Genomic DNA, 70,191 nt, shown 5'->3' with positions numbered 1-70,191 from the left:
CTTATGTCAAGATAGTTTTAGTATAGTGGGTCAAGCTGTCACCTGTAATGCTGGCATCCCACATGAGTGCCGGTTTGAGTCCCAGCTACTCCACTTCCATCCAGCTCCCCGGTCATGTTCCCAGGAAAACAGCAGAGGATTGCCCAAGTACTTAGGTCCCTGTACCCATGTGGGAGAGTAGGGAGAGGCTCCTGGTTACTGGCTTTGGCCTGAAGCAGCCCTGGTTGTTGCTAATCTTTGAGGAGTGAACCAGTGGATGGAAGATCTGTCTTTTTCTGGAACTCTGCTTTTTAAAGAAAATCAATCTTAAAGTTAGCAACGACAGCTCTGGGGCTCAAAAAGGTGATATGACTTGCCCAGTTGGTAAGAGGTGGCACTAGGACTTACCAAGTGAGCTTCGGGGCTGAGTTTCTGGAACCCCTTTTAAATTGTCAGGTTCAGGGAGTGTGGGTAAGCACTGTGGCCCTCGTGCTGGCCTCGGAGAGTAGCCTGGGACAGAGCGAGGGGATGAAGGCTTCAGGCTGCTAACTCTGCTTCTACTCTCTTAGCTGTTCCTTTGAGCTGCCTTGCATCTCGCAGCCTCAGTTTCCCCACTGGGAATCAGGGCTGGTGGCCACACGTGGGTGGAGGTGCTGAGCCCAAGGGGCCTGAGGACCCTGCCTGAGTTGGCTCTCGGCTCTGTTCTCCCCTGAGGTTGTCAGACTGAGCCCCAGAATTCCCCCGGCCCCACCCCCAGCCCACACCCTAACGTGCCTGGGCTTGGGTTCCGGGAACAGAACGAGGAGTGGCCCTTTCAGCTGGCGTTGCCCAAATACAACAGGGGAGGCTTGTTGCTGCCTCTCCATGGTGACGGTGCCCTGAGCAGGAAGGGGGCGAGGCATGGTCTTCTTGCCAGGCCCTGGCAGGTGTTGTCGCCAGCCGTGGGATATTGTAGGCAGCAGCTGGCTCACACAGGCCAAGGCCATCCCAGCGAAACCACCGGACACCCACGTGTCCTCCTCCTCTTGGGAATCTGGCCAGTAGGTGCTGGACCACGGATGGGGGAGGAGGTGGGGAAGGGAGAGAAGGAGTATGCAGCTGTTGACGACCTACTGTGTGCTGCTCTCAGCCATCTCTCCCAATAGCCCAGAGAGAAACAGTCGCTGAGTTATCAGGGACCCCAGTGCCTGCTGGACTCTGGCTCAGATCCCAGGGCTGCTGGAGCTGTGAACCTGTACGACTGTCAGATGCCTCCTCAAGGGGCTGCTGGGAGGAACAGATGGGATCTCACCGGGCAGGTCCAGGGTCTGTGCTCCTCTGTGATTCCTTTGTGTCATGCGTGGGAAAAAGGAGAGCCAGGGAGAGTCCTGTGAGCTGGCGACAGCCCTTGGGGGGCTGCACTGGGCGCTCTGCATGAGCCTCAGCCACGCTTTCCACTGCAACCCCAGAAGCAGTTGCATGTCTCTCACGGTCAGGACTTCTGGTCTGAACTCAATACCCAGCACAGCCCAGGGGTTGGCTCCTTGACATTGTGACTCAGTTCCCTCATCTGAGCATTCTGCTCCTCTAGTGGTTCAAAGGAGGACCCCAGGCACATCCTTGCATCTGACTCCCAGGGCCAGAAGTCTGGTGACTTCTGCCTTCCAGTGTTTCCAGGCTTACACCATTCTCTGCTGCTTTCCCAGGCCATGAGCAGGGAGCTGGATTGGAAGTGGGGCGGCCGGGAAATGAAGTGATGCCCACATGAGCTGCCAGCGCCACAGCCTAGCCTGTTGCTGCAAGTCACTTCCTCAGCCTTGTTTCTCCTCCAGCACCCTTTCCTGCAGGATAGAGGTGTGCTCTTAAAGTATGCCTGTTGGTGTGGCATTGGCAGGTGTTTCCTTGTGATGAGGCTGGGCTCTGTGCTATTGGCTGGGGTCCCACAGCAGTGTGTCCATTTGGGTGGTACAAGGTGTCCGAAGGTTGCAGCTGAAGCTGGCATTAGGCAGCTTTTGCCACTGGTGACTCTGCCTTTCCCCCTTTGGGGTTCATGGTGATAGGGAGACTTTTGCTTAGAAACTGTAGATCCTGCTGACCGCCCGAGAAGGCGGGTCATTCTTCCCAAGATTGACATTGATTCCAGTGGGGCCAAGTGGTCTTTCTGGAGCCACATTCTTTGGTGATTCTGCCCTGCTGGCTCTCTAGCACTCACTGATGACAAAATAATTCTTTTTTTTTTTTTTTTTTTAACCATGAGAATGACCAGATCACAGTTTTGTAAACCCACCATTCCTTCTTGATTTGCTGGTTGGTATTTTTCTTTAGGGAAAACCTTTCTCTCTCTCATCCCTTCCTTCCTTGCCTCAGTTCCTTTTTTTTTTTTTTTTTTTTTTTAAAAAGCTTTATTTATTTTTATTGGAAAGGCATCTTCCATCCGCTGGTTCACTCTGCAAAGGACAAGGATGACCAGAGCTGAGCAGGTCTGAGGCCAGGAGCCAAGAGCTTTGTGCTGTCCTCCACTGCTCTCCCAGGCCACGAGCAGGGAGGTGGATGTGAGGTGGAAAAGCTGGGACGTGAACCGGTGCTCACAGGGATCCCACTACTTGCAAGAGGAGAATTAGCCAGTTCAGTCATTGTGCGAGCCTTGATTTTTCAGACTTACATTTATCAGGGTGAATCCATGAATTTCCCCCTTCTTCACTGTGGTGTATCCCATGGCCTTCATTATTCAAAGCTCAATTGTCCCATACGAGTCAATGTTCAAACTGTTCCATGATTGCAGCAGGATCCTCCTGACACTGGCTCCTGGCTTGTGTCCTGGCATTCTCCAATATTTCCTTGATCCCTTCCGTGCTTTCTATGCGATGGCTCAGTTAATACTCCCCTTGCAAGCTCTGGCATCCCATATTTGCACCGGTTCATGTCCTGACTGCTCCACTTCTTATCCTTACTAACATCTTGGGAAAAGAAGTGGAATGTGGCACAAGTGCCTGGGCCCCTGTACCTGTGTGGGAAAGCTGGATGGGATTCTAGGCTCATGGCTTCAGCTTGACTCAGCCCTTGCCTTTGAGGCCATTTGAGCAATGAAATATTTTCTCTGTGTCTCCTCTCTCTCTAACTGACTTTCAGTTGAATCTTTTTTTTTTTAACAAATAAATCATTGTGCTTGGATGTTTACACATCTTCCAATAGTTCCATCCCCTCGATGTCCAGTTCAGCATCATAGGGTTCTTTCTCAACATCCCCTCCAACATCTGTAACATCCTAAGGTGAACATTCTGCCTCACGACAGCATTGAATCCACCTGCTGGTTTGCTCAGTGCTGCCTCAGAGTTGGTGAATAAGAATCAACCCACTGAAGAAAGTTCAAACTTTCCTTCCGGTTCCCTTGGCTTTGGGTTGAGCATAACACAGTCTCCGGACTGTGCTAAGAGATGTCATGAACGCTTCCTTTCCCGTGTCTCTGGAATCACTGACGTTACGCCATGTGCTGTCAGCTTGCTACGCAGGGAGTCGACTTGCTTTTACTGGTACAGTCATGCACTGCTTCATCAAAATGGATTGCCAACCAGATGACATACATGACGCCGGTCCCATAAGGTGACATTGCCTGGTGACATGGTGGCTGTTTTAGTTTGTGTAAGTGCACGCTGCAGTGTTCCCATGATGACACAACTGCCTGATGACTCAACTCTAGTATGTATCGCTGTTGTTAAGCAACACAGAGCTGTACATAATTTGTTGGTTATCTATGTTTTTGTTTCTCCTTGTTGATTAGATTTGTCATCTCTTAAAAACTTAAGCAACTGTTAGAATTTGATTGAGAGAGATAGAAAGAGGCTGAGAGAGCAAGAGGAGAGAGAGACAGTGCCCATGTACGCACTGGTTCGCTCCCCAAATGCTCACAAGAGCATGAGCTGGGGACGGGTCAAAACCAAGAGATCAGAACTTCATCCTGGTCTCCCACAAGCATGGTGGAGATCCAGGTCCTTGAGCCAGCACCTGCTGCCTCCCAGGGTGCACACTGGCAGGAAGCTGGAATTGGGCATGGAGCCAGGCACTCAAACCCTGGAACTCTGATATGGGGGTGGGGGCTTAACCACTGTGCCAAAGGCCTGCCTCTGTGGTCTTTCCCAATCCTCTCTGACCCGACTCCTCCCCCTGTTGTACAATGTCCTCAGCTAAAAATACCAGGGGAGGGGAAGTAAAAATGCCGGCGGTGCTTCTGGGAACCCCATCTGCTTCTGCTTCTGCGCCTCGGGTGAGCGCTCCTGCAGCTTGCAGCCCTGTTTAACACTTGCCAATCTCCTTTTCGAACCAAGAGGTGGGACCTGGGGCGCAGAGCCCGTTGGGACCTAGTGAGGCCTAAGTGGGAGAGGTGACAGTCTGTTAATTACTCATCTGTTTGTATTTGAGAGCCAAACCGCCCAGTTTCAAATCCCAAGGCCCCTGCCTTCCACTTGTCACCTTGTGCAAATTACACAGCATTCTGTGCCTCTGTTTCCCCATCTACCTCATCGGGCGGGAGCAGGTGATCCTGGGGACGGCTGAACTCAGGTGGTCAACACTGGTCGTATTGATTCATATGACAACCTACCATTGATGGGACGTGATCCCACCTTCCCCTCCAGGGCCCCGGGGCATCGTTTTCTTGAAGACATTTGCAGTCTGGCAAGCCAATGCAAAATCAAAGTAAAATCTTGAAATAAGCAAGTTAGCAAAAATTAGCCAAGAGTTATGAGACTGGCAGAGTCAGAGAAAATAACATGGTGGCTTTTGAGTCACCAACTCAGTGACTCTCATTTGGCGCTCACGCTTCCCACCAGGTGACCTGAGGGGGCTGCAACCAGGATGATCTCTGCTACAGAGAGGAACAGAGAGGTCAGTGAAGCGGACCTGAGCTACACAGCTGGGCTGTGACCTTGGGCTGTCTGGCTGCGGGGCTCATGTTCTCTGGTCCCACAATGGGCCAACCCCTTTTCCAGAAGGGACTATTGAGGTCCAGAGAAGCACATAGCTTAGCAGGCATGAGTCTGGGCAGAAGCAGACACTGAGCGTGAGCAGGGGCTGGCGCTGCTGGGATGAGTCTAAGTGAAACGCAGCTCTGAGGTCCGCAGACCGAGATCCCGAGGGGTGACGTGACTCATCTAGAGTGACACAGAGAGGACCAAGCTTGGAGCAGACGCTGGGGACGCCTCAGATCCTTTTGCAGGCATCTGTGCGCTTGGGTTGGGGAGCCGAGGCACCTGTCAGCCTCCAGAAGAGCCGCGATGGGCCGCAGCCTGTTAGCATACCCAATCCCTTGACCAGAGGCATTGGTCCAGGGGGTGGTCACGTGTCCCAACACCGTCCAATCAGAATAGCCGCCCAATGGGGTGCTGGGACGGGCGTTGGAGGGTGTCAGCTGCTGGAGGGCAAAGGCCGCCCTGAGTGAGGTTAGGGTCATGTCGACTTGGGGGCCTGTGGAGAAGAGAGAGACGTCCCGAGTCTTCTCCACCCGGTTCCTTCCGGCGACCCTCCGCACCACACCGGGCCTCGAGCTGTCTTGTCATCGTAGCTCTGGGGGAGGTGGTTGCTGGCAGGCAGAATGATCCGGGTCCGCTGGGACTTTGGAATTCCAGAGCCCAAGTTTCCTAAAGTCAAGCTCATTGGTGCCATGTTTCTTTGTGTGCTGAGGCTCAGCTGCACCACAGTCCGAACAGCATGCTGGGAGGGGTGGTCTCTTTGCGAGCTTTCAAATAAAAAAGATATCCTTGAAAGAAGACCACCAGTTGTAAAATGCCTTTCTCCCAGCCCTGTCTCCCTCCCTTCCAACCGCCCCCCCCCACTTTTAAAAAAGATTTATTTATCTATTTGTTATTGGAAAGCCAGATTCACAGAGAGGAGGAGAGACAGAAAGTGCATCCATTCACTGGGCTCACTGGTTCACTCCCCAGGTAACTGTAATGCAACGGCTGGAGCTGAGCTGATCCAAAGCCAGGAGCCTCTTCTGGTCTCCCATGTGGGTGCAGGGTCCCAAGGCTTTGGGTGGTCTTCCACTGCTTTCCCAGGCCACAGACAGGAAACTGGACGGGAAGTGGAACAGCTGGAACATGAACTAGTGCCCTCATGGGATCCTGGTACTTGCGAGGTAAGGATTCAGCCACTGAGTCACGGCACTAGGCCCATACTTCTCTTCCTGTCTGTCTGTCTGTCTGTCTGTCTGTCTGCCTCCCTCCCTCCCTTCCTTCCTTCCATCCACACAACAGAAGAAAGACTTCAGCTTGGTGCTTGGCCAGGCTCTGCAGATACACAGATGAGGAGGTCATGCGTCCCCCCAAGAATGCCCAGCGCAGCCGCGGGGGCAGACGAGTCACCAGCTAACGATAACCTGTGCTAACTGCTCCCCTGGTACATTTCAACATCGCGTGTGATAGAGTGTGGCTGCCTTGCTCGCCTGGGAGTAGTGGATGGCTCAAACAGTGGCCGCAGCTGGAGCTGTCTAGAAGACGGTGGGGGCTGTACGGTGAGACAGATGTGGGGTACTCTGAGAAAGAGGGGTCACAAGAACCTTGACGAGGATATGGGAAACGCATCACAGAGTGGGAGGGAAGGGCATAAGGCCTGCGTCGTTGACCCGGGACAGTGAGCCAACATGCTGAAGGCCAAGCCACGGTCAAACTCCCTTAGGGAAGGCCACCCTGGGCACTGGGGACCATTGAGCTCTAATGCCCCTGGCAGGAGATGGAACCTGGAGGCACAGCCTGGAGCCCCCAACTGCCCCCTAAGCCCTTAGTGAGCCTGAATCCTAAGACAGGGGTGCCACCTGAGACGTTCGGTAAAGACAGGGTCCCTGGCTCCCCTTGATGCCACCTGTCATTTTCTGGTTGGGTGGTCTTGAGCAAGCCACTTCCCTTCCAGAAGGGCGCGTTGCTTCATCCACACCACTTTGCGGTGGCAGCTGGGTCACGACCACAGCAGGCAGAGTCCTTTTGCGTTGTGCAAGGCCTTGGTTGTGCTTGGCGTGGGGGTTGACACCACTTTTTCAGATACCCAGGTCTCTTGGCTGAGTCAGAGCTTCGATGCGTCTCCGTGCCCTGTTCCAGTCCCCAGCCACCCGCCCTCGCCCTGCTCTCCCCAGGGTTGCTCTCGATCACAGCTTGGGGTTCACTCATCTCTACATGCCAGACCTTGGCTGAGGGCCTAGCTCCAGCAATGACACCTGTCCCCAGCCCTGGATGGCCCCAAACTGGAACGCTCCCTTATGCTGGGTCATTGCTGTCACCTGTCGTCTTGCCTGACATCCTTCTTGTGGGTCAATGGAAAGTATAGACCCAGGTCAAATAGTCTTACGTACATTCATACATACATCCTTCCTTGCTTCCATCCCTCCCTTTATCCCTCCCTCCATCCATTTACCCACCCATCGATGCAGCCAACCACCCTCCCAACTATCCATCCTCATGCGTCCATCATTCATCCACCCAGCCATCTGTGCGTTTATCCACCACCCATTTGACCTCCATTCAGCCACACGCCTCCTCAACCGTTCATTCACTCATCCGTTCATCTTCACTGAACTTCTCTGTGTCAGCAACAACACCGAGCCCTGGGGAAAGGGGATGAGATGAACTTATGAGCTGCTCTTCATGGTGTGTCCACTCAGGGGAGCCTCAGCCTGTTAGTGTAGTGGAAAGCAGGGCTCCCCCTTGGGGGCTGCAGCCTGAAGCTGAGGAGCTCCACAGAGCTCAGGGTAGTGTCTGGTGGGGAAGGCAAATGTGCATTGCAGATGGCAGCAGCAGGGTGAAGGAGGAAGACACTGTGTTTATGGGTGTACTGGTGGTGCAGCAAAGTGGAGTCCTGTGGGCTGTGGCCTGCAATGGCTGCTGGGTGGCCTCACACAACCCTGAAGAGCCACAGCCATGGCACCTGTGGGGCCTGAACAAGGGCGGGCTCTGTGGTCCAAGTCTCAAGTCTTCCGCTCCCTGACTGTGACCCTGAGCAGGCTACCATTGTTCCTAGCCCCTGATTTCATCGTCTCGAGGATTCTGTATGATGATAATGATACCCTGCATACAACAACACTAGATAGTTCAGCTCGGCGCCCTGCTGCCCAGGACATGAAGAATGGAAGATCAGGAGAGAGAGAGAGGGAAGGAGAGATGGCGGAAGGGATCCAGACAGGGGCGAGCAGGTGGGGAGGGGGCAGACCCTGACCCCACCCCTCATGCTGCACCCACAGCAGTGGACCAGGGAGTGTTCTTGGTGTTGACGGGCTCAGAAATCCTGTAATGAGCTCTGCATTTCCTTTTAAAAATATTTTAAAATTTAATTTTTATTGGAAAGTCAGATTTACAGAAGGAAGGAGAGACAGAGCTCTTCCATCCGCTTGGCAGTTCTTCCCAACTGAGCTCCAATGCAAAGGAGGGACGTTCGGCTCCCCCTGCTGGTCATCCAGGGGAGGTGCTCTTAGGTCGCCTGCTGAGTCCCTGGTGTAAACGGGGGAAGATGACAGGGCTGTGATGGATGATCCGGTCCTTGTGTGTCCCACAGCCCATCCGGTACTTTGAAGACATGGTGGCTTCATTCTCACTTCCTGGAAACTCGGCTGCCATTGTCTTCACAGAGCTGGGCGGATGGATGAAGATGTGGTTCCAGGCAGAGTGGCAGCTGTGGGACAGCTGAGTAGATTTTAACTCGGGTCTCTGCCCCCAGAACAGACCTGGGCAGTGTCCTAGAAGAGGACAGAAAGGGTGGGGGGAGAGGTGTGGCATGCCCCATGGGTGCTCAGGTAGGCTGCCTCTGGGATGCCCATTCACCCAGGAGTGGAGAACCCCAGAGCACAGCTCTGCAGGGAGGTGGGAGTCAGGGTGGGGGTGGGACTCCAGCCACAGCCCTGACGCTTGCCACCTGCTTGTGGCTGCTTCCGGATACGCTCCGTGCCTCTGTCTGCTAGCAGCCCCTCCCTCTCTGCCCACTGTTGCCAGGGCAGTCACATCCGTCAGGGGCTTGCATTGTTGTGCAAGGCAAAGGCTGCTTCCTTTAGCCTTGGCAGTCAGGAGCAAGCCCGAAGTAGGAGGGCTCCCAATGCATTGATGAGCGGCGTGTGCTCTGAGAGGTGGTTTTCATACCCACTTTGCAGATGAGGGACCTCAAGTCTCGAAGGGTGAGGCTGTCTGCCCAGGGTCCTGCAGCAACATTTAGGGTAGGACCCTGAACTTGCCCTGGACCCTTCCCAACCCCATCTCCCCAGAAGTAGGCCAGCACGTCCACATTCCTGTCCTCCAGCCCCAGGCGGGGGCACTCACTTCCTCCCTCCCGTGCTGGCATTGCAAACAGGAAGCTGGATTGTTTGGGTTGGTCTGGGCCTGGAGGTGTGTATCGGGAGGGGTGCATTGTGTGTGTGTGTGTTGATATACCCTGTAGGCAGTTCCTCACTAGCACCTGTATCACGCAGGGCACCTGTGAAGGCAAAGGTCTGTCCCACCTCTCCCTTCCCTGAGCGCTAGCCCAGTTCTCTCGGATTGGATGACCCTTGCTGGTTACCAGAGGCACAGCATCTCCTCCGGCCACGGGCTTCACATGGTTTCTAGGCAAAGGCAGGTGAGGTTTGGTACCCAGAGTCCCTCAGTTATAGGGGGGCAACAGGGATGTGGCCCTGGTGGTCTGACCCAGCGCTGGTGCAAGCAGCTCACCACGCAGCATGCTTACAGAGTGCAAACCCAGCATCCTGCCCCAGCTGCCTTGGCACCGTCCCCTGCCCCCCAGCCCCAGGGTCTCTTGTAAGCGAGCCAGTTCTCTGTAAACCTCATGGCCTTTTTGCATTGGAGCTTCTGCGTTTGTGGGAACCGCCCCCACCCCGGTTACCCACCCCCAACTCCCAGATCAAAGAGGATAGGGAGCCTGAGCTGCAGGTCATCCCTGAGGTTGCTTGGAACAAAGATACCCCCAAATGTCAGGGTGCAGAGGCAAACCTAAGGACCTGGGCACCTGCACTGCTAGTGATCGCCCCAGGAGATATGAGCACCATGCTCCCCACATCTCTGCAGCCTGCAGAGCCATCCCACGGGCTCCCAGTGGGCTCTGAGCTGCAGGACACACACACACACACACACACACACACACACACACACACACACACACACACACACACACACGAGTGAGCACTTTCTCCCCACCGGGCTTCCCTGACTGAGTCTCGGGGCATGGCACTGCTGCTCCTCCAGGAACCGCACTCTGAGAACCCCTGGGTGGGAAGAGACCAGGGGCCAATGGTCAGATGGGTGACCGAGTCACCAGGCCCACTGGGTGCAGGCCAGGACGTCATCAGTACCCATGAGGACAGCGTGCCTGCTCTTAGGGTTCCTACAAGGGGTGAGAGGCACCGGCAAGAAAGTGAGCGGCCTGAGAGAGAGAGAGAGAGAGAGAGAGAGTGCAAATCCACCCTTTCCTTCTCAGCACACTTGAACTGTCATTTCCTTCACTTTGCCATCATCTAAAGTCCAAGGTGTCCACTGGTCACAGCAGGGGAGTGCCCAGGGAGGGGGTCACAACAGATCCTGGGCATTTAGCTGTCTGTGTTGCTTTCCAGGGAAGTGGCAAGGCTCAGACCAGGAGAGGAGAGACCCTAGACACTCTGGGTCCAACCTCATCCTCCCTTTCCTAAATCCCCAACTCTTGCAACTAAACCCTACTTTCCAGGGAAGGAGTGTGGCCGTTTCCCATGGTTGTGGAGCCCTCTGGTGGCCAGTGTGCAGAGGGGAGACAAACAGCGCCGTAAGTATGGGGCTGAATGGAAAGTGGAGCATCTGGGACTAGAACTGGCACCCATATGGGGTATCAGCACTGCAAACAGAGGATTAACCCGTTATGCCACTGTCCCAACCCCTGCAACTGTATGTATGTTCTACAGATGTATTTATTTATTGGAAAGGCCAAATCTTTCATGTGAAAGAGAAAATCTTCCATTCGTTGGTTTACTTTCCAAATGGCTGCAACAGGTGGGCTGGGCCAAGGATGGTCCAGAATGGAGCCAGGAACTCCATTCTGATCTTTTATGTGGATCAGAAGGAGCCAAACACTAGAGCCATTTTCCCGTTTTCCCAGGTGTGTGATCAGGAAACTGGATTGTACACAGAACAGCCAGGACTGAGAAGCAGCACTGCCATGTGGGATACTGGCCTTGCAAGTGGCAGCTTAACCCACCACACCACAGTGCCTGGTCCCACAACTGCACTTCTAAGCTTCTTTCGCCTGGTGTTTGTCTTACCACCTTCTTACTTTCTTACTCTCACGTGCCTGTGTTTAAGCAGCAGAATGCTTTGTCCTCTTAAACTTCCAGCCTGGCATTTTTGTATTTGTGTGATTTTCATCTCTCCTGCCTATATTCTACCCCTTGGTTTCCTTTTTAGCTTTGTACCAGTTTTCCAGAAATGCCTTGATAAGATATTACAAATGAGGAAGGGGGCAGTGCTTGAGATAATGAAAGTTTGTGGTCTCAGAAGCTCTAAGCTCAGGATCGAGTGTTGGAAGGCTCTGGTGGAGTGTCTGGTCTACCTTGACTCTGGACATCAGGTCAGCTGTTCATGGCTCCTGGTGTGCAGGTGGCTGGCCATGGCTCCCGGTGTGCAGGTGGCTGGCCATGGCTCCCGGTGTGCAGGTGGCTGGCCATGGCTCCCGGTGTGCAGGTGACTGGCCATGGCTCCCGGTGTGCAGGTGGCTGTTCATGGCTCCCGGTGTGCAGGTGGCTGTCCATGGCTCCCGGTGTGCAGGTGGCTGGCCATGGCTCCCGGTGTGCAGGTGGCTGGCCATGGCTCCCGGTGTGCAGGTGGCTGGCCACGGCTGGGTGCACAGGTGGCTGGCCGTGTTTCCCAGGTGACGGCCACGGCTGGGGTGCACAGGTGGTTGGCCCTGGTTCCCGGGTGCATAGCTGTGCCTCTCCAGGTCTGTACTGTTTTCACACTCTTTAACCCTGTGCTCTGCCACAGCCTCGTCTCACCTTAACCAATTACAGCTGCACGATTCCCTTGCTAGACAAGGCCGGATGTTGGGCTACCGGGGTTAGGATTTCAACTGATCATCTTTGGAGAACACAATTCAACTTCCAACAGCCTTCATTTGGGCAAAATACCTTGAAATTACCCTGTTCTCCCTCCATTACCTTGTCGGTTAACCACTGCTTTATTATGTTTTTGATGAGTATTAATTGTGATACACATCCTTATCTAAATCTCACATCGATGGGTGTTCTTCACTTCTTGGACAAGGTAAATACTTTGGAGCAGTGGAGACTGAATCCTCCCCCACACTTTTCGTACTGCGCTAGCCAGTTGTATCTCAACACATATTTAGTTGCCATGAAATATTATTATTCCTGTTTTATGTAGTCAATATTCATCTAAACAAACTCACAGTATTCATCCAAACTTCTGCCCGAGGTCCCCCTCTGGCGCTTTTATCCAAAGAAATTCCTCTAACAGCTGCGTTAGTAGGGACCTGCTGCTGACAGATTGGCTTCTGTTTGAAAGGCAAGCGCTACAGCGCATCAAATTCCAACCCGTGGCTTTCTAAAATAAGTAAGCTCTTGAAAAATACAATTCGATTGTCCCTTAGTCCCATCATTCCTGTTGAGAAGCTAACAGTTAACCTGTTTGATTTGGGGGTACTTCTAAGATTTTTTTTTCATCTTTAGTATTATCATCTTTCTGTTATCTAAAAATTTGTTTTTGTTTGAAAGGCGGATTGTATAGAGAAGAGAGACAGAGAAAGACCTTTGGTCTTCTGGTTCACTCCCCAAATGGCTATGATGGCCAGGGCTGAGCCAATCCAAAGCCAGGACACAGGAGCCAGGAGCTTCTGAGTCTCCCACACGGATGCGGGGTCACAAGGCTTTGGGTCGTCCTCTACTGCTTTCCCAGGACATAAGCAGGGAGCTGGATGGAAAGTGGAATAGCCAGGATGTGAACTGGCACCTACGTGGGATCCCAGTGCTTGCAGGGTGAGGACTAGCCTGTTGAGCCACTGGGCTGGTCCCTCATTCGCCTTTCTCGGAGGTGTCTGTCCGTTTTCCACTTAGGATGGCCTGGATGGGCACTTTACACCGTGTCTTAACACTGTGACTCGAGGTCTTCCGTGCAAGTCCACCCATTCTCTCTCTCTCTCTTTTTTAAAGATTTATTTTTATTGGAAAGTCAGATATACAGAGAGGAGAGACAGTGAGAAAGATCTTCCGTCCGATGGTTCACTCCCCAAGTGAGCGCAATGGCCAATGCTATGCCGATCCGAAGCCAGGATCCAGGAACCTCTTCCGGGTCTCCCACAAGGGGGCAGAGTCCCAAGGCTTTGGGCCGTCCTTGACTGCTTTCCCAGGCCACAAGCAGGGAGCTGGATGGGAAGTGGAGCTGCCGGGATTAGAACCGGCGTCCATATGGGATCCCGGCGCGTTCAAGGCGAGGACTTTAGCCGCTAGGCCACGCCACCGGGCCCCACCCGTTCTCTCTTCAAGTCTTGCTTTTCCTCTCTTCTCTTTGGTACCCAATTTCATGTTCAAGCTGTATCCATCGAACGGTGTCCCCCTCCAGGGCTGTAGAGTGTGTTGGAAGCCGGGACCTAAATGAGGTCCTTAAGCTAAAGCAAGGTCCGATTCAATGTGACCAGGACTGTTATTGGAGCAGTCGGGGAGGGACACGGCACATGAACGGGGCCATGTGAGGACACAGCCAGAAGGTGGCTGTCTGCCAGCCCGGAGCAGAGGCTTCACAAGAAAGCAAGCCTGCCCACACCATGACCTTGAATCTTCTGGAACGGTGAGAAAATAAACGCATGCTGTTAACAGCCCCCAGGCTGTGGCGTTTGTGACGGCGGCCGGAGCAGACCCTCCCGCAGCACCCTTGCCTGTCTCACCCCTTGGCACCGTGCCCTCCGTGCCCACCTGGCATTTTCCGATGACCTACCTTGGTGTTCGCCAGTTCACCTGTGTTTAATTTGCTGTTAATTCCCAACTACTCGCTCTCATTTTCAGTGAAGACATCAAATTCTATTTTTCCTGTTAACTAATTGCTCTCAATTCTCTGGTGGAATTTTCCGTGGCTGCAATTAATTTCTTGAACCCTTGATCACAGTTGTCACGGTTATTGGAGGTTGCTGTCTGACGGGTTCTATATGAGGTCTCTTGCAAGCGTGTGTCCTGTGGTTTTGTTTGATTTCACTTGTTGCTGTGTTTGCGTGGTTCCTGCTGTTTGCTTTGTCATTCCTGTTGAAGTCTTGGCTGGTTACTTTTTATTCAGCGGGCATCGTGAATGAAGATCAGGTCCCCGGAAACCCTGGCTTTTTCCAGCCAGGATTTTCTTGTGTCTCCTAACAGGCACTAGGGGGCGCATTGCATCAATCTAAAGTGGGACTGAGCCGATCCCGACCTGGCCTTCTGTTTCATTACTATTATCATTGCTATTATTATTTAAAAAGCTGGTTTACAGAGAGAGGAGAGATAGAGATCTTCCATTCGCTGGTTCACTCCCCAAATGGCCACAACGGCCAGGGCTGGGCCAGGGTAGATCCAGAAGCCCAGAGCTTCTCCCGGGTCTCCCGGGTCTCCCGGGTGGGTACAGGGGTCCAAGCTTGGGCCATGTCCCGTTGCTTTTCCTGGATGCATTAGCATGGAGCTGACTCAGAAATGGAGTAGGGGGACTCGAACCGGAGCCCATATGGGATGCTGAAGTCACAGACAGAGGCTTGGCCTGGTATGGCACAACTCCTAACCCCGCTTCTGTCATTTTGAATGTGTTTGTTTCTGCTTGAAAGGCAGAGAGAGAGAAAAGAGAGAATCGTTTCGCTTGCTCTTTTAAAAAGGCCACAACAACCAGGGCTGGGCTAGGACAAAGCTAGGAACTCTATCTCGGCTCCCATGTGGGTGGCAGGGGCCCAAATACCTGGGGCACAATCCATTGTCTTCCCAGAACACGTTCGCAGAAAGCTGGATTAGAAGTGGAGTTGCCAGGATTTGAACTGGCGCTCCAATATGGGATGCAGGCATATTGTGATGGTTGAACCCACCAGGCATGATGGCTAACGTGGCCCCTGTTTTGTTTTACTTGTTTGTTTGTTTATATTGGAAAGTTCAGATTTACAAAGAGAAGGAGAGACAGAAAGATCTTCCATCCACCGGTTCCTTCCCCAACTGGTCGCAATGTCCAGAGAGCTGAGTTGATCTGAAGCCAGGAGTCAGGAGCTTCTTCTGGGTCTCTCACACAGGTGCAGGGTCACAAAGCTTTGGGTCATCCTCCACTGCTTTCCCAGGCCACAGACAGGGAGCTGGATGGGAAGTGGCACAGCTGGGACATGAACCAGCATCCACATGGGATCCTGGTGCATGCAAGGTGAGGATTTAGCCACTAGGCTATAGCATTGGACCCTCCTCTGATTTCCGATGACATGGGTGGGGGCTGCCCTTTGGGAGGGTCTCCACCAGGGTGTCCCAGTGTCCCTTCAGCCTCTCCCTGGCAGGCCATGAAGTTCAAATCCTGCCCCTTGGTGCACATGGAGCAGTCCTTTGCTCTGCAGCTTTCCGCAGGGTGTCCACTTTTAAGCATGCATTGCTGCCCGGGGCAGGCAGCCCAGGCACCAGACCCTCCCCTTTGTGCAATTTAAATGCAAATTACAGTAGAACTGGGGAAGAAAGTAAAGGCCATTTCCCCTCTGACGTGGGAAGTCAAATGGTACGCTGTGAGGAATATTTTCCATGTGTGCAGCTAACAGAGGATTACCTGTGCTGGTTAACAACACCTTGTGGGCAGGTCAGCAAAGACCAGGATGGGAGGCCAGGAGGAGAGCTGGGTTGATTATCACCAGAGAATGGCCTATTCAGTCACATCTGTGGGTTCTGCAGCAGCAGCGCCCTGCACGGTGGCCCAGATGGGTCCAGCGGCTGGACCTTTGCATGTGTGAACAGCAGTTCCCTGAGCTCGGGCCTGCGCCACTTCTCCTCATAGCCACGAGAGGGCGACAAGACTCCATCAGCTCAACAAAACCGCCGGCCGCTCCCAGCCCGCAGCGTTGGGCCTGGCCAGTGCACCTGCCTTGATTTGAGGATGCTGAAAGAGCAGTCCACAAGGAGTGGGGCCCTCGGCCAGTGTCGTGTGGCTACCCTGCCTCTTGAGCTCCAGTTCGTGCCTTTTCCTGAGCTGGGGAGGCAGTAGCAGAGGGCAGCTCCTCCTTCATGCTGGTCCCCAGGTGCACGGCTCAGGAGTGCGCACCGTTCTTTCTTTGCAGGCCAAGTGTTGCCCAGCTAAGCGCTGTGACCCCAGGCCAGCCCCCCAAAGTGTCGGGGGTGGGGCACCTCTGAATAACACACAGCTCCAGCCGCAGAAGCCTGGGGTGGGAAGACAGCAAGGTCCTGGGGTGGGATCCAGAGGGCTGTGACCCCCTACCAAGTAGGCACAGGAGTTGTAGGGTGGCTGGGATGGCTCCCAGATGGACAAATGACCCATTTCTTGGCAGAGGAGCAGGCAGGAGCAGGAAAGGGCGTGAGTGTGGCTGGGGCCGAGAGCCACGCGAGGTCTCAGCGCTGGTGGCCTTGGGGGTCTTCCCCACGCCGGTGGTAGGGTCCCAAGGGGGCACGGATAGCACTGAGGTCTTGGGGTGGGTGTCTGCGCCACGCACCAGCTCCTGTACGTGTCCACTGCGGTTGCCACAGGTCTGGCTCCTCTCATGCCTCCCGCAGATCACTGGCCGCCGCTGGTTGGTGCCCGAAAAGTGCAACTTTTCCGTCCAAGCCCCACTGCGGTCAGCCTCCCAGGCCCGGGGCCTGCACTCCTGTCCCAGAGCCAAGACAAGCAAGGGGTGAGGGGCCGGGCAAGCCACGACACTCCCCCCCCCACCCCGCTGCCCTGCTCCCCTCACCCCTTCCCGCCCTCTGATCCACACTCGCTGCATTCCTTGTGGGAAGAGGCGTACGGAGGCCAGAAATTCCACCCGGGATGAGCGGGGGTGGGGTGGACACTGGCGCAAGCAGACGCTCATCACCTTCAGGCGGAGAGCCAGCGCAGGCCCAGGGGTGGGCGAAGCCGGGTGCAGCCCCTGGCCCGGGCGGGAGGGGTGTAGGGCGTCTCTTCCCGCGGCCAGGGGCTCCAAGAGCACCCCACTTCTGAAGCGGGGCCCCCGCCCATCCCTCCGCCACGCCCCCGCAGGACCCACCTGTGCCCCGGACCTCCTGTGCGTCTCTACTCCCAGGGTTCTGGGGTCATTATATCGCATGATTAGAGTCATCGTTAACATCATATTAGCATTATTTTATTGTTATCAGTATCACTTTTTATTGTCGTTAGTATTACATCAATATTTTAGTAGTAATACCATTATTATTATTTTATTTTATTAACATTCTTAGTATTATCATTTTCACTGTTTCATTATTATTAACATCATATTAACATTATCATATTAAGGTTGCTAGCATCATATTAACATTATTATTAGAATCAATATTTTAAAATTAAAAAAAAATAATTACTTTTGTTTGAAAGGGCTGACCTTTTACACATCTGTCCACATGTGGCGAAGCTGCCATGATGCTAACTACCCCCTGGGCAGCAGAGGTAGCCGAGCTAGGAGAGAAATATGAGGGTACTTCAAAACATTTGAGAAAATGGTATTCAAAGTTACATTTCTTTTGGTGCAAAAAACGATTTGAAAGCCATGTATGCATATGTGAGATCTGGACGCAGGTCATGAAAACGTGTGTGTGCTATGGAAACTCATGCGTGTACTTGGGGGTGTTTTTGCAGTACCTTACACATTTTTCTTAATGTCATTTCTACAAACTTGATGCGCCGGGAAGCCTGGCCCAGGAACTGGAAGGACACGGTAGCCAGAAGGCAGAGGCCCAAGCCACAGCGTCCTACAGAGCTTTATGCTTGACCTTGAGCTGTGCCCAGCACCCTCGGAGCTGCCTTGCTCTCAACCTGCCTGGTCAGGGGACTTGCCAGGCTGGCTGGCTGGCTCTCGAGACTCCGTGTCTGTGTGTCCGGTGTGGGTATGCCACAGAGATGGGTTCAGGAGTGGCACGGTCTCGGCAGCCACGAGGCCATCGTTGTAGGTTCTCATGGGAGAGGAGCCTGCTCAGGGATGGGGTGGCCTGGGGGACAGCGAGATGAAAGACACACGATGCCATCCCGTGAATGCCTGATTCCAGCGTATCCCTCCCTGCCCAAGCCCCACCTGAAGCTGTGGGTCCGGCTCAGTTGTATGACCCATCATCTTGGCCCCTTTCCTTTTCATTCCCAAGCAGTTTTTTGTTTTATTTTTTAATTGTTTGTCTCTTAAGCACCAAGGCACTGACCTAGTACGAGCAGGTGGCACGTTGGGACGGACTCCTGGGTAACAGGTGAACGTGGGTGCTGGGCAGACTCTGCCCTTAACTCAGACCTTGGAGAAAAGGATATAAAACGGGCCTCCCTCTGAACGATTTAGGAGCCTGGCGGCATGGCCTAGCGGCTTAAGTCCTCTGAATGATTTAGCCCTTGCAGCTCAATTCACAATAGGGAATCAACCAGGATGTCCATCAACACAGACAGTATAAAGAAAATGTGGTATATATACTATGGAATACTTCTCAGCCACACAAAGGAAAAAGATCTTATTTTTTGCCATGGATGCATTATGCATAGTGAAATAAGCCATTCTTAAAAAGACAAATATATTACCTTCCTGATATGGAGCAGCTAATATAAACCAAAAAAAAAAAAAAAGCATAGGCATGGGATGGTCACTTTGGGATGTGATTATCGTGGCCAGTCCACGCTTACCCTCCCTTAGGCCTCTGGTCATCCCACCTTCTACTTGCTCAATATTCTCAGCTTGTGAACATAGAATGGGTTAAAACTATGTCTTAGCAAAAATCCGCTGTTGAGAGGGGAGGAAGGGCGGCTGTGGGGAGGCAACAGGGGGCAAGGTAAGTGGGTGTGCTCCTTGGACCCGCACCTATGGAACGCAGGAAACGTGTGTTCTTTGTAGTCATAATCTATGGGGGGAGGGGGTTTGCTTTTGTTTTTTAAGGTTCGGCCTTAATCCTGCAGGGGTCCCATTCTACCTCTCGCAGCCCCTGTCTCCCTTGCCTGTGAAACCAGGAGACCAATGTGAGGACTCGCACCAAGAACGGGGGAACCCACAGTTTCTGTGCCTTGATGGCTGCAGGTCACTCCCCGTTCTCCCATGGCTCCGAAGGGCAGCCCCGGGCAGCTCTGCTCCCGCCTCCCCCTCTCCATGCGCAGGCGAAATCTAGCCCAAAGGCCTGGTCTGCACAAGAGGCCACCAAACTGGTCAGCATGGCCAGGCCTTATCTCCTGCATGACTAAATTTGGGTCTTAAACTCACAGACAATCAGCCTGGAAATTCCTGACAATCTCCAGTTAGGGCCAGCTGTTCTATTTTCCTGCTTTTTTTTTTTTTTTTTTCAAAGGGGAGAAGTCATTTTCTTATCCCCATCCCCCTCACCTGAAGGAACGAACAAATTAAAAACCATGCTTATTTCTTGTAGAAAACTTGGGAGACGCAGAGCCAAGAAGGTCCCCCAGTACTAACGCCATCAGTCGGACATGGTCCTTGTGGACGTTTGTTTTCTGCTGGCCTTTGGGACACACGGTCTGTAAGAGCGGAACGCTGGTGAACTCTGAATAGCACAGACACATTCCTGCATTCCAGGCTCTTCCGACCACTGTCCCTTGTCTCTGAGCGTAGACACTGCGCCTGGCACATCACCAGCCTCACCGCCCCAAAGCTCACACCCACCCGGAGAGGAGAGGCTCCAGCAGTTCCTGCTTTTCAGACCAGGAAGGTGAGGCTTGAGAAGCGATCTGTGGCCGAGAGGTTCAGGTGGTCGGCCTCACCTCCCTCTGCCTGCAGAGACCTCTGTGGCTGGGATCTGCCCCAAACCCATGCCTCATGAAATAACCGCCCGCTTCCGGTCCACAGAAGTCAGCTGGGGGGTGGGCAGGTGAGTGTGTGTGTTTTGGGTCTGACCCATAGGCGCGGAGTAATCCTTGGCCTCAGCGATTGGCTTGGGGAAGGACACCTGCTGGAAGTGCATGCACACCTTGGTAGACAGCTCAACAGCGGGAAGCCACCTGCACCGGCCAGCTGTCCTTTGGAAAACATGCCTGGGAGTGGGGCCACAGGGCAGGAGGGTGGAGCAGGTGGGAAGCCAACTGATCCTGATGCAGACAGTCGCCTCTGGACCCACTTCCATCTGAACCTTTTCCTCTTAAACCTGTCCACGTTGGGGGATTTGTCCCTGGCGACCTGTTTTGGTGGATTCATCTTAGCCTGCTGCAAGTTAGAGTTGCCTACTGGTTTTTTTTTTTTTTTCTTCTTCTTCTTCTTCTAAACAATGCAGCAATGTAGAACTTAGTATTGGTTAGAATTATTTCCCAGTGATGTGTTATATGGTAAGACAGCCCAACATTGCTGAGGCCTGGAAATATTTTGCCTCATTTCCCCAAGGTGACTATGGTCTGGACCTCTCACCTCCACAAGTATGATTTTACAACTGGCATACCAGTGGCATGGTGAGCGAAGCTACCACCTGCGGTACTGACATCCCCATGTGGGTGCCAGTTCAAGTTCCGGCTGCTGCACTTCTGATCCAGTTCCTTGCTTTGGGCTTAGGAAAGTAGTAGAGGATGCCTCAAGCCTTTGGGCCTCTGTGCCCATGACCCGAAAGAAGCTCCTGGCTCCTGGCTTCTGACAGGTACAGCTCCAGCTGTTGCGGCCATTTGGGGAGTGAGCCAGCAGATGGAAGATCTCTCTCTCTCTCTAACTCTGCTTTCCAATAAAAACAAATACATCTTTAATAAAATAAACCAAAATCGAAGTTCCAAAGACATTTTTTAAAACAAGCCAAAGTTGTATTTATTCTTTAAACAGGAAAATGATGTAAATATAAAACAGATAAAAACAGACAAAAAAAAAAATCCAGAACACACAACACACAAAACCACAACACACAAAACCCTTCCCAACTCAGCAAGCCTGAAAACCCTTTATTACAGATCCCCGGAAGATGAGACTGTCCTGGAGTGGTCACAGCATTGCATCAAAGGAGAAAGAGAGACAGATTGGAAAAGTTTGTACACAGGTAGTGGGGTGCGGGCTGGGGGCAGCGCCCCTTCTTGCAGCACCGGCAGGAGCGGAACACGCCAGAGTCGAAGTGATTGGCATGGGTTTCTAGAACCTTACCCCGTCGACTGGTCCCCCGCCCACTTTGAAAAGTTGCTTTTTATTAAAAAGGATAAAAAGTGCACAGACACTTTGGTAAGGCACAGACAGAGTTGTACAAGTCATTCCATAGGGCGGGGGGGCTTGGTAAAGCCCATGACAGAACAGAAACACCCAGAGACCCCAGGAGGCAACAAATTCCTGAGCCAGCATCCCCACCCCCCCACAACCTCGCGGGGGTGGCACTGAGCCTGGGGGCGGAGAGGGTGCTGCCTCTCACATGAGGCTTCGCATGGCCCCGTCTTGAAGTGGATCTCCCACAGTTGGGGTTTTCCTGGGGCTTGGGGCTGGGGACCTGGCCTGCATTGACGCAGGGCGTCCTGCTCCCCACAGGGTGGCTTTTGCAGGGGAGGGTGGGATTTCACTGAAGGTGTATTGGCAGCAGCAGCTCACGGACTGCAAAGGAGCCTGGCATTTTCAACATGGAGGGTTTTCAGAGCACACAGGGGGCTGTGCGTCAGGCAAGTGGTCTTGGGCACTCCAACTCACAAATGGCTGAGAATGCCCAAAGCCCACTGCCCCGGATGCCTCGTGAGCCTCCTAACGCCGCCGTCTGGGGCATCACAGCTGGAGCAGGACCTTCTGCTCCCTCCTCCCAGCACGCCGCGCCTCTAGTAGGCGCTCAGCAGGGTTGTTGAGTGACTGTGCGTTCGGCACGTGGCATTGCACACTCACTACACAGTCACTGGTGGCTCGGCTCAGCAGACCTTTTTTGAGGACCCAGGACATGTGGGTTCAGATCAAAGCAAGACCGACTGATCGGTCGATATCTGCATGATGAGCTATTGCGATTCTTTTTTGCCCATTCATGACTGTGTCCAGGACATGGTCCGTGCTGATTGGCATTTAGTCGGGGTTGACTGAGAAAAGCCGCTGCAGTAAGCGGGGGGATTTTAAACCCCCTAAGATACGCTCCTCTCAGAATACACTGGACAAAGGAGCCCATTTGACTTTGGAAGCAGTCCTGCTATTCCAGCTGCACCAGCACAGACCCAAGCCCACCGCAACAGGTGCAGCTCCGGGGGTCCCTCGTCCTGGCTCTGCTGCTGACACTCAGATGAGCATTCTGTAGGCGGCAAGCCTGGAGAGCTGGGTGTGCCCCCAAGCATCCTTCCATGGGCTCCCCGTGCTAGCGCCAAGACCCCCCCTTCCCCACAACTTAGCTTAGGAGAAGGTGGGTACCAGCCTAAAAGGAGGTAGTGTGAGTGTATGTGGCTAGCAGCCTTGAGCTGTACGCACACACACGCCTGTGGCTGCAGGTACCTTTCAGGCCAGACAGTGGACGGCATGGGATGTGGCACCAGACGTGCCTTGGTGTGACTCCCATTCATCTCACTCTTAGGGCCTCAGCACCCTAACCTGCCAAATGAGGGTGGCACCCCGCTCCGCGATTCCCAGCAGCACGTTTGCCCACACAGTCATCTCAGACCACAATAAACTCTGTAGCACGTCACAGGCAGGGCGGGAGGCATCTTGTCCCAGGTGGCACATAAAACTGGGGGCATTTTCTAATCAGCAGTGTCTTTGAAGGGGTTCTAAGCAGGCCTGAGACCTGCATGATGTGAGAAGGCACCTCTCCAGCCCAGTGCCAAGGCACGTAGTAGGTGTGGAATTAAGAAGTGGTTCCTTCCCTTCCTGTCCCCTTGGCAGCCAGTGAGAAGCGAGTGAGAGCAGCGGCTCCTTAGCCCCGAATGACACATAGCTCCTAGCACCGGGTTTTTTAGGACAGATGCCCTCGGAACCCATTTTAGAAGCAGGGAGGTTGGAGCAGGCTCAGTGGGGTACCCGCTCCTTCCTTGCCAGGTGACAGGTTGCCAAAGGCATGCCTGGTCTGCCCCTGGGTGCCACCCTCAGATACTGCTGCCAGCTGCACGTGACCTTAGCTGGAATTCCAGGTGGAAGATGGAAGGACCAACTGGCTTGGCCCGGCCACAACCCACCAGAGGCGCTGACTGCGTCAGCAGGGGACGGGGGTGACTTCTGCCCCATGGTGGCATTTTGGCCCCTCACAGCCTGGGCCTTTGTCTGCTGTACCTGCACCCAGTCCGAGGGGAGACTGTGCTCCCTGGGGGGCTTTGGAGGGGAGCCTGTCAAGAATCTCAAACTCTTATTCGGGCAAACACTGGGGTTCCAGGAGTAGCTCCTTCAAAGGCTGTGCTATGAAACTAAAATGTGGGCAAGCTTCCCAAATTCACCAGGGAAAAATGATCCATGGTGGGGGGGGGGGCGCAGTTCTAGCTGGGCAAGACAGTATGGGATTTCCTCCTAAATGGAGGACAAGTCAGAAAACCATGACCACTCCCAGGCAGAGAAGCATGGCTTGGGCACTGACTGCCCTTCTGGGTGGCACCTCGTGAGTGCCTGGGTACCCCCGCCCCCAAATCATGACCAGCATTTGCTACATAACTGTGTACAACTCCCTGAATGCCTTCTTCTCTCCACCTGCCTTGGCAAGAGGTGCACAAGTCAGGAGGTGGGACAAAAAATAACGCTCATCTCTTGCCAGCTGTCTCCGACTGGAAACGAAGAATCAGACCATTCAAGTGACTTCCTTTAAGGGACAGTCAGGGCAGATGTGGGGCTCAGCACCAGAGACCAGGAGGAAGGAACGGGCCTGGGCTGGCCCCCTGAGCCTGCAGAGAGGGACTGGAGGCGGAGCCTGCAGGGACAGACCAGAGGCAGCCGTGAGAGGGTGGGAGCCGGGCCAGGTTCCCAGGAAGCATCCGAGAACATGCCTGGCAATGCTTTGCGTTTGCACTTAAAGTTTCAACTCTTAGCTAACCTGCTTCCCCAGGAGCGTGTTAGTCATCAGTGGGGGGGACAGCTTCACAGAGGAAGAACAAAGACCAGCTCCCTGCAAATGCCCACACGCAGGGCTCTGCCTGGGCCGGGAGCCACACCAGGAAAGAGAGCGAGCCGAGTGTGCACCTGCCCCCAGGAAAAGAGCCGCTGCCCCCATCTTCTCCCTGGAGACCAGGAGGGGGATGACAAGAACCAAAACATCTAGCCAGGTCAAGGTGCGATGTGCTTGTTATTAGTCTGAGTGTGGGGGGGGTGTGAAGGGGTGAGAAGACACCGCCACCCCCTTCCACGTGCTGCTTTGCTGCAAGGTGAGGCAAGAATCTAAAGAGAGTGGGCCCCTTCGCAGAGCTCCCCACCCCCCACGCCCGCCCCAGGAGCTGCTGCCTTGGAGCTGTAAACAATGAGTTATTTTTGCCTCCCCTTAGCGAAGTGTCTCTCTCTTTTGTTTTTCTATTCCACCCCGGGGGGTTGGGGGGGACTGTTTAGATCCAGGCTTCGTACATTCAAAACCAGCTTGTACCATCACATCCCCAGGGAGTGGGCGATGACGTGTCGCTCACATCTGGGCTCTGGATCGCACACCCCTATGTGTCGGCCTCCCCGAGTCAGGATCCCTGCATAAAACACCTGCACCTTCTCGCTCGGTGACCCTCCTCCCTCTCCTACGCTCGGCCCAGCCCCGTAGACAAGCTTCCCTCGCGCACACACACACAAGAGGACGCCAGTTTCCCAGCTACAAGGGCGCCACGGGCCAGGGCAGTCTGCCAGGCATTTCCTGAGCTTGTTCTTGGGGTAGCCTTTGAGGGGGGGCAAAGCACTTTGGAAGCCACCCCGGGCCTGGGCTCAAGGCCTCATTTCCACAAACCAGATGCCACTGGAGGTTAGCAGATGACATAGTAGCCTTCACCCGGGGCCTCTCTGGCGGCTGTAGCAGGTTGCTCCGCTCAGGGGCTCCCCTTGCCTCGCTCCGGCCAAGGCCCCGGAGGCGGCCCGGTTATGGCCTGTAGATTTTTATGACATCCTTGATGGGCCGCCGGCAGATGGGGCAGCAGGCCCGGGCCTGCCTCTTGAGCCGCAGGCCACAGCTGTGGCACAGGCACATGTGTCCGCACGTATAGATGACCGTGTCCACCTCGCTGTCAAAGCACACGGTGCACTCGCCGTTCTTGCTGCCCGTCGGCTCCGGGGGCAGGAAAGCGGGAGACACTGGCGGGCTCAGCGGGGAGCTGGGGGCCGTCACTGTCAGGAGGGGGAATGAAGAGACGCAGGTTAGTAATGTAGCCCCAACAAGGCATTGAAGTGGGGGAGCAGGTTTTTTTTTGGCGGGGGAAGGCCAGCAGTCTGGGGTCACCTGGCAGGATTCCTCCTTTCTCGGCACATCCTTCCTCCTTGCTGACCACCAGGATAGATCGCTGCCACTGCTCCCTTCAGGATGTCCCTCCTCCCTCCAGCGAGGGGGAGGCCACGGCCCACCCGTCTGTCCCCCTCCGTGCACCCATGGGGGTTTGTGCTTCCTCACCCAGGGACGACTCTGACGCCGAGGAGGACTGGTTGACGCTGAAGGTCACGTCTGAGTCGCTGTCATCTTGGGAGCCGCTGAAGGACCCTGACGGCGTTGTGGCTGCGGGACTAGACTGCAGGGTACCTGAGACGCAAAGAGATGCTCTCAGGGGGTGGTGGGGGGCAGGGCAAGGGGTTGCTTTTCCCCCCACCTGCCTGTCTCAGCCACAGTCCAGTGACACTTCTGGGGTACACGCCCCGGCAGCCTACCCAGGAACTCAGAGGTGCTTCAGGGACAATCACCTAACCCAGGCCGGGCCTGGCTCTGTCCCTTTCGCTGGGAAAAGGAGGGGCTTACTCCCCCAGGGGCAAGCCTGGTGTGAAGTCACCCCACAGCAAGAGCCAGGATGAGAGTGAAGGCGTCAAGTTCCAAAAACTGACATCCTTCCAGCATCTGGACTGTCACTTGAACGCGCTCCTAGGTGTTTAGGTTACTTGTACCCTTGAACTCCCTGTTTAGGGGCTGGCGCTGTGGCATAGTAAGTCAAACTCCATCTGTAGTGCCGGCATCCCATGTGGGCACTGGTTTGAGCCCTGCATGCTCTAGTTCTGATCCAGCTCCCTGCTAATGTGCCTGGGAATGTAGTGGAGGATAACCCAAGTGCTCAGGTCCTTCTTCCTTCTCTCCCCTGCTGACTGCTCAGAGCTCATTCTGGTTGCTCGCAAATGGCAAGGACTCTAAGGCTTAACTCCCAAAGCCCCAACAGGAAGCTGTGTAACTCATGTCAGATTGCAACCTCCATTCCCTGGAAGAAACAAGAGCCAGATCACGGCTGGGTGGCCCCCCGCCTCCCTTATCCTCATTCAGTCACTGCATGGCGCCAGCAAGCGCAGGTGTGTGTCGCCCAGGTAAGCAGCCTTCCACATCACCCTTGTGCTGCCGCCAGAAGGCGGTCGTTTGTCCACGCGCACAGAAGCAAGCGAGGGCTCAGTAAGTTCTGGGACCTGTCCAGCAGTCTCGTGGCTGACGCGCAGGTGCATCTGCCACTGTTCACTCAGTCTGCATCAGCTTTATCACAGCAGTAGGAAGTTTCGGCGCATACAAGTTTGGGAGCATATAACGCGATGGTGGCAGGTCCTCTTGAGGCCACATCTAGCCCGCAGCTGGGGTGGCCTGTGGCGCTTATATACAGCATGGAGTCAGGGCACGTATCACCTCCCCACTGGAGCGCTCCAATCTCCCCTTCACCTTCTGAACCTCGGGGCTGTTCCTACTTCCCAGAGCCGGACAACAACCCGTTACCCACCTAGCCTCTCCAGGGAACCCTACTCAATATGGGATTCCAGGGATATCCCGAGTTGGGGAGCGGGGAGGGCGGCTCATGCAGGTGGGCGCAGTCACCGGGGACACTCACCGAGCAGGCGCAGTTGTCCCGCGACGCCACCACGCACGGCGAAGAAGGCCCAGAGTGCCTGCGTGGTGTCCACGCACAGCAGGCGGCCGCGCGGGCGCCCGTTGACGCCGAGCAGCACGTCGCCGCCGGGCTGCAGCGTGAAGCTGAGCGCGTCGCCGCCGCTCGCCACGGGCCCCGCGCGTGCCACCACCCAGTACTCCTTACGGTCGAGCAGCGCGTCGGGATCGGCGGGCAGCTCGGCGGGTCGCAGCGCGCCCGGGTCGCACGACGTGATGCCGAAGGCCACGGCACCGGGCGCCGCCGTCAGCCCCGGCCTGCCCACCTCCACCAAGAGGCTCTCGCCTGGCCGCAGCGGGCGCTCGCTGAAGACGAGCGTGCGTCCGCCGTCGGGCCTTGGTGCGCACGCCACTTTGCGATCGGCCGACAGGCTCACGTCGGGCCCGCGCGTCGCGTGGAAGCGCAGGTCGGTCTCCAGCAACGCTGGCGAGGACGCGGGCCGAGCGCGCTCGCGGGGCCCGCAGGGGATGGCGGCGGCAGCCACATCAGCAGGTGTCCTCGTTGCTGCTGCTGCTGCTGCTGCTGCTGCTGCTGCTGCTGCTGCTGCTGCTGCTGCTGGAGGCGGCGGTGGGCCCGGGGCGCGGCCCAGCGCCAGGTGGCCCAGCTTGGCTACCACTTGGTTGTTCTCCAGCTCGTTGTTGTCGAAGTTGGCGGCGTCGTGGCTACTGGGTGGCAGGCAGGCGTTGAAGCGGGCCTGGCTGAGGCGCGCTGGCGTCATGGTGTCCGCGAAGCCGCTCTCTGCATGGAACAGGAGGCTGGCATGAGTGCAGGGACCCGACCCCGGCCTTCCACCTCCTCCTTCTGCCCTTCCTTGTAGGGCAGCTTCAGTGGGTCCAGTGCCTGGAACCAGTCTGTGCTACTTCTTCTCGCTCCTGCCTTTTGTCTCCTGCCAACTTCCCTCGTCCCTCTTCCCTCCCATGCAGCCGCCAACCCCACTGCCCGAAGTTTGCACACTTGTATTAAACGGCATTTACAAATCCTTTATCCATCCATGTCAACACACGCTCCACAGTATCAATGACTTGACCAGGGGCAGGTGGCATTGTAAGCTTGTTAGAGCTCACTGCGTTTTTCCAACAGCCTTGGAATGGGATATACTGAGTTATCACCCTGCCACCCAGCATTGTATCAGAGAGGGTAGCTGAGGCACGGAGGGGGTAAGAGACCATGACCAGGCAAAGGCAGCGGCTAAGAGGCCTGCACCAGCCTCGGCCGGAAGGCAGCCGGCCTGCGGAGATGCTCAGCAATGGTCTTCACAAGCCACCAGCGCTGTCTGTGGGACAGAACACCAGGACCCAACGCACAGTCGTGAGCACGTGGTTGAGCAACTTGGAGTGATAACAGTTGATTGGCTCCACACCTGGATTAGATGCGTGACTAAAGGAGAGACCAATAGCCGCACTGAATAATTAAATTAAAAAACACACACAGAGAAATCAGGAAGAAACAGTTGCTAAAAATAGTTTGAAGATTTTTTTTTAGAGATAAAAGGCTGTCGCCCATAACAAGTAAACAGGAAAAATGTTTCCGCGGCTGTTACAATCAGGCCTCCCTAGCCAAGACTGTCTTAGATGTCGCCATGTTAAATATGTCATGCCAAAAACATTCACTTCTCTAAGTCTCCTTAATAGAAAATGACATCATGAACACGCCTTTTTCAGAGTGTCCCCGAGGCCTGAAAGCAGCTGGACGCCGGCCACTTGGACCGGATTTAACCCTCTCCCGGGAGCGGGCAGTGGGGCCTCGAGGCTGTGGTGGGCCACGGCTTGTCCCTTCCGGAGCCCCGAGGTGGCCCTCTCCCTCTCAGAGCCTTGCCTGAGTCTAGCAGGAGGGAGTGTGTACAGTTTTGCTTAGAGCAATGCTTTCCCAAATATGGCCTAAGGGAAAAAATGGGATTTGAGCTTGGTTTCTGAGAGTGTCTGTTTGATCCAGCAGCCGGCTGTGGCAGCCACATTCCACACGGGTGCCAGTTTGTGTCCCAGCCTCTCCGCTTTGGATCCGGCGTCCTGCCTGCAATTTTGGAAGGCAGTCTGCCCCCCACATGGAAAACCTGGGTGCATCTTCTCATTTCTGACTCCAGCCTGGCCCCGCTCTGGCCATGGGGGCCACCTGGGGAGTGGACCGGTGGATCAACAAGCTCTCTCCTTTTCTCTGTAACTCTTTGAAATCAATGTTTTTTCAAAAACGTATGTCCATATGTGTCTCTATCTGTTCATTATGTATACAGAAGTCAAGTTCTAGAAAGATATCTGAGAAAATGTTAATGGTAAAATTAGGATGATATTATGAATGGGGTTTTCTTTAGAATTTTTTTTCTGAGTTACACATTTCTCAATGATCAGTATGCATGCATCATAAAAACAAGAATGCAGATAGCCATGCCTGGATGTGTGCTGCCCCTCAAAGGCTTGCGGAGACGGGGGGGGGGGGCTCGGTCCTCAGTGCGAGTGGCAGGAAATGGAACAGAAGTTTGAGTTGGGTGGGGAGGCATTGTGGCACAGCGGGTTAAGCCGCCCCTGGAGACGCCTGCACCCCTTATCCAAGTGCCAGGGACTGAGTCCCCAACCCAGCTTCCCAGTGATGCAAAGAGCACCTGAACCCCTGCTACCCCTGGGGGAGACCTGGATGGAGTCTGGCCCCTGGCTTCTGCCAGAAGCATCCCTAACTGTTGTGGCCATCTGGGCAGTGGACTAGATGCTCCTTCTCTGCCGCTTTGCTTTTTCAAATAGATAGTGAATAAACTTGAAACAAGGGACTGTGGGGGGGAGGGTCCTGGTGGGAGGTCAGGCCACTGCAGCTGTGGCCTCAGACAGGACTGAGGGGCTCCTGAGCACGCGCATAAGCGAGTCCTTGGAGCCTGTTCCCCATCTTCTCTCCACTTCTGGTCTGCTGATGGGCCCTCTCCCTCCGGTGTGTGCCCCTGCTGTGGTGCCACCTGCAGTTAGACACCCCCAACCCCCCAGTCCGAACCCGGGGGTCTCCATCTTGTGCACTTTACTCTCCCAAGGTAAAGCTAAAAATCAATCAATCAAAGCTATCTAAAGAAGTCTGCCTTAGGTATTCCATTACAATAATGCCAAACTAATACAGATTTTTTTTAAAAATCAAGTTTTTCAACTCATGTTGAACCACGTGAAAAAAGTGTCCATTACATAAACAAAAGATAAAAACCAATTGATTCCAATCTTAGGAGAAAAGTGTGTGTAGCGAGCCATGGACGTGAATGCCCAGGAAAACAGGAAGGAAGTACAAAAAGGCACAGGGTGGTTAGCAGGGTGTTCCACAAAGTTCACAGAAATAGGTTTAAAAGCTAAGTTTGTTCTGGTGTTAGAACTTCTTGAGCGTATATGCAGAATCTTCAAGAAGTTTGTGAAAATGCTTATTACAAACAAACTGGATTCCACATTTTTTACACTGAAATATTTTGTACTTTAGTTTTCCATGAACATTTTTTCCTGATTTACTGATTGATTTTGTTTATCTGAGAGGCAGAGAGACAGAGCATCCACCTCCACGTTCACTTCCCAGGAGCCTGCAATAGCTAGCCCTGGGCCAGCGGGAGCCAAGAGCCAGGAACCCCATCTGGGCAAGCCTATATGACTGCAGAGACTCAATCTGGCCATCACCTGTGGCTCCCGGGGTGTGTGTTAGTGGAAAGCTGGGATGGGAAGCAGACCGGGGACTTGAACCCAGGCACTCTGCCACGGGATGCAGGTGTCCCCACGGCAGCTGTGACCGCTGCACCAGATGCTTGTCCTGTCCGTGACCTTCTTCAAGTACTTTCCCAGACTGCTCTTATAATCAGGAAAAGCAGCACATACAAGAGTAGACAAAAACAAGATTTGTTTTGAAAAGGCATTTTGGACAAATGGCTGTTTCTGAGAGCCACGATGTAGTGACAGCCTGACCCAGCCTGCATAGCCGCCAACGCCAGCTCCTTAACACGCATGATTCCACCTGTGGGGTTTAGCCAACAAGTATCCCCCCGACCCAGTATTCACCGAGCAGACAACCCAGGCCAGGGCCAGGCAGGCCCATTCAGGCCGTGTGCCGGGGCAGAAAGGACATGATGGACCCAGAAACGGATCTGAGGTGAGGACTAGTGGATGACTTCTGAGCTTGGGGACAGATCTGCTAGGTGGCTCTGCTGATGGCGATGGCAGGGGACAGGATGGTAGGGGGGTAATCCTGCATCTGAACGTGCCCCAGTGTGGGATGCCTCTCAGAGGCTGTGGGCAGGGCTGGCAGGGGGAAGCGCAGGGATTTGGGAGCCAGTGGCTTAGAGATAGCTTGCATGGCTGAGATCATCTGGAGAAAGACAGCCTTGCTTTATGGCAATTTGGAAAAATCTACAGTTGTTTTTGCAGCCTCCTCCACACGCAGGCAGTAAACCCTTCCCCACATGTATACGGTATTACGCCATGGAAGGAAAGGAGGGTGTGCTTAGGCCAGAGGAGGGAGGAGCAGCTGGGGAGGAGGGACCACCAGTAGGAGCTGGGGAAGACCCAGCAGCCACGAGCAGCACCTAGAAGCTCTGTGCCCTGTGTGCCCAGCATGGGAGGCTGGGAGGTTGAGGCTGGGAGGCTGGGAGGTTGAGCTTGCAAGGTTCAAGTGCAGAGCAAGGTAGGTCCCTAGACCTTGGGAGATGAGCCACAATGGACAGGGAGAGACTCGGTGGAGAACAGAGAAAGGGGACAGATCTAAGAATGGACGGAGGGGACAGGAGCAGAGCCCAGGGCACACAGACGGGCAAGTGCCCAGGATCAAAGGCCTGAGTGTTGGCCTGGGCATGCCGGGGTACCCCTTGATCCATGGGCTCCAGGACTTTCCCAGAGGCTGCTCTTCTGCCAGCCAAAGATGACCAAACAGAAGGAGAGGAACCTTGACCGGCCCCTGACAGCTGTGGCTGTGACTTTGGCATCTACGCCTGCCACATGGAGACCCCCATCCATTTCACTGGCTCCTGAGTGGATTATCCAGGTTAGAACTGTGGCATGATCAATGTGTTACATGTTACCTGACACAGAATACATCTCCAAGAGTCTTTAGTAGGACAGGTTGGCAATCAGAGTGGAGATCTCCCCCCAGGAAGATGGGAAAGGCCCATCCCTTGAGCCACCTGCTGGGGACAGAGAGGTGGGCACTGTAGTTGCAGTCACTACTCCTCCTCTCCCCCCGGTGTTGGGCTAAAGCCTTTCTCTTTCACTGTGACTCTGACAAACCCTGACCAACCTCTCTGGGCATTGGTTTCCTCACCCACAGCGTGGAGCCACGGCAAAGAGATCCATCCCAGAACATCAGGCTCTCTTCGCTTATAACACTACAGAAAACTCTGCCTCAAGAATCACCATCAGGTGATTTCGGCCAAGCTCTCTCTCAAGGCCAGGTCTGCAAATGAAGATCATGTGGTTTCATGCCTCTGAGTTCTCATAAGAAACCCCCTACAAGGGTCTGGTACTTAGCAGGTGCCTGATAAACGCTCTTAATGAAGGCAGGTGCTCAGGGCAGTGACACCCTGGAGAGGTCTGGGGAGAAAGGCTGCCTCTGGCTGCCACCTGGCATCTGCAGCCCTTCCTCCAGTGCCAACTGTGCCCCCTGGGAGAGGGAAGGGGAGGGGCGGGGACCCTGAGCCAGCCCAATCACTTAGCCGATCTCCTGGCCGTGGCTCTGGATTTGGATCTGGGTGTAGAACTCATGGCAGGCAGACAGGTGGAGTCTGGAGACTGTATGCAGTTAGATATTTGGGAAGAGCCCGTCTCCTTCTGCTGGGTTGTCAGGCTGGTGGGACACAGGCCTGGAGCCGCAGCTGCCTTCCCTCTGCCCCACAGGGGGAGTTCAGCTGAGGACAGAGCCAGTGGTAGCAGCAGTGGAGCAAGAGGTAAAATCCGACCCATAGGCCATAGACCCATAGGCCCCCATAGGGGGCTGAGTCCCTGCATAGAGCCAGGCCCAAGGCTGCTCCATGAGTGACCACTCACACAAGACCCAAGTTCCCTTGAGCATAAGTGAGGTTGAACTGGGTTTGTGTCACTCACAACCAAACATTTCTGTCAACGCAGCAATTTAAGCCTCCCCTTGCAGCACCGGCATTCCCTATAGGCACTGGTTTGAATCCCAGCTGCTCCACTTTCAATCCAGCTCTCTGCGAAGGCCTGAGAAAGCAGTGGAGGACGGCCCAAGAATGCCTGCGTCCCTGCAAGAACAATCCCGCTCCTGGCTTTGGCCCAGCCCAGCTCTGGTCACTGTGGCCATTTGGGGAGTAAACCGTTGAATGGAAGATCTTTCTCTCTCTCCCCCACAGCCCCTCCCTGTAGCTCCTCTTTTCAAATAAAAATAAATAAGTCTTTTTAAAAAGGAAGTGAAATTCACCCATTATCCCATGACCCAAGCAGAGAATTCTTCCTAATTTTACCTCCCCGCTTTAATTCTCTTTTATGGACACTGTCCTGTAGCACCTGCACCCAGATGTTCCAGGGATTTATGCCTCTTGGGGACAACTGTAGAGAGGGAAACTGAGGCAGGCATCCGGTGTGCCTTCCCCTCCAGGGCCACTGAATAACATGAGGGTCCAGCAGGGCGAGCACACGGACAGCGTGGAGTCCATGTCTCCTTCCAGGCATCTTCTGCCTCCTTCAGTCTCTCCAAGGCTGCAACCGGTCCGCAGTTTACAAAACCCTCACTCTCCATCAGCAATTGTCAGTGTCTGGGGCTCCTGAGCTGTGCATGAGGCAGGATTGCATTCCTGTCCCCCCACCAAGAGCTCTAAGAAGAGTTTTGGGGCGGTCTAGGAGTTTGCACTCACTGGAGGTAAAACACCAAATCTTCTCTGGAAAACACATGGAGGGTTGGGGAGGCATGGAAGCCCTTGGCGTGGAGGGTGAGAGGCCCTCACCCCCGGCTCTGCCTCTGCCTGAAGCTGGGTCGTGCTCTGGCCCCTTTGCAGAGGTGCAGTTACGTCCTTGCCTTCTTGTGCCAGGTGTCCACTTCTGTCATCTCCTGCAGATCCACTGATGAGCCCACAAGGTGGGCACCACCGTGAACCCACTGTACCAGGTACAGAGAGGTTCTGTCACCTGGCCAGGGCCACATCTGACACACGGAGAGCCAGGGTCGGGAGCAGAGGTCTCTGTGCCTGCTGGTGCGTTCTGAACTACTCAGAAGTTCTATGGCCTTCTTTACCTCTGAGAGGAAGTGGTGAGCTACAGCCTGCGTGTATGCAGTCTCCCCTCTGTGCCTGCTGCTGGGCACGGAGAGTAAAAAGCTCCAGTCATGCTTCTCCTGCAAAATATACAAGGCTGAGAAGCCAGCAACAGCCCAATGCCTAGGTCTACAGACTGGGAATGTAGCAGGAACTGCTGCCCAGTGATAAGAAAGAACAAGCCACTGATACACACAGCAAAAGCACGGATGCATTAGAAAAAAAAAAACTACACTGAGATAAGAACCCACATACAAGCACGTGCAGACTGGATGAGCCTGCCAGTGTGACGCCCAATAGCAGGCAAAACTAATTCAAGGGGAAAGACCAGAACAACAGTGGGGGCAGGGGAGGGAGGGTGTGACTCAGAAGGGGAACTTTCCAGCATTAAGGACATGGGTATAGGCCTGTGTACTTCACTGCAGGTGCACCCAGAACCCACGAGAAACCTTGCCCATTCCCCGGAAGTTGAGGTTGATTGGTTCAGGTGCAACGTGAGGTTCAAGAACAGAAAGTAGATTAGTACAGGTTCAAGTTTCTCCAGGGGTGGTGAAATGTTTGGGAATGAGATAGAGGCGATAACAGCCAACTAAACACCTTGCAAAGGGCTCCTCTCCTGGAGTGTGCATTTTTGTTTAACCTTTCCCAAAGCGCAGCAACAGTAAGGTTTAAAGGAGAGGGCATGAGTCCTTATTATCACAATTTCAGCATCTGTGGCTGCTTCCTGGAGGAGGGTCCAGCTCCTACTCGGGCTGCCTGGTGAACTCTGAACCCCTAAACAAGGAGGCCTGCAATGGATTCACCTGCCAGCAGTGTAGGCACCCTTGGGCCACAGCCCATGTTTCACTGCTGAATGCGTACACAAATGAACGCATGAGCAGGTGTCTACATGAGTCAACGGAGCAGTGAGCCAGTCCGTAAGGACATGCAGGAATGAGTCCATGAATGATTGAGTGAACAAAACAGAGAACCGACCAAAAGAGCAAGTGGAGGAGTCTGAGAAGGAACCAAGGGTTCCGGGCAAGGCTTTGCAACACAGGGATGGCGCCCATCCGTGCCTCAGTTTGCTCATCTGTACATGGGCATGAGGGGATAGGAGGGATGGCAGGCTGTCCTGAGAAATGAACGAGCTGAAATACAGAGAGCTTGGCCCCAGGCGCCCCTGAATAAGCCCTACCTACAGGGCTAAAATAGTAAAGAAACATACCCTTGTACCCGGGGATCCAGCCTCGCCAGGGCCCGCCCAGCCCACCTCCCTGCAGCGCCAGACCTACCGAGTAGCTGCACCTCGTCCGTGATGCCGTAGACGTCAATGAGTGCCCACAGCGGGCCGCCCACAGCCACCCCGCAGTGGAAGAGCACAGGCTCGCCGTCGTTGACGCTGTAGAAGACGCGGCCATGGCGGTCCACCCAGTAGGCCAGCACAGTGTCGCGCAGCGCCAGGTTCTCGGGCAGCGCTTTGGCCCAGTAGCCGGGTCTCGTGACCAGGTCGGGACAGGCATACCTGGGGATGTCCTGGGCGCTCATGAGTGACGGGTCATGCGCCGTGAAACCGAAGCGCAGCGCGCCGCTCCAGCCCGGGCGAACCGCCACGAGGCGCAGCCGCACCTGCTCGTACAGGCGGATAGGCCGCTGTGTAAACGTAACGCCGTTGCAGAAGCTGTTGCGCCGCGTGGCCCGGCGCGAGTGGCCGTCCAGCCGCACGTTCTTGCCCTTGGCCTGCGCATGGAAACGCGGCGCTTCACCCAGGACTGGTCGCCGCTCGGGACCGGGGCCGCAGCATGGCCGGGTGGCCAGGAGGCGTGCTGGTGGGCTTGCATCTGCAACACACACACACACAGGTAATCATTAGACCCCTGGGAAGTCCTGTGATTCCTGAGTCAATTTTGAATCATCATTTTCCCCCTTTAGATCTCATCTTAATTAGTGCTATAAGGGCTATACTTGGGAAGGTTCTTGGCTAGACCAAAGCTACAGCCAAGTGGCTGTGCCCACTGCACATCAGGGCAGCTGGGGGCTGCTCCACTTTCAGACCGGCTCATACCAGTAAGCCGTCACAACGCAGAACTCGCCCAGTCGGTCTCAGCCTAAAGGGCTCTCCCAGGCCATCTTTGGATGGCAGGGTCCCTCCAGGTGCAGCTTGGATCCTGGATTCTCAGGGCGGGGGTGGGGGAAGGTGATGAGGATATGGGTTTCATTCTCTGGACAAGTTTTGTCCAGCAGCAAGGCAGGTGCACCTTCCCACGTTAGGCGGCCAGGCCCCACACTGTACTCTGGGCATACCGGGGGTCTATGGGAGTCAGGGCAGGAGAAAATGAAGAAGCTGACGCAGTGCATGAGTTCATGAGCCACAGCTCCCTTGCCCTGGCCCAAGGAGATGGAAGCCCTGGGGAATTAGGTAGGAATAGGGCAAGGAAGCTTGGAGGCTTCTCTCTAAATAGATGTCACTGACCCATGCAAGCCAGAATCCAAGGAACAAAGCCAAGGGCCCATGTGAGAAAAAGAACCTGGTGGGACTTGAGTCAGGTAGCAGCAGGTGTCAGCGAACTGTGTGGTATGTGCTAGGCATCACACTAGCCCCTCCCACACCCCAAGATATCCAAGATCCTCCCCTTGGATGGAGGCAGGTAGCAGGCAAAGTCAGATAAGCGAACAGAACACTTTCTGTCATGTGCGATGCAGCCAAGGAACACAGGGCAGAGTCAGGAATTAGATTAAGACTAAAGGGACAGCCTGATGGGAAGGGGTGACCAAGAGCATTTTTGGTGGGATGGCATCCTTGGGGGTGGGGGTAGGGGTGGGAGGACAGCCAGCCAGTGCAAAGGCCCTGTGGTGGGAGTGTGCTGGTGTGCTAGAGAAACAAGAAGGAAGCGAGGAGAGCCAGCAGGGGGTGAGCCACACAGGGAGAAGAGAGGGGACGGGTCAGGGAGAAGAGCCCATTGGCTATCTGTCTGGTTCTTCCCGAATCATTTTACTCTCAGTGACATGAGCCACTCTGGGAGGTCTGGCACAGGCCACTGCGTGCTGGGGCAGTGCTGGGGAATGGTAGGTAAGGAAGTCCAGGACTTCTACCTGCATCCTAGGTGACACAAGGGTATAAGTGTTGTGGTTTGATGGGGAGGGAGGTGGAGGCAGATACTGGTTTTGCAGACAGTAAAGAGCTGGAGGTTTTAATTTGTTATTATAAAGAAAGAAAACGCGTTACACTTGCTCTGGTCATTTAAACTATATGCAGTGGATAGAATCATGTTAAACAACCTTCTGGTTTCATAACAGACACTCAGGAGAAGCAGAGCAGTGGTGAAGCAGGGGAGGGCGAAGCCAGGGATGGGGGTAAAGGGCAGGTGCATGTCCATTTCTGCTCTGAGTCCCATGTGCCCAGCAAAGGCTGGCTGCTGTGTTCCAGTTACAGCAACAGGCTCCCTCCTCCAACAGCCAATCTTACAGCAGAGGGCAAGGGACCTGCCCCAGCACGAGATCAACCAGGACAAGGCAGGTAGTGCTTCAGACAAGTCATGCCTGAACCCAGGAGGCAGAAGGTCAGAGGTCAGGCCAGGGAGGGTAAGGCTCCAGGTACCACCTCCTGCAGGCTTGGGCCATGAGGAACGACTCCCTCTTTCCATCCAGCTCACAATCTTGGCCACTTGGGCACCTGCTGCCTTTGCTTGCCAGAGATCCCTCCCTCCTTTTCCCAGGTACTATGCCCTAGTTTTCCTCCCAGGTCCAGCTGCCCTCCACCCTGGCTAGTGCTCCACTCGGGATGTGAGCCCAGCCACTCAGCTGACCGGCAAGTTTTGAGCCTCTTCTGCTTCTAAGCCAGGTTGAGAATGGTTTTCTGAGGCTCGCAACCAAAAACATCCTGACCCACAGCCACATCTGGCATGCAGTGAGCCCACGAGGGATGCCTGCCCTGGGCTGGACGCTTCCTCACTGAATGCTCACAAGGAGGCGGGGACTGCTGTTACTGGCCGGCCCACCATGGGGATGCACCAACAGAATTCCAGAGGGTTGAGTTGGGCCATGAATCACACAACTGCTGGAACTAAGGCCAGGCTAGCGTGATCCCCCAACCCTGTAGCCCCTACAAGGCTTGTCTTCCAAACAGGTGTTCCAGTGTCTCTGCCTTTGAACAACTAACCAGGAATAGAGAGAACAGCTGGGCCACAGACTCCTGATGCAGGAGAGGCAAGCCAGAAGCCACCTACGGATGCTCTTCACTGCTAGGGAGACCTGCCAGGCAGAGGGCTGGACCAGCAGGGCAACAAGCAAAATAAATGTTCACTCACTCAGTCGCCCTCTCCCTTTTCTGCAGCTCGCACTCATTCTCCTGGCCCTCCTACAGACCTGGGTTGCTGTTGAATACTCAATGACAAAGAGGCACGATAAGGCTTCCTCAGATGTCAGCCCTAGGAGCTACAGGAGTCTGGAGCAGTTCTGGACTGTTGTCTTTTTGACTCCATACGTCACTACAGTGCTCTCTGGCCATCACTGGCTGCACTTTTCTTTACAGCTGTAGAAGATTCCACTGAAGTCCTCACATACCACCCCCATCTGAGTACATCCGCTATGCCCCCTGCAACATGGCTGGGGGGTACAGAGGTTTTTCAAGGCCCCAGTCAGACAGTCTATCGCTGGGACCATTGCCAGCAGGAGCCCCCCCACCCCAAGACCAGGCCAGGGACCACCTCCCATGGCCCTGTCCTCTGTGACAGGCTACTGCCACTGGCTGGTGAGCCCTCTCCTCTTCCAGGCAGGAGCTGGGTCCAAGGGACTCCAAGAACAAGTTGGTGAGGGGGATCTAGGAGAGGTCTCGCAGTGGTTCTTCCAGTTCAGGAGTGAGAACAGGCAGGGAAAAGCAGGCTTGGCCCAACCCTCAGGGTTACTCAAAGGCTGCTGGAGGGGTGGGGATGGGGGCAGAGCCGAGAGGTCACGGAGGGTGCTGGACCCTCCCTGCTCTACCTGGGCAAGTCTTTCGGGAGGCAGGTGCACATAGGAACCACCGCTGGGCAGTACAGGGGTGAGTTCACGGCCTCTGCGTGCACGCTTAGCTATTAACAAGGCAGAGCCTTCTGAAGGCACAGCTCCCCCACGTGGCAGTGGCGTGGCGTCTCAGACCCTCTCACTTCCATCTCTCCCATTGCTTTTTGTCTATATCTCAATGTCAGGGATAGTTAAGAAGAACATGGGCTAGGAGTCAGACTCGAGTTTAAAATTCTGTCTTTGTGCTCGCTTTGGCAGCACATCTACTAAAATTGGAACGATAAAATTCTGTCTTTATCATTTACTCCCTGTGGCCTGCTTTCCTCTTTGTGGATTTATTTGGTTTGAAAGGCAGAGGGATGGGGGTGGAGGAGAGAGATGTAGAGACAGAGAGAGATCTTTCGCCATCTGGTTCACTTCCCAAATACCTACAACAGTAGTGTCTGTACCAGGTCTCTGCCAGGAGCTTGCAACTCCATTTGGGTCTCCTGTGTGGGTGGCAGGGACCTAAGCACGTGGGCCATCCTCTGCTGCTTTCCCAGGCTCAGTAACAGAGGATGGTATCGGAAGCGGAAAAGCTGGGACTTGAGCTGATACTGGGATTAGCGGATGCCAGTGTCCCAAACGGTGGTTTGACACACCGCACAACACCATCCATCCCCCTGACATGTCCCTCCCCCTCGAGATGTAGAGAATGAGTTCCAGTAACGTCCGAGGTGCCAGAGCGCTGGGACAGCACACAGCTAGGCTGCCTGGCTGGACTGCCCAGTGCAGGTGCTGCTTCCTGGGATCCCCCTGTTAGTTCCCTGCCGCTGGGGAAGCACAACCCTCTGGAATGGATCTCCTGGGCCCTGGTGGGCAGCAAGAGCCTCGTGAAAACCCCCCGTTACTTCTCCTTGATGTCCAAGGCCGGCGGCCTATTTTTAAGCCATCTCAGCCGTGTCCCAGATGCACACTGCGCCAGCCCCCGAATGGGCCTCACTCCTCTCCCTGGTCCAGCCCTTCCTTTGATCTAAAAAGAGCCCCAGGAAAAGGGCATGGCCAGCCACCATAGCCCTGGCAGCCAGCACCATGGTCTCCTCTCCCCCAGGTTTGGGGCTTGCCCATGGGACACCAGTCTGTCCTGCCCCGGCCTCCCATAGAAGGCCCGGCTGGCGTTTCATGGACCTTTGCAGGCACAAGATTTTGTTTCTCTTCGGAATCAACCTGCTGAGGAGGTTTTGGTGTCTTTCTTTTCCAGACAAGGAGACCAAGGCTCAGGGGTAGGATCTGACTCGTGTATCACATCCTCATTGGTTTCAAGGCAGCTGCTTCCATCCTTCAGGCAGGGGCTGGGGAGTGAGGAGTCACGGATGTCGTCGAGTGCTTTGGGCAAGGTCTCTGATCTACAGGCAAATCCCTATCCATGCACATATCTGGTATCCAACATCCAGGACTTTATAACCATCTCTGGATTGGGACCAGTGCAATGGCTCAACTGGCTAATCCTCTACCTGCAACCCATATGGGTGCTGGTTCATATCCTGACTGCTGCACTTCGCATCCAGCTCCTTGCCTGTGACCTGGGATAGCAGCAGAGGATGGGCCAAAGCCTTGGGACCCTGCACCTGTGTGGAAGACCTGGAAGAAGTTCATGACTCCTGGCTTCGGATCAGCTCAGCTTTGGCTGTTGTGGCTATCTGGGGAGTGAACCAGCAGACAGAAAGATCTTTCTGTCTCTCTTCTCTGTAAACCCGCCTTTCCAACAAAAATAAAACAATCTTTGGATTGTAGACTTGGAATGAGAAGTCTCTGGTTCTAAATGACATTCACCTGAGTCCAAAATGTAAAACCAGCAGTGCAGCTGTGGTGGCACAGTGGTCAAGATGCTGCTTGGGGTGTCCGCATCCCTTACCAAGCAACCCAGGCTCCAGTCCTACTCCACTTCTAACTTCAGCTCCTTGCTAATGTGCATCGCGGGAGGCAGCAGTGCTGACTCAAGTCCTTGAATCCCTACATGCCCACAAGGAAGACCTGGACTGAGTTCCTGGCTCATGGCTGCCATCTTGCCCAGCCCTAGCTGATTGTTGGTGGGCATGAACCAGCAGATAGAAATGTGCTCTCTCTCTGCCCTTCCAATACAAAAAATAAAATGATTAACGAAGACAAACCAAAATGCAAGCCAAGGCTGTGGCCTGTAGGAAGCAACCCAGGGTACGCACTTTATATGTGCGTGTGTGAGTGTGTGTGTGTGTGTGTGTGTGTGTGTGCCTGCCTGCCTGCCTGCAAGTGGCGGGTTGTGTGTATGTGTACGTGCCTGCCTGCAAGTGGCGGGTTGTGTGTGTGTGTGTGTGTGTGCCTGCCTGCAAGTGGCAGGTTGTATGTATGTGTGTGTGTGCCTGCCTGCAAGTGGCGAGTTACACTCTAGCCAGAGAAGGCCAAGATTCCCGCCATACAGCAGCACCAGGCAGCAGCCTCCTCTCCCATTGGTGGGTTTAAAAGTGGGCTGGAAAAAACCAACCGCTTCCTCCCCTCTGCCAAATAGGGCAGTGACAGGCGCCCTGTGACAGGCGCCAGTTTCCCAGGACTTTGCTCTGCCTCGGAGGCCTGCTTGGCCAGCACCCTGGGTGGAAGAGGGCCAGCTTGGACTGCAGAGTGACCTGGCTCCCCTCCCCAGGGTTCTGCAAACAAAACTGACAACAGCTGCGCACGCGTGGTGGGCCCAGAGGGAGGCCAGAGGCCAAGCGAGGCAGCTGGAGAGCAAAGCTCAGGCCAGGGGGATTAAATGATGGCTGCCCTGGCTGGGTGGGCTGAGAATCCTGGAGTATGGGGAGGGGGGTCATTCTGACCCCCCCTTCAGGCTGCTGAGCTGGGGGCTGGGATTCCCACATTGGCTCCCACCCTCTGCGGGGTGCTTTTAGTACATACTGTTCTTAATAAAGTGATCTAGGATGCCCCAGCCTCATAGCCAGGGTCTCAGGGTGGCATGGCAGGAAGGCAGGGGGACAGGGAACACACACTCATTCTTTCCCCAAGGATCCATTTCCTCCCTAGGTGACATTTACACAGCTTCTACCCCATGCCTGGGCTTGCACTGGCTGCAGTGGGACATGCCATTGGCTGATCCCAGAGCCCGGGAGAGAGGGGACAGTGTGCAGGTGGACACACACAGATGCCCCACTGCACAGGATGGTCGGCCCCGGGGACCGGGCTGTGGGAGATGGTGACTGCTTGGAGCAGCTTCTGTGCAGCCCAGGAGTCAAGGAGTGGGAAGTGTGCTTGGGGCAGAAGGAAACGGCACCGAGTGAAGGGCTGGCTTGGAGGGGAGTACAAGCGGAGTGCACTGGGAACATACAAGGAGAACAAGGCATATGGGGTGGGAGTCAGGAGCCGCATGCAGCCCTGAGGGTCTTCAAAGTCATGCATGGGAATTCAGAGTTCTCAAGAAAGTGGGCACCGAAGGGCTAGACTTAGGGTAAAAATCCCCCCCAAAATTCCTGAAGAAGCTTCAAGCCCCTGGAGGTTTTGTCTGTTCCTTGTCTGCTTGTCAGAAATGAACTGGCAACAAAATAGCCCAGGTTTCAAACCCCGTGTCCAACGGCTGGCTGGCACAGGGCTGCCCGTTGCACACGCCTGCGTCTCCTCCAGGCGTTCCTTGGCAGCTGCTGAACTGTTGGAATCTGCCAGCCCCAAGCTGTCTCCTTCCCTCTGCCTTGGGGACAGTCACCTGCCCTACCCCCTCTGGCCGCAGACTAGCTGCTCTGGGGCCAAGTCCCAGGGAAGCACCTGCAGACCTCCCAAAGTGTGGAGTCACTGTTCCTGCTGTTCAGGGTGCAAAGCCCCTGGGGCAGGACAGGCAGAAGTTGTACTTCCAGAGCCCAAAACAGTTTCTGCCCAAGTACCACAGTTGGGCAAGGTGCAGGCTTGGATAAAGGGGCTCCGGAGAGGCACAAGGCTGGACTCCTTGTAAAAAAGAGGGTGAGCTGGGTCGCAGGAAGGAAGCTCTGGCTGAGGGGGTGGGGGGGTGGGGCAGGGCTGCGGGGTGGATATCATCAATCAGCTAGTGTGGAGCGGCTCCAAGGCCACGAGCTGGAAGAACTTGGGATGAACAATGAGCAGAGCATCTAAAAAAGGAAAGCAGGAGACCAATTACGGGCCTGCAACAGCCCTGAGTTCCCAGAAGGACTTGGGGGGAGATCAGAGCAGGAAGGCGACCTCCTGTGGGCCCCAATCAAGACATCTGAGGGATGCCCAAGGCCACACAGCCCGGACATGGTGGAGCTGACATCTGAGCACGGGCTAGCTCTGGGCTCCTAAGGAGGAGCAAAGAGACAGACTGTGGTGCTGCCACACAGTAGGTTGGCCACTCCCCTTGGAGAAGCAACTCCAAAAATATTGCCTCTCTCCTGCCATGTGCCCTATCCTAAAGACCCAGTTTCCTCTCCTTCCCTGTAACCTCCATTCATCCGGGCTTCCTCCGGCACTTGCTTTGGCCGCCTGAGAGCCTGTGAATGGGGGCCCAGATGCTTGCAGGAAGCCAGCGTGGATCTGTGCTCCCTTCCCCCTCGGGTGATGGTAAAGTGGAAAGCCTTTAGAGATGGAAGCTCAGGGATCTGTGTCATCCTGTGTGTGCTGGTGACTTTGCCCCGCTCATGGCGTGTCACTCCAGCCTTTTGAGCCCATTTCACAGATGAGAATGCTTTGCCTTGGGTCCTGGTGCCGATAGCCAGCAGGGTCAATATCCACTTGGATCTGAACCCAGAACCCACGTGCATCCCGGGTCCTCACACGATGTGGCCGGACTACTTGGTGCTCTTACTGGCTCTTCCCCACATCAGTTTTGGCAGGGTGCAGTTCCTGCCTGGAGTCCTCAGTTGGGACAGGGCTCTGACGTCCCCTCATCCCATAAGAGTCCCACGAGAGTGGGAGGGGCCCACTGTGGTCCTACAGACAGGAAGTGGAAGCCTAGCGTGGGGAAGGGAGTTGGCCACCAAGCCCAGCGCCTACAGCACTGAGGTTCAACTCTAGGCTGTGTCCCCATCACCTGTCTCGGGGTCCAGCCTGTCCCTGCTGTGTGACCTGTGCAAGGCTCCTATTTCGGCATTTCCCTCTGTTCCATAGGAGGTGGGCCTCAAGGTCCCGGGGACACAGCGTGTGCAGGGACAAGGGTTTGCACCACAACTGAAACACATGGAAACTCTCCTCTCTTATGCCTGCCCCTTGGAACAACCCAACTACCCATGGGAAAGGAGGTGCTGCCGCAAGGAGCAGGAACCACCGCCTGGCTGGCGTGGAAAGTTACTGAGCAGCTCTGGCTGGGATCCACGGGCATGGGGTGCCCACCCATCTCATAAATCCATCACCCTCAGCGCAGGAGGAAAGAAACCATGTGCCCAAGGAGAGCAGTTATGATATCAACAAGTGTGTGATGTAGAGGATGTCAACAAATGCACCTTGTAATTGCTGTGGGCATCCTGCCGAGTGCCTCCTGCTGCCTCCATGCCTCAGAGGCTTACTCACCAGGGAAGCTGGCTCCTGCTGGCCCGAGGTGAGGCCAGGAGCCTGAACCCCAGGCAATATGAGGAAATGAGAGTGGACGGCATGAGGGTGGCTGCCCCCAAACCTTGCTCACAGACACCTGCCACTGAGTCAGAAAGCCCTGCCAAGGCTGGGAGGCTAGGGTGCAGGGAGGCACCAGCCCTGAGGCAGGTGGTTTCATGGTTCTCTACCTCAGTGTCCCAATCTATACAATGGGCCCAGCACCACATGAAGGTGACAAGAGGAAGACTAAACTAGAAAGATGTGGCTAAGAGATCTGTTGAGTGCTGAGTAGCCTCCCAGTGTGAGGCCTCGGAGTCAAAAGGCATCTTAAGGGCCCATCAGATGCTCCAGCAGCCAGGATCACACCAATGAATCCCAGTGCCAGGCCAGCCACAGGCACCTCCTCCCCTTTCCAAGCCCAGCCAGCCCTCATAGTCAGTAAATTGTTCCTTGGACAGCAGTGACACCTGCCTCCGTGTAGTGACATCTGCATGCACACACACACACACACACACACACACACACACACACACACACACACTCACACTCACACATTGGTCACAGCTGCTGTGGGTTCCAGGTGGAGGCCCTTCCACAGCAGTTCTGCAGGTAACTGTCCCACTGTTGTTGTAGTGCTCCCCTGGGGATTCTTTGCCCCTCCCTCCTCATTTCCCCACCACTCCAGAGGGAAAACCCACGGCTTTGCTTTTCTGGAAAGTGCTCAATTGTTCCCGACCTGCTTGGGCAAGGGGTTGGAGCTGTGCATATCAGATCTCGAGCTCCCTGCCCCTCTTAGGCCATCCACAGAATGTCTCCTGTCCTCTTGCCACCCTACCAGACTCAAGAGCTGGAATGGAAGCGAGTCAAGCAAGAAGCAGGGTAGACACTGTTATTCAAGGCCAAGATTCCTACAGGCTGCCAGCACATGCGGGAGACACCCCGCATACCACCCCTTCCACAGACACATTTTCTTTCTTCCACCTGTTGGGCTGCCTGAGCTGTGGCCCTCTCTGGACCCCTGCTCTCTCAACAATGACACAGGACTCATTATAGCACAGGGGAGCAATTCCAGTCTCACACAGGGTTTGTCCTGAGGGTTAATAGGCAAGCACCTGCTTGGAGCAACATCCGAGGCAGACTACAGGCTACAAGGTAAGTGGCGATTATCACACTTCTGCCTGTCTCCCTTGGGAGTGCCTGACCACAGCTCAGTGTGGGACAGGGGCTTCTGCACCCTCATTGGGAGAATAGCTAGTACTCACAGGTGCCCCGTGGGAGCACCTGCTGTCTGTCATTACCATACCCCCACCCACACAGGAGTGGAAATGAGGCTTGGAGAGGTCCAGGCACTTGTCTGGTTAATAAGGAGCAGGGCCGGGACTGCGCCCAGAAGTGCAGGAGGCCAATCCATGCAGACACCAGCTCGGCTGACGGGCAGGATGCTCCAAGGCTGTCACACACCCAAGCTCTTGCTGACTTACTGCGGAGGGGTGCGGCGGGGCGGGGGGGGAGGGGGTGAGACTGCCTTGCATCTTGGGTGTGGAGGTGGGGCTCAGGGAAAGGGGTGTGAGGCACACTGGGGTGTCAGACTCATCAAGAGCCCGACTTTTGGTCCAGCAGGAGGAAGAGGTCCCAAGCTCTAGTGTATCCCTTCCTCTCCATGGCAAGCTCCTTCAAGGCCACATGCATCTGTCAAGTTCCAGCATCTGGGGCTCAGCCAGGGGCTGGACTTCCCCACAGACAGCTTCATTCTGGCAACAGGGACAGAAGCGGGTTGTCCTCCTGGGGTTTAGAAAAGGTACACCTGCAAGCAAGAGGGGTTCCCTCCCTCACCTGACAAGGAGTCCCACAGTGGCAGAGGGAAGGGGCTGGGCTCTGCCACTTCTGTTTTGCTGCCTGATCCAAAACAGGACTGGGATCATGTGGGTCTAAGGTCCCTCATCTGTGATACAGGAAGAAGGCCACTCTGGGGCTTTCAATGACAGGAAACAGACCAGGGTCCTGGTGCAGGACAAACATGCCGAAGCTCTGGCCACCTGCAGCACTGCCTGGGTGGGGGGCATTGGCTTCGTGCAGGTAGCGGCTCTGTGTCCTGGCCCTTCCTTCTCTGCTTTGAGCTCTAGCCACACACCCTGGCTTCTGGGCTTCTATTTTAAGCCCTCAGAGAGCACCACCAAGTACAGAGAGCCCTTTGGTCCAAAAGAGGGGCTGAGCTGTGTGTGTCCATGCGCAAGATTGAACAACCTGTTCTGAGCGGCCCAGGCAGCACGGCTCTGAGAAGACGCCCCACCCCTGCAGCCAAATGTGACCGTTATCCCCATGGGAAGCGTGGCAGCCAGGCCCTCAAGTATTCTTCTCAACCCAGTCCACCACTGTGACCTCATTTCCTGCCATGCCCACTGTCTCTGAGACTCCCCGCCCAGAATGCCACACATGTCCTGCTTGACCTGTTTGGCCTTGGCACTCAAATTCCTCTGCTTTGAATAACTTCTCCCATCCCCTTCTCCTCTGCTCAGGTCTCGGCTAGAGAGAGCACACCTCCTCCAGAAAGCCCTGCCTGAGTGCTCCAGCACTCACTGCAACCTCCCAGCCAGGCCTTGGGTTCTACACTCACAGGCACCTGCAGCAGGGCCTTAAAGGTAAGGCGTGGTGGGCACCTGTCAGCCAGCACTGCACAGGGACCCCAAGGGCAGGCTCAAAGCCTCTCTCCCCATAGCAGCAACAACGACCATGGCCGTCAGAGTTCTGTGGCCACCAGCGGTGAGGGAGACGCCCCATCTCCCAGTTTCATGGCCAGGAAACTAAGACAGACAGTGCTCACGAACCGTGGCAGCCTGAGCCCAACCTCTGTGTTGTAGACAGAGCCTGCCCTCTGCAGCTCACCTGTAGCCTAGGACTCACCATCATTCACTCACGGAGAGAAACACAGTGACATGGCAAGACACACAACACACGTGAGCATCACACACAACACACTGCACAACTGACGGTGTGCTGGCGAAGCACTCCTACTGTCTGAGTCTATGCTGATGTTTTATTTCTTATTCTTTGTGTCACTAAGAAGCTTCTTCAAAGCTGGTCACAGCCCAAGGCAGGCAGTCTACTGGCCGCTGCCTCTCTGAGGCACAATGGGCAGGACCTGCCTACTTGCTCCCATTCTATGAGCACACATGGCCCCCTTCCACCACGGCCAACTCCAGGACAGGCAGCGTCCATCACATTTGCAGAACCTGGCACACAACAGGTGACCAAAAGACCCTGTATAATGGGTAAAGTCACTGATGGGATGTCAGCATCCCATATGGGTGCCAGTTGGAGATCTGGCTGCTCCACTTCTGATTCAGCTTCCTGCTAATGTACTTTGGAAAGCAGATGGCCCAAGTGCTTGAACCCCTGCGCCCATGTAGAAGACCCAGATGAAGCTCCTGGTTCCTGGCTTCAGCTTGGTATAGCCCCAGCCATTGTGACCATTTGCAGAATGAACTGGTAGATGAAAGATTTTTCTCTTTGACTACCCTACCCTTCTTTGTGTAACTCAGCCACACACACACACACTAAACCCAGCCACGCCAGGGCTTGGCATAGACCAGGGCCTTCACGCTTTCCTGGCTCTGAGCCCTGGGGCACACACGATGGAGGCAGCACTCCAAAGGCTGTAGGCTTGGTCAAGCCTGGATCAATTTAATGATTAAACCCAACAGGCAGTTTGAATGTAGCCTCTTCACCAACCAGAACTCCAGCTGGGTCCTAAAGGCACAAGCGGGAACGGACTAGTACATGCTAGTGGGAGACAGGGAACAGCCCGTCCTCCCGCCAACCCGGGACCTGGAGTGCACAGAGAAGCAGCAGGTGGTGGTAGAAGTCAGACCTTTGGGCCCAGCGCAGTAATCTAATGGCTAAAGTCCTTGCCTTGAACATGCTGGGATCCTATATGGGTGCCAGTTTATGACCTGGCTTCCCTGCCTGTGGCCTGGGAAAGCAGTCGAGGACGGCCCAAAGCCTTGGGACCCTGCACCCGTGTGGGAGACCTGGAAGAGGCTCCTGGCTTCGGATAAGCTCAGCTCCAGCCATTGTGGGCACTTGGGTTGTGAATCAGCAGACAGAAGAGATTTCTCTCTGAAAATCTGCCTTTCCAATAAAAAAATAAATAAATCTTCAAAAATGAAAAATGTCAGACGTCTGTCTTTGAAGCCCCAGCTCTTGCTACTATCTGTGTGAGCTCAGACGAATGTCCTACTCTCGCTGCACCTCAGTCTTCTCATCTGTAAAATGGAGAAGAGTGAAGAGCAAGGCCAAGTCCACAAATTGTGTGTGGGCTCCCAAGGTGCAGCCGGGCACCCGTTGCAAGCACCTGCCCCTTCTCTGCCAGGTCCTTATTGTCCATTGAATGTGACCTCACCTTGGGGTGGCAGACTATGGCAAGATGGAGGAACAAGGCTGAACTTTGGAGCTAAATAAACCTCAATTTCCATCCCAGCACTGCCAACGGTGTGGGGCTGGGCCAAGCCTTCTTGCCCTAATCAGATTTTGTGTTTCATCTGTGAAATGAGATGAGGATTAATACCTCACAGGACAGTGGGAAGAATTCATTCATTCTTTCATTCATTCCTTCAACAAATGAGAGTGCTTTCAAAGTTCATAGAGACACAGAATCAAAAGATTAGTTGATTAAAGTAGCAAAAGAGAGAGGTTTTATACAGCAGGTATTTCCAAGAATTTTCCAAAGCCCTCTTGTATGCAGGGATTTCAAAATGTTCTGTACCTGAATAAACTGGTCTTTGAATTCTACGAACTTCTTGAAGCACCTGCCCACCTCCAGGCGCTGAAGATACAGCGTGAACAAAACAGACTGAACTCTACCTGCAGCGGGGTGGGGGTGGGGAGCGCAGACAATGAAGAGGGGATACACAGTGAGTCACAGCGTGTTGCAGGCGCCCCCCGCCCCAGAAGCAGGCCAAGGGGGCAGGGGCTAAGGGCTGCATGGACCCACCAGGGGGTGAGAGGGGAGCCCCCACGCCGCTCTGGGAGAAGAAGATTGCAGGCAAGTGTAGCCGCCTGAAGGCGAGAGGCGTGCTGGGTGTGGAAGCGAAGCCACATATGCAGGAAGCCTGGCACGAAATCCAGGTGCTCTGCAAATGCCAGCTCTCTATTCCAGGCCTGCAGAACGAACCCCACACACGAGTCCTTTTTCTGAGAGTGCAAGCACAAGGATCTTCCAGGGCCAGGCCGAGCCAAGCGTTCTGAGGGGCATGTGGTATGTATGCTCCACCACCGGCTTCTGAGCCTCTGCCAGGCACCAGGCTCAACAACGGGCAACCATAGAGACAAGATGATCCAGACTGGGGGCTGTGTCCTCAGGGAACCCCAAAGAGAATCATGGGGATGGGCAACGATGACAACTCATGATGAGATGAATAAGCAGACTTAGGAAGCTTTCCCAGGTAGCCCAGCAAAGGATGGGGCTGTGTATGGGAGCTGTATGGGAGAGGAGGAAGGTAGTCATGGAAGGCTTCCTGGAGGAGGGAACAACTGAACTGGACTTGGAAAGGTTATTCCAGGCCTGGGCAGCACCACCTGCTGAGCACAAGGGTATAAAAAAACGGTACAATGTGTGCATGAAACTGATCATGGCTGGGTAGGGAACCCTTGTCCTCTTGGCACCTGTAAGCTGACGTGACTCAAGAGCCTCTTCCAAGAACTCAAACTACCAGGCCCAGGGCACAAACTTTGCACCCTCAGACGCTGCACCAGGGGACCACGTTACTCAGGTGTCCCACTGCAGGGTGGTCCACACCGCGGAGCCGGCAGTGCTCCAAGGAACAAATAATGCATCCATTTCTGGCTTCACTGAGCATACCCAATGAGCATCAGCCCCACCCCACTCCCTACCTCAAGACTGCCCCCCTTCCGGGTGACAGAATGGCTTTTGCCCACTAGGACAACACCAACTTTTGAAATGAAAACAAAACAACAGCCCAGCCCAGTATCTTTGTGGCTAAAAGATCTGCTGTCCGCTTGGTGGCCATTCGTCCGCTGGCAGGGCGGGTCCTCCACTCCATGGGTCCTGCCACACCCACGGGTGGTCCAGCAAGCACACCTGGACTGCTGCCTGGGTGCACCTGCCCGAAAGTCCTCTTCCACAAGCCGGCCTTGGGCACCCCAGCTGTGCCACCACCCACAGGAACTCCACGGTGGGGGTGGGGTAGGGAAGGAAGACACACTTCTTTTTGGGATAATTGCATGGATGCCTACAAGAATGGGCTCTGTGGGAACTTAGAGCAGAAAGGGGGCCCATGCACCCCCGTTCTAAAACCTCGCCCTGAATTTGCTGCCCAGCAGAATAGCTTTCCTGGGGAGCAGAACCTCCGACAATATACACACTTTTCGCCATCGCCCAGAGGATGCTGCACATGCATGCCCTTACATCAAAATACTGCTAAAGACTCGAGGGACAGGTCTCTAGGTGTGGGCAGACAGGCCTGGGCACCAGCCCTACGACCTTGGGACTTCCCATGCTTTTTGCCCTTCCATTTATTTCCCCTCTGTAAAACCAGGGATGGACATAGAGCCCAGGCGGGGACTCGGGTCCTTTCCCACAATGACAGGTATTTCCCAGGAAGGACTCCTCCGCCTCCTGGTCCTCGTCCTTCTCCCGACCACCCTCGGCCCCACTCTGGATCCCTTCACTGCACGCCCAAGAACTACGGGTTGATTCTAACTAGAGGGCGATGCTGCAGCAACTCCCAGGGGGGCTACAGGAGCCGCCCACCTTCCCCGCCCGCGGTCTCCCCACCCAAGTTGAGCCGACACCAGAGGGGGGCGCCGCCGGGGTGCGCGTGGGAACGCGGCCAAGCACAGGCAGCAAGCATGTGCTGCGGGGGCGCTGGGCTGCTGGAAACCGGGGGACCCCTGCGAGCACCTCCCCCTCCCCACCTCCGCCCGCAAGCCCTGGCAGCTGCAGCGTCCACCCAGCGGGCGGCTTTCTGGCCGTCGGAAGCCCAGGCGAGCCCGGCTTCGGTCACCCTATGGGTTGCCCTAGGCTCCGCTCCTAGAGCTCCCTGGGGCTGGAACAAAGGCGAGTGGGCGCACGGCATTGCCCCCCTACCCTATCCCCCGCTGCCCTTGTGCTCGGTTAACCAAAGGCAGGAGAAGAGGACCGGGGGTCCCCAAGGTAACCGGGACGCGCTGCCGCCCTGCCGGAGCGCAAAGCCCTGCCACGGGACGCGCGCGGAGCCGGGTCTTGGCTGCACCGCAGGCTCCCGCCCCGGACGCGTCTAAGGCTCCCTGGGGGGTGGAGAGCCATCCCTGGTCCCCAGGAGGAGAGGACGAGTCTATCCGGGCAGGGCTTCCCGCCGTACCTGGCAAGGTCCTGTGCACCGTGTTGCCCATCGCGGCTTCGAGCGCGAGGTCAGCGGCGGCGGCGCGCTCGGGCAGCGCGGAGGTTAACGCTGCGGCGGGCCGGGGGCCGGCGCCGGGCTCGGGCTCCCGGGCATCGCCGCTGCACGGGCGAGCCGGCGGGCGGCTGCTGGGGTGGGCGCCGGCAAGGAGGCGGCGGCGGCGGCGGCCGGGGCGGGAGGAGGAGGCGGAGCCACCGGCCCGGGCCCGCCGGCTCCGCCTCCGCTTGCTGCCGCCTCCAACCGTGCAGGGGCGGGGCCGCGGCCGCCGCATCTTTTGAAAGTTTGCACCGGGCGGCGGGAGAGGCACAGCAGAGCCTCCCGCCTTCGCCGCTCCCGCGCCCGGGCCCCGGGGAGGCGCGTGGAGCTGCTGGGTGTCGGCGCAGAGACTGGGCCCGTCGCGCGCCGGCCTTGACTCTGAGAAGTCCTACTGTGCGCCTGGTTCTCTCGCAGACCCTAGAGGGCCAAGCCTGCCCCCCCTAGCCGCAGCTGCTGGGGCGGGGAGCGGGGAAGAACCTGAAAACACCTCACCCACGATGCTGGGCCCCGGGGGTGGCCGTCTCCCCACCCCACCTTCCACGTGCCTGCGAGGAGGTCAAACGTAGGCGCTGTCCACTCTGTGCTTTCATTCACGGTGTTCTTAACGCTTGCTGAGCAGGGGGTGTGTGCCAAGCCCCGGGGCTGGATCTCTGGGGTCAGACAAGCTCCGCATTGCCTTGGAGGTGCCCGGTGGTAGAGGTGCGGGTGGCGTCTCAAGCCAGGAAGGAAGTAAAACAAGATGAGAATGGTGGGGAGATGTTTGGGTTCAGGAAACCTGGTTGAGGCAGAGAGGCTCCGATTCATGGGTTAGAAAGGCTTAGGTGTGGGAAGAGCTAGGCAGAGAGAGAGTGTGTGATAGGGGTTTCTCATGCAGGGACTTGCTGGCCACATCTGTCTAGGCACCTGGGCCACAGTCACGGGGGAAGGAGGGTGGGACAGGGAGGGGAGACCTGTGCCTAAGTGTCCAGGTCCTCAGAGTACACTGGCTTCCACAAGAAGACTCGTTCTGTAAGATCTTAGGAAATGTGGACTTAACACCCACTTCACGGATTGGACCATCAAGGCTCAGAGGGTGGAAGAAAGGTGCTCAAGCTGGAAAGGGGCAGGGTGGGCTGGAGCTGTGCGAATGACAGGGGTGGGGTGGAGGCTCCAGAAAAGGCTTCTGCTGAGAGGTGTGACCCTTTGCAAGGTCTCTCGTGCTTCAAGATCAGCTCAAAGTCGCCACCTTTGGCAGCCCTTCCTGCTCCCGCCACGCCCCAACTTATCATGCTGCTCAATGAAAGGCAGCCTTGTATTTGCGTTAGTAATTCCTGATATTACAGGTGCTCTCCCAGCTGCTGAGTTTTTAACCCCCAAGTTCTTGGGGAAGGCACCTGCATGCCATGTACATTGGGGGATGTGAATGGAGTGGGTGGGCATGGTTCCCAAAGGAGAATCTTGCTTAAGCAGAGCCTGACAGAGCACTTGAGACTTGGCAATGGCAAAGGCAGGGATGGTGGTGATGATGGCTTGCCAACAGGCCCTTTTAGAGGTCACTCTCAGGGCACCCTAGTAAGGGGCTGTGTTGTGCTGCTCCCGGGTGCACCTGGCAGCAAGCTAAGCCCCACCCTGAGATGCAGCGGCACCTGCTGTACAGGCGGTGGGGGGTGGGGGAGGAGGAGGGACAGGAAGTTGTGGCTGCCACGTGGCTTTGAAGGTGCTGCGCTTTAGCACCAGGATGCGTGTGAGTGTGGTGAGCCCTGGAGGAAGGCTGCTCCGGCCCTAGCCCCATGGCAAAGCCACACAGAGAAGGATTCGAATAGAATAGTTACTTGAGATTTGAAAGTGGGCAAAGTAGCCTTTCCGCTGGGCTGCTGCCACCCACAGGAGATCTTAAGAGCAAGTGGGATGTTTTGATCCTAGAAGAACCACAGAGAATTCTTCCTTGTGTTTGCTGTGTGTGGACCAAGTGGCTCTCCTGAGATGAGTGCCCCTGCTCCTACTCCTGTTTAGGTTTTCTTTTTTTCTTTCTTTCTTTCTTTCTTTTTTTTTTTTTTTTTTTGCCTCTCTCCAAACTCTCCCCTCCCCCAGCTCCCCAGCAGGACCCATTGCTCTGTGAGGAATCCCTGGGTGTAGACGTTAGGGACCAGGTGCTGAGGCTGAGAGTAAGAAGGTCAGGGAAGTGGAGGGAGGGACTCGGTGCACCCAGCACCTGCCGCACAGGTGTACCAGCTGATTCTCCCCTCTCCAGACACTTCAGTCGTGTCACACCCAAGGAGACAGGCCTTACCACCCGCATCTGCCCAGTAAGGACGAGGCTGGGAGAGGTGAGGTCACTGGCCTAGGGCTCTTCAGCTGCTGGACTTTCTAGATGTTCTCAGCAGCCAAAGCTGGGCCTGAAGGCAGGAGCCTCGAACTCTGTGCCTCATATGGGTGGTTGTGACCCATACTTTGCTTCTGATCCAGTACCCTGCTATTGCATCTGGAAAGGCTGCAGGTGAAGGCCCCTGCACCTGCATGGGAGCAAGGATGGAGGGCCAGGCTCTGGCTTTGGCCTGGTCCAGCCCTAGCTGCTGGGACCATAGGGCGAGTGAGACTGTGTCATTCTGCCTTCCAAGAGAGGACAATAAATATATATAAACTTAAAAAAAATTCTAAGAATTACTAAGCTAAACCCTGCTAGGGCAGGGGCAATGTGAAAGAATCCAGGTGCCGTGGGGATGGCTTTAGGCAGGTGGCAAACAGCCTAGGAGACTCACCAGGCACTAAAGGCTCTGAAAGATGTTGGCTGCTTCAAGTCCCCACTGCTCGCTTCTGATCCAGCTCCCTGCTCCCGGCCTGGGACAGCAGCAGGAGATACCTCAAGTCCTTGGGTCTTTGAATCCATGTGGGAAACCTGGAAGGAGTTCCTGGCTCCTGGCTTTGGCTTGGCCTGGTCTTCACTGTTGTAGTGGTGTGGGGAATGAACCAGCATCTGGATTTTAAAAAATCATGTGTGTGTGCACGCGTATTCACATGTCTAACTCTCTCTGTCTGTAACTCTTCCTTTCTAATCTTAAACTAGAAAGGAAGGGGCAAGGCTCACATTTGTGCACAGTGGGTGGGAGAATGGGCTCGGCTGGCTGTCCGTCTGACCTGGCCATGCAGTGGGGGCTGGGGGGCAGGGCTGGCTCTGCCATTTGGTGCACATGGTGGAGTTGTAGGTGGAGTTTTGGGCAAGTGCGTGAGATGACGGTGCAGCTCCAAGGTGTGGAGATGTTCTTTCAGGCACACGGTCGGCACACTGAACGCTGGGAATCACGTCCTTTTGTCGCTGTTCACCCTTAGGATGAAAACATTCAGATGCCAACTCAAAAATGTGCCCCCGCTTTCAGAATTCTCATGGGAGGGTTTTGTGTACCCCCACTTTGAAGATCTCCTCCTAAGTGGGTTGCAGGAGAAGGTTCTGGCGTGTATGGGCAGACAGGCAGCTTGGACAAAGGCTGGAAAGGGAAGCTGTGTAGGGAGTCAGACACAAGAGGAAACAAATGAGGCAGGCGTGTGGGTGGCAGGGGGGCCTGGAGGCTCACCCCTGAGAGTTCATGCCAGGGGAAGAGCTGGTGGAGCCAGCAAGAACAGGTGTGGGGCTGGGCTCTGCGGGAGAAGCAGGTGCAGCAGGTGTAGTGTAAAGCAAGGGGGAGGGCATCCCCGGTCCCCCGCAGTACGTGACTACAGCCCACAGAAAGGCCTGACACAGCACGCCCCCTGTGCTGACAGCTGCCTCGCAAAGGCCCGTGTGCGCCCATCTGCTGTCCCCTATTCCTTCCCTCACATCCAGCCACGGCCTCCCAGTGGCACACGCCTTGTCTTGGTCAGATTCAGTGGTGAGGGTGGTGGGCAGGGGATGAAGGCCAGTTGCCACCCAGCCTGGGGACAGGCTTATGGAGGAGACATCTCATGGGCCACACCTTCTTGGTCCTTTATGTGTCTTTCAGAAATTAACTAAACCTTCAAATGACACTAAAAGGGCATCAGAAAAAAGTCCAGTGGGCTGTGGATCAGTCCCCATTGCAACCAGCATGCCAGGTGACCTAGCCTCTCACTACCCCTTGTACAGCTCTCTCAAAAGACACTAGCCAGGACGTCAGGCTGGGTGTGCTCCCCTCCCGCAGCTCTGCTGTTGCTGTGTGACCTTGGATACCTTCTTGACCTCTCTGAGCCTTGTGTCAGCTGTTCACTGAGGCCAGGAATGGTACCTGCATGAGATTACTCTCAGTTCTACCATGGGAGTGTTCCGTGGAAGACTGGCCGCTCCTCCCTGCCCCTCAGTGGGGAACTGAAGTCGCTGCCCTGAGGATGAGTCTGTTCCAGCAGGTGCCAGACAAGCAAGGAGTCAGCTGTTTGCAGGGACACCAGGTGATGCTGCGTGCAGAGGCGGGGTTAGGTGGCTCCTCCTCTGTGGGGGTGGGAGGGAAGAAGGCAGGTGCTTGAGGGAGGGCAGGGGACCTTAGGGGGATGTGCACCTGTGGGTGACAGAGCAGTCACCTGAGGCCAGGGCAGCTGGTAAAGTAGAGAAACTGGCTCACGCTGAGAAGTTTCAACCCCAGTCTTTGTGACCCCCAAGACCTTGACCACCAAGTGTCCTTGGCTGCCTGATACTCCTCGCTTCAAGCAAACAGTTCCAGTGGTCCGCACTCCCTAGAGGCTTGGGAGGGTGAAGAGGTGGCATGGGGTAGGGGTGGGGGTCCCTCTAGGGGCCAGTGCCCTTGGACCTGATCACTGGGCCACTGTGCAGCCCAGGACCCTGTAAAGTGCCCTTTTTGTCTGCACCCCCTGGCCTTAGGGTCCTCGAGGTCGCCCAGGACTTGACCCAAGGCCTGAGCTTGGTCCAAGCCCAGGTGTTGAATGATAAAGGTGAATGAATGATTTCATGAATCAATGTGGGAGTAGCTGAATGAATAAGAGTGCCCCCTGCACACACGCTGTTCGGAGAGTGCTGGCTGGCAGGAGGCTGAGGAAGAAGGTCCTAGGAGTGTCGTAAGCAGGATAGATTCATTCAGCTGGTCCTCCCTCAGCCTCCCTTCCCACGCCAGCCGATGCGTAATCTACAATGGGCCCATCAGGGACTCTCCGAGCAGTGAGCCGCCTCATCTTTCTTTGGCTTGATTCAGTTCACCAGCCCAAGCTAGGCAGACCCTGAAGGACCCTGCCTACCACTTGACCCAGAGTCACCCCTGAGATGGGCAGATCTGCTTGCCCTGTAGTCCAAAGCCCTAGCTTCCACCCTGGCAAGGTGGGCAGTGACAAGGCCCTGTCTGAGAGGCCACAGTGGCAGACTTCAGGCAAGGATCCTGACTACAACGCTCCCCACCCACATGCACTGAGTGACTGCCCCACCCAGGTCCCTGGGGCCTCACTCCTGTCCAAGGCAGAGTCAGGTCCTACCGCTCGGGCTGAAATGCTCAGCCCGAGGCGGGGGTGGGAGGAGAGGGGATGATCACGGGAAACCAGATTGAGAAGCCCCCTATTTTTAGCAACCAAGTCTCACGGTACCTATTTCTCCCCCACCAGGAGCCAAAGCTCCAATAAACATCCTTTCACACCGGCTCCAGGATTCCTTAAATAAAGCAGCTCCATTTTGGCATCCCCTGTGCTTAAAATATATGTTCCCTGGATTTTTAACATCACAAACAGGCTCCATTGCAGTTTGAACCCAAATGCATCAGCTGTTGACTGTCTTCTTGCATGACACACTGCCTGGGGACCCCAGGAAAGAGGGGTATGGATGGGTGGCTGTGGGTGTCTCAGGGCTCAGTCCTGGTGGTGGTCTGTGTGAGAGAGCCGGGTTCTTGTGCTGCACCAGAATGAGCCCTGCAGTCGGTGTGCTCACACTGGCTGAGTCTCCGCAGCAGCGTCCTGTTGAGGCACAGCTCAAGCCCTCATTCTGATTTGCTCACAAGATCAAGACTCTGCAGACTTGTCCGCCCCCATCTCTCACCCACCTTCTGCTTTTTAAGCACCCTGAGCGCCATCCAGTCCCAGGGCCTTTGCATCTGCTGCTGCGCCAGCCCTGTACCCCCATCTCCTTAAGTGCCTTTAATGAATTACTAGAGGCATGCTCACTTCGGCAGCACATATACTAAAGTTCGAGCACTCGAGGCTTGGTTCAAGCAGCACTTTCTTAGCCCCCAGACCAACCTCCCTGCCCCTTTAACTGTGGCCATGGGGACTCTAATAGTGTACCAATCCTCTTTCCAGCCAGGAGCCCAGCTGTAAGAGGGCATCTTGTCTGTCCTGTCTGTCTGTGGTGTCTTTGGAACCCATGTGGTACATGATAGGTCCTCAGTAAACACAGATGATAAACAGAAAAATGCACAAATCCTCCCAGCCATCCTTTGTACAAGGCCCAGAGAGGGCAAGAGACTCACCACAAGCACTCAGCTTATGCAAAGGGAATCTCCAGTCCCAGGCCCCAGGGTGGATCTGGGCGTGAGAACGCAGCCCTGAGGCTAAAACTGCCTGCACTGCTTCCTCTGGGAATTAGTCTTGAGAGGGGACGGCTGCTGACCAACCAGGGCTACACAGTGTGACGTTCTGATTAGCCCATGCGGGCTGCCAGAGAGCAAACAAGGGCCTTTGATCACAGCCCCCGGGTGATGGGTCAGGGACTCCACCCACCAAAACAACGCATCGCATCGTGCAGGCTGGTAGCTCTTACAGGTGCCACTGTTGCCACCAAGGGCTTTACAGCAGGATGGGCAAAGGGGAGGAGCTTCCCAAGCACCTTCAAGGCCGCTCCAGCATCTTTGACCAGGTAGAGGGAAGGCGGCTCTCAGCTATGGGGTTCAGTGCCATGCAAGGTGCCTTTCCTGAAAACTCCCTGCCATCCAACTCTGTGACACGGGGAGGTGGCTGCTGTCATCACGCCAGATCTAACCTCAGATACTGCCTATTACAGAATGTCCACGGCTTGCAGCCACACGGGGATGGCAACCAATGCTTGGTGCAGAAACCACAGCCTGTGGCCTCAGCCTGTCCCCTCTGCCTACAGTGTCCCTTTCCGGTTCTCACCTTGTCCCTACCCCACCCAGTTCTGACCCCTCTGCGCTTTGCACAGGCCTCTTGTTTGCAGCTATGGTACTGCCCAGATGGGCTTCCCCCGGGGAGGGGGGGGGTCTTGGCTGTGTCAGGGACTCTCGCAGGGCCCAAGAGTCATCACAAGGGACTGTGGTTTGAAATGCAGATTCCTGGGCCTGCCTTAGGAATCCTTTGGCCGGGAGGGGTGGTGTGGGGAGGTGTTTGGCACAGCTGATGAGTTGTCACTTGGGACCCCCACATAGCGTATCAGAGTGTGAGTGAGTGCCACCTCCTTTATTTCCAATCTCAGGGATGTGGCAGCGGATGGCTCAGGTATGTGGCTTCCTGCCATGAGGGTGGGAGACCTAGATCAAGTTCAGTCTAACTTAGGCCCGGTTCTACTCACTCTGACTGTTGTGGAAGTGAATCAGCACATAGAACATGTCTCTCTGGCTCTTTATTTTTTTAAATAAAATGAAAAAAAAAGTTTGTCTTCTGTTGGTCTGGGCAAGGCTTTGGAATGAGCATTTCCGCCCTGGGATGCTGTAGAGGATGGCCTGGAGAGAGCAGCTGCCTCAGGAAGTCCATCAGTGCCCATCTGACTGTGACGTGGGACAGCCAGGTGATAACAAGCACTTGTACTTCAAGGTCAAGAGAAAGGAGTACACAGCACAACTCCTTCCCCGGGCCAAATGACCTTCAGCCATCCCTCGGGTCTCTCACCCCTGCGACCTCTGCTGTCACAGGGTAAGAGCTGGCTCTTTGCGTGCCAGCATCCAGGTGGCTAGCATCAGTGTGGGTTGCTCATCTTGCTGCAGCTTCCTGCAAAGGAGGGGGCTCTAGGGGCGGGGCTCCAGGCTCTGCGAGCAGGTATAGGCAAGGACACTGCTCCTGGGTGTTCTCCAGGCATTTATGAGGGGACTTCTGAGACTTTGCAGAAAAATGGACTAAAACAATGTCACCCCAAATTGCAATGCGTGCAATTTTTTCATAAGACACATGCGTATCACCTTTTGGAATATGCCTCGGATGCATAAAATTCTCAGAAGCAGATCTTTCGATGGCTTCTAGATGAACCAGAGCTGAGACCTCACTGCACATTCTCACTGCTTTCCAAACACGAGGCTGGGGAGTAAGAGGATGCTGGGCTGCTGAGGCGCCCAGGCCTGGGAGATCTGGCTACCACTCTGGGGCATAAGGGAACCAGAGAAGGATCAAGAGTGGTAGACGAATTGGGGGATGGAGAGAGCAGAGACGTGGCCCCTAGCGGTGCTCCTGGGAAGCCACAGCCCAGCTGTCAGGTATCGGGAGCTGGGGGAACAAACAGGTGCACCTGCAGGTCGCCCATGCAGTTCCTTCACACCATTCCAGAAAGCACAAGTTGACATTGCAGCGGATGGCCAGGCCGAGAACCTGCCCACAGGGACGCCTATTGTTCATGCTCTACCTCCTAGAGGCCGGTGGTGCTGGCAGTTTGCTGCTTTACTCTAACTCCCATGTTTACAAAACAGGTATCAAACCACACCTGTTTTTCAGGCTTGATGGCAGATTCTGAGGAGCAAACACTTGTGGTCATGCCTAGAATGTGGAAGAGTGGGGCCTGTATGGGTTAGGGGTGGGAACCGTGTCAAGAGCGCTGTGGATGAGAATGCAACTTTTCATCAAGCCCTTCAGTGAGTAGGAGCTTCAGATGAAGCCCAGGGAAGTGGGAGGAGGAGGTTGGCTTTCTTGGAGGCGGTGCTGTGTGGTTGTTACGTGCCCTCTGCTCTCCTTGTCAGCCTCATCGAAGCAGTGCATCCAAATTTAGAACCAGCCCTATAACACGAGGATTCTTTTCCCTTCCAGGACCTGGCGTCTTTTTTGTGCAAATCTGATCATGTCACATACACCTGTTTCAAAACAGAGAGGTGGCTTCCCAACCTCTAGAGATGAAACCCCACAGCTCTGCTGAGCTCAGTGTGGTCCAGCTGCTGCTCCTCCCACCCCCCCTTTTAGATTTATTTATTTTTATTGGAAAGTCAGATACACAGAGAGGAGGAAAGACAGAGAGGAAGATCTTCCATCTGATGGTTCACTCCCCAAGTGGCTGCAATGGCTGAAGTTAAGCCAATCCAAAGCCAGGAGCCAGGAGCTTCTTCCAGGTCTCCCATGTGGGTAGAGAGTCCCAAGGCTTTGGGCTATCTTCGACTGCTTTCCCAGGCCACAAGCAGGGAGCTGGATGAGAGGTGGGGCCACTAGGATTAGAATGGATGCTCATATGGGATCCTGGTGCATGCAAGGTGAGGACTTTAGCCACTAGGCTACCGTGGCTGGCCCAGGCTGCTGCTCCGTTTCAGACCTCACTCTCCCTGGTTTTACCTGCAGGATCTTTGCCCTCCAGGCACCTGCTCTTTGGCCATTCCACAGGAAGCACCCACCCCCCTGTACCACCGGCAGACCCCTCTGCACTTCCTCCCTCCCGCCCTGCTCTGGGCCCACACAGGCTCTTCCCTTATTCTTGGTGGCACCTGCCACAGGCACATAGGGAGCGTGTGTCCACGAGGTTGTCAATGAATGCCTCTTCCCTGGTGTGTGAGCTCATGTGCAGGACAGCTGTGGCCAGCTGCTCTGAGCTGTGTCTGTGATCCTTCCCCTCCCCCCAGTACATGTGCTGAAATCCCATCCCCCACAGTGCGGGCACTAGGAGGCACTGGGAGGCTGTGGGAGGGGATGGGGCATGGGGTTAGAGCCCCTACAAGTGGGACTGGAGAGCTGCCTTCCCCACCCTTCCCCCACGAAAGGTGCTGTCTAGTTGCTGGGAAGCAAGTGCTCCCTAGACACACAGTCTGCTGGGGCCTTGACCTTGGCCGTCCCAGCCTCCAGAGCAGCGAGTCATGAACTGCTGTTTATGGACTGGAATGCGTGCTGCTGAGCCTTGGCCTCCTAGCACAGGGCTGGCACATAGTAGGTGCCCACCAAGGGAACAAAGCAACAGGCGGGGTGGCTGAAACATGGAGGTCCTCAGGGCACCTACTCTGTGCCCAGGGCTGCGGTCAAGCTAAGTGAGGTGAGCTTTGTCATTGGGTGGGGTGGCAGGGACGGGGAGGCGAGGGAGGCCAAATGGGCTCCAGGTGTGAGTCGTCTCCAGGAGGGGCTCACACAGCCCCCGACAGACCAAGAGGAAGGGAGGTCTATTTCTTTGTGTCTGAGCCAATGACGGCTGGACTCAATTCCTTAACCTGCTGCCAACTTGCTGTGTGACTCTGGAGAGTCCCTGGCCTCTGGGGACCCCAGAGCCCCTACGAGGGAAGAAGTGCCATCTGCCTGAAGGATGGCCAAAGAGAGGGGAGCAAGTATAATCTGGTGGTGGTGGGGTGGGGGTTCTCATCAGCCAGTGGGAGGAGAAGACGTAGGAAGGCAAGACACAATGGCAGGAGCAATGGCATTCCCTGTGGACGCAGCCCCTCCAGGGCCCACAGTCCCACCCAAGGGCCATGCCCTCTGCATCTGCCAAGCTATCTAGAAAGGCTGGGCAACACACAGTTCTTTGGCCTTGGTGGTCCTTGGGTTGCAAGCCAGGAGGCCGAATATTCACCCCAGACCCCTTCTTTCCGAAAGAAAACCACAGCAAAGCAGGCAGGGGAGCTGCACAAAAGGGGAGCTGCTTTCCCACAGCCAGGGCGGGGCTGTGAGTCAGCCAGCGGGTGGATCAGGAGCAGGGAGGTTCCAGCTGGAGAGGCTCAAAACTGCCTTGCTCCTCTGAGGGAGACTCACCAGGGCCGGCAGGGCCAGCCCGGAGCTGGAATGCGCCCTCTGTTCCTCCCACACCCCCAGCGTGGCTCTGTGCCCGCTGGCCACAAGAAGCACAGGTCGCCAGCTTCAGCTGTGACTATAATGATGCTGATGTTCTAAGCCAGGAGCACCTGCTGCCAACTGCCTAGCAGCTGTCTGAGGGGAGAAGGAGGGCAGACAGCGTTCCTGCACCAAGTGAAGCTTAGAGGTATTAAGGCAGTCAGCGGCAGGGCCTCGGGCACCTGGCAGTGTGACAACACACAGGCTGTGTCCACATAGAGGCCTGCTTTCTACCCACTTGCTCTGGAGATGGAGGTGAGGACCATAGTCAGGCAAGGGGTCACAAACAGCTCAGGGTCACAAATCTTCTGGGCACCACCACTCCATATTCCAAACACCTTGTCAAACAAACTCTAGCAACAGGATACTATGCAGCCATGAAAAAGAACAGATGGGTCCTGGGCACTGCAGGTGCAAAACAGATCCTCACTGGAGAGCCAAGGTTTGAAGTCTCTGGATTCCAGACGTGGCTCAACTGCTCCGTGGCAGCGAGGCCTTGGGCAATTGGTTCCTTCAGTGGCTTCATTTCAAAAAGAGGCTAGAACAAGAGTTAGAGTGCTCTTCTCTGAGGCTTAGGAAGTCAATGAGCTAATATGCACAAGCACTCAGATTTGAACTTGGCACACAGTAATGATTGTATAAACAGTCAGTATTATTAGACCTATGGGGCTGAGACATTTTAGTCATTATTTTTTTCAAATAATTTTCCTTTCACTTCCCTCATTACACAGACATCAAGCCGCTTGAATTTGTCCCAAGCTAACTGATACTCTATTCGTTGTTTTCAGACCTTCTCTTTGTGTGTTGTGTAATGTCTGTTGCTCTACCATCAAGCTCATTACATTTTTATTTTCTTCTGCCGTGAATCCCATCCAGTGCAAAAACAGAGCTCACATTTGCATTTATGTGTGAAAACTAGAAAAGCCCCACTCATGGAAGCTGACTAAAATGGTGGTTGCCCAAGGCCAGGAGCTAGAAATGGTGCAAAGCTGAAGTTTTCATCCATAAAAGTTTGGGAGCTTTTTGGTTTGTCTTTGCAATTATGTTTTTAAAATTATGATAGGATTGTATATACTTAGGATGTACAATACGATTCTTAGGCATACTGTGCAGGGCTACATCGGCTGGTGATTACACCTTTAGGTATGTATTAACTTTCTATGGTGAGAACATTTAAAAACTCCCTGTGCGATTTCCAAGGGTACAAAACGTGTTAGTGACTACACAAGAGTTATAGAACACACATGGCACTGGCTCATCCTGCAGAAAGAAAGCTGTGTGTCCTGGGACCAGAATCACTTCACTCTTGCAGCAGCCCGGTTCCTAATTAACCTACATTCCACACTCTGGCTTGTCTAGATTTCCAAGAGGGATGAAACCAAGAACTTGCACCTGGCTTCCTTCAGTTAGAACAACACTCCATAGGTTCAGGCATGCTGTTGCCAATAACAAGACTTCTTTCCCATAGCGTGCAGTGTGCCTTCCCCACAGCATGCAGTATGCCTTCCCTGCATGTGCAGTGTGCCTTTCCCACAGCATGCAGTGTGCCTTCCCCGCAGTATGTGCAGTGTGCCTTCCCCACAGCGTGCAGTGTGCCTTCCCCGCAGCGTGCAGTGTGCCTTCCCCACAGCGTGCAGTGCGCCTTCCTCGCAGCATGCAATGTGCCTTCCCTGCATGTGCAGTGTGCCTTCCCTGCAGTGTGACCCCTTCTTGGCACCTGCTGCCTCCTTAAAGCCTCACAGGTATCCGTTGCCTTGTGGATGGGTTGACCTCCTCCCTTGGCTGCTCTGGACACAGGAATGCAGTTATGTCTTACGCATCCTCCCACTGATGTCACATCCTTTAAGTTTGCACACACAGTGGGCTTGCTGGTTCCTTTAGTAATTCTGTTTCTAGTTTTTTTTTTTTTTTTCAGGAATTGCCATACTGCTTTCCACAAGGGCTGTACTAATGTCCATCCCTACCTAGAGTGTGAGGAAAGTTCTTTTACCCCACATCCTCCACAACTTGCTTGGTATCGCTTGCCTCTTTGAAGGTAGCCGTTCTGTCAGGTGTAAGAGGATTTCTCATGGTGCTTTTCATTTGCATTTTCTTGATGATGAATAATGTCGAACATTCTTTCATGTATCTGTTAGCCTTTTGTGTGTGTTCTTTTGAAAAAATATCTATTCAGGTCCTCAGTGTATTTTGGAATCTGGTTATTTGTTTCTTTGATATTCAGTAGTCTGAGAGATCCCTATAGATTTTGAACAGTAATCTCCTATTATACGTAGAGTTTGCACAAATTTTCTACCTCTTATAGGCTCTGTCTTCACTTTGTTCATTGTTTTGCTTTGCTTTTTAGTTTGATACAGTCCCTTTTGTGTATTTCTGCTTTTCTGTTTCTTTTGCTTTGCGTATTCATAGTCAAGAAAATCCTTGCCTAGCCTCTTGTCGTGGGACTTTCCTCCGATGTTTTCTTCTGATAGTTTTGTGGTTTCCAGTTGTATGAATAATCTATTTTGAGTAGATTGTTACGAGTGCCCTGAGATGAGGGCCAAATTTTATTCATATGCATGTAGATACCCAATTTTTCCCATACTGCCTATTGAAGAGATTTTCCTTTCCCCGTTGTGTGTTCTTGGCAGCTTTGTGGAAAAGCACTTGTCTGGATCCTCTATTCTGGTCCATTTTAATGTCAGTACAATACTGTTTTGATGACTACAGCTTTGTAGTATGCTTTGAAGTGACTGATGCCCCAAGCTTTGTTCATCTAACTCAGGGTTGCTTTTGCTCTTTGGGGTTCTATAATTCCAATTGGATTTTAGGGTTCCTTTTTCAACCTCTGTGAAAAATTCAATGGACTTTTGATAAAGTTTAAGCAATCTCTGGGGCCCAGCTCGATAGCGTAGTGGTTAAGATCTTTGCCTTGCACATACGGGATCCTGACGGATGCAAGATGAGAACTTTAGCTGCTAGGCTACAATGCCAGGCCCAATTTTCTGAGTACATATCTTTGATTTTCTTTATTAAACTCATTCCTAAGCTTTGAAAAAATATTGTGGTAAATGGACATGGCTTTAAAATTCTTGTCTGGATAGTTCATAGTGGAAATTTTGTATATTCATTATTATAACCTGCAACTTTGCTGAGTTTATTGGTTTTGACAGATTTTTGGTAGAATCTGTAGGGCTTGCTTTATACACAAGATCATTTCACACACAGAGGCCATTTTAGTTCTTCCCTTTTGAAATGGATGCCTTTTACTTCTTTTTTTTTATTATATTTTTCTTTTGTTTAAGACTTATTTATTTTTTATTGGAGCAGATCCACAGAGAAGAGAGACAGAGAGAAAGAGCCTCCGTCCACTGGGTCACTATGCAAGTGGCCACAATGGCCAGAGCTGAGCTGATTCAAAGCCAGGAGCTGCTTCCGGGTCGCCCATGCAGGTGCAGGGTCTCAAGACTTTGGGCCATCCTCTAGTTCCTTCACAGGCCAAGCAGGGAGCTGGATGGGAAAAGGAACAGCTAGGACATGAATTGGAACCCATATGGGACCCTGGTATACGCAAGGCAAGGATTTAGCCACTAGGCTATCATGCCAGGTCCTTTTTATTTTCTAAGACTTCTAGTATCTTGTTGAATAGAAGTGGTGAAGTGGGGTATCTTTTCACCATTTGAAGACAATGTCTAGAAGTTTGTTTTATATCTTACACTTAACCATTTATCTTTCCAAATGTGTAACACAAAATAACTGCTTCATTGTTCTTTCTGCCAATCTTCACATCTGTGTCAATATCCACTTCTTTCCTCCTCATTATTGTAATACTTTGCTGTTCCTTTGGAAGCGTAGTGACTTTTTTATTAGACGCTAGATATTGCAAGTTTTAGCTTGTGGGGAGCTAGATATCTTTGTATTCCTGTGTGCTAAGTTGATTTACCTGGAAACAGTTGAAGACTTTCTAATCTTGCTCTTAAGATATCCCAGGCTAGATCCTAACACAATTTAACATAGCGACAACCATTCCTCATGACTTGGATGGAGACCTTCAGTGGTGTCCTGTGGGCCACAAGGTTTTCCTGGTCCTGCTCTGGGTGAGATAGGGTCCTGTTCGTTTAGCCTTTTCTGTGGTCCTTACCCTTGTTCTGCACCTCTTAGATTAAAAAGGAGTTCATGCAGGTCTGTGTTGTCCAGGTGTCTGGTCTGAAAACTCTAGCCACGTTGGCCTCCCTGGACTTATGGCTTTATGTCTTCAACCAGACGTCGCTGGGATCTGCCTGATTTCCCAATCTATCACACGTTGCAGCCTGGAATTTTGCAAGGCTGTAAGCCTTTCCAACATTCAAGTGTTACTATGATTCGCTGTCTCATGTCCAGTCCCCTGTGAACTGTTCTCATCTCTACAACACAGAATTACTGAAATCTACACATTTGCCAGAGAAGTCTGAATTCAAGCAAATTAAAACAAGGAAAATGGCTCATTAACCCCGAAACTCACAATCTGGCCCTTGTACATCTCTCTGATTTCCTCTGATCTCATTTCCTCCTTGCTCACCTGCTGGGCTGCTAGGCTGACTTGCTGTTCTTTCAACACTCCAAGCTGCTGCCCCAAATAGGCTCCTCTCTCCTGCCTCCAGGGTTTCTATCTCACCTCCTCGCCCAGCCAGTTCCTGTTCACCATCTGGTTTCTGGATGAAGTGGTGTTTCCTCAGAGGGACATTGCTTTGTGGCTGTGGGGCAGAGAACTGTTCTCGGTGGTATGGATTATCAAGATAAATTTGTTGCATGAATGAAGCAATATTTAGCCAAAATTCAGCCACATATCCTCCAATCTACCCCTGGGGTTGGCTGATGGAGAGGCAGCTGAAATGGGGAGAGACTCAGACTGAAGACCTGAACTGCTCACAGGCAGGAAAGCACCAGGGTAGAGAGCTGGCCGCGTATGGCCACTGCAAGGTGTGGGAGAGACCTCAGGGAGAGAGTATGAGACCTAGGAGCTCTGATGGTGAGACCCAGGCTCTGACCTGCCTATACTCTAAGCCTTGAACCATTGGCTCAATGAACCAATGGTACAATTGCAGCCAAACTGCAAACTTTTCTTTCCCTATTAAATGGGGGGTGAGAGTATCTCTCTTGTACAGGTATGGATGGAGTAAAGAACACCCAATAGAACTCTCTGGAATAACTCGCGTTTATTCAAATAGCATAATCATGTGATCCATGTAACTGAACAAGTTTCCATTTTCACACTAGTTGCTAGGAAGCTCACCATCAGTTTCATGGCCCGGCCATAGCAAATGTTTAAGACAACGGGTATGCTTTTTGTGTATAGTGTTGAGTTGTGTCTCCATTTACACACCAAGCTTGTTGCTTGCTTCTCCCCTCACTTGCCAAGCTGTGTGCACAGCTTGTTCTAGTTATGTAGGAAAGTTGCCATTCATCTTTTTGCTAGTCTCTTTGCTGGTCTCTTGTATGTAGGTGGCTACTCCGATCCCCTTAGTGAGACTACAGGCCCCTCCAAGGTAGGGGCTGCCCCCGAGGCACTGTTCCACCTTGCCCCCAGTTCCCACAGGGAGAAGGTGCATTCCAAGCTGAATGGATACGATGGCCCACAAGCCAAGTAACCCTAGTGAAGCACTCTGCCTTGGCTGCAGGAGAGGAAAGAATTGACCTAGGAGGTCTCTGGCTCTCAAGTGTCCTTAAGAACTAAAAACAGGCACATGTGGGAAAGGGCAGTGACCGAAGCCCACACTTCCGGTGCTTCCAGGCTCCGGGGGAGGGCGGGGGGGTGGGGAGCTGCTCTGGAGAAGCAGGTTGTCCCAGGACTTTCCTCCTGATTGGCCAGCAGGAGGGATTAGAGGTCATGCTTAGCCCTGGTGCTGGCAGAGAAGCTGCTGAGGGGGCACCAAAGTCGCCGTGCCTGGAAGCTATGATGCCCCTCTCTTTCTGATCATCCAGGATGCAGACCTTCCTCATCAGCCTCCGGGTCAACTAGCTGTGGCAGAGGAACTGAGTTCTGGCCAGTGGACTGGGGGTGAGAGGGGAGTGTGTGGCTTCTGGGATCAGCCCAAAGGAAGTTCTTACACAGGATCCTCGCTCTTTTCTTCTGGCCACCAGCCCAAGGGAGAAGAGCCTGGAGTTGTGGGAGAGGGTAGAAACACACGTGCTCGCACAAGCACGTGCATACACTCGTGCACGAAGGAGCCTGGATCCCCGCATGACTGCACAGAACGAAGGCTGTGTCTAAGCACACCTGCCCTCTGCATTCCACCAGTCTACACTGGAGGCCCGTGTGGACAAGACAGCCAGATGCATAGCTGGACGCGTGGGTAGATGGATATAAGGAAGGAAGAATGGCTACAAGACGGACAGATGGAAGAAAGGATGAATGGAAAGATGGAAGGAAGGAAGGAAGGAAGGAAGGAAGGAAGGAAGGAAGGAAGGAAGGAAGGAAGGAAGGAAGGAAGGAAGGAAGGAAGGGAGGAAGGAAGGAAGGAAAGGAGGAAAGAAGGGAGCAAGGTGGGATTTGTTTGTTCTAGCAAGCTCACTGAGGAGCACAGTGAGACCCACTATGCACAAGAAACCATCACAGGTAACTCAGACCTTCTTTTCCTCAACCTTGTCCACCATCCTCAGAGCTGGACCTTGTGTCTGGTCTGTGCTGCAGCTGGAAAGAACACTACCTGAAGCTGTCTCTTCTGACCATGAGGAACTGCATCCTTGAATCTCATGCCCACTGTGACTTTGACACGTGTTTTTGGAAGCATGTTTCCTTCTTTGCTTTGGCTGCTGGGAGGCCCAAGGTGGCAATTTGAGTCTAACTTGAATGGTGCAGGATCAATAGAACCTTTGCTCTGTGAACAAGCCTTGTTTCCGTCCCCAACTCTGACCCGTTCTGATTCTCAGGGCCTGATATCCTGCTTGAGTCCATGTCCTTATGGAGCATTTTGCACATCTGAATGCATTCACGGAGGGACCTCAAACACTCTTTGGAGTCTGACAGAGACCCACTCAGGGTTAAGATTCAAGCCCCGGGAGGGATGAGAGCCAAAGTCCAGATCTGCTTACTTTACGGGGAGCCTGGGGCCTCTGCAGGAGCTCACGTGAGTACTGACGGGTCTTCTGGGGGGGTGTGACCCTTCAGTGCGACCTCAGGGTCAGGCTGAGTGTGGGCACATCCTGCCACCCTTCCTCCCTCCCTCTGCCTTTGGAATCAGCCAGAAGTTTATCCTCAGCA

The 70,191-nt window shown here is 54.4% G+C and overlaps 1 protein-coding gene across 1 annotated transcript; it reads right to left on the bottom strand.

The window, feature by feature from the left end:
• Positions 1-24,845: 24,845 nt before the first annotated feature.
• On the bottom strand, positions 24,846-52,224 carry NEURL1B (neuralized E3 ubiquitin protein ligase 1B). Its single transcript, XM_040976800.1, has 4 exons — positions 52,035-52,224; positions 35,451-35,996; positions 25,526-25,651; positions 24,846-25,245 (listed from the first exon to the last, which is right to left on the bottom strand). The coding sequence occupies exons 1-4, from the start codon at positions 52,063-52,065 to the stop codon at positions 25,001-25,003; spliced, it is 948 nt and encodes a 315-aa protein (XP_040832734.1). The 5' UTR covers positions 52,066-52,224; the 3' UTR covers positions 24,846-25,000.
• Between the last annotated feature and the right edge of the window lie 17,967 nt (positions 52,225-70,191).

This window comes from Ochotona curzoniae, unplaced genomic scaffold, assembly GCF_017591425.1.
Source record: "Ochotona curzoniae isolate NIBS_2020 unplaced genomic scaffold, NIBS_Ocur_1.0 contig_1, whole genome shotgun sequence".
NCBI lineage: Eukaryota > Metazoa > Chordata > Mammalia > Lagomorpha > Ochotonidae > Ochotona > Ochotona curzoniae.
The sequence above is the reverse complement of the archived record's forward strand: the minus strand, read 5'-3'. Positions and strand labels throughout refer to the sequence as shown.

Coding starts and splice junctions, on each gene's coding strand:
- NEURL1B (XM_040976800.1), bottom strand. CDS start 52,065: ATGGGCAACACGGTGCACAGGACCTTGCCAG. Junction 35,997..52,034: donor GGTGCACAGGACCTTGCCAG/GTACGGCGGGAA, acceptor TGTGTGTTGCAG/ATGCAAGCCCACCAGCACGC. Junction 25,652..35,450: donor GGACGAGGTGCAGCTACTCG/GTAGGTCTGGCG, acceptor TTTGCGTCTCAG/GTACCCTGCAGTCTAGTCCC.